The sequence below is a fragment of the Lonchura striata genome, unplaced genomic scaffold, assembly GCF_046129695.1.
Source record: "Lonchura striata isolate bLonStr1 unplaced genomic scaffold, bLonStr1.mat Scaffold_82, whole genome shotgun sequence".
NCBI lineage: Eukaryota > Metazoa > Chordata > Aves > Passeriformes > Estrildidae > Lonchura > Lonchura striata.
In genome coordinates, this window is record NW_027461187.1 from 3,945,245 (window position 1) to 4,016,175 (window position 70,931).

Sequence of the window (70,931 nt, forward strand, 5' to 3'; positions counted from 1 at the left end):
ATCAAGTTTGTCCAGCCCCATAAAAGATTGTAAACAATATGTTGTTGACAGAAATTGTGTGGGAAGGTTCTCCAACAGAATGGAAACTCAGAAGGCTTTAGAAAATCTTAAGAATCAGGGTGACATGACTTAACCTTACTTCCAGGCCTGACTGGCTCAGCTATCCAAGGCAATCAAAGCCCTCAGAGAGCAGCATTTCTGCCACATTTCCCTGAGCACAGGCACTCCTGTGTGCACACAGACACAAAGAGTCACTACAAGGCACCTGTGAGAAATTCCCCTGAGCAAAGGGAAATGTTCCCTGTGGCGGCTTTGGCATCTCCCCAGGGGATGAAGGGTTGAGCCTGGAGCAGACAGTGTCTGTGATGAGCTCCAGCGGAGCTGAGCCCAGGGGCTGCTGGCCAAGGCCCTGGCCCAGTGAGCATTTCTCAGCTGGCAGGGCGGCCTGAGAAGGGGAAAGGGGAATGCACCAGACCAGGAACCATGGAACCAAGGGACCATTGTTACACTGTGGGGCCATGTGAGAAGAAGTGACCATTGGGACACTGTGGGGCCTTGTGAGACCAAGGGACCATTGGGACACTGTGGGACCATGTGAGATCAAGGGACCATTGGGATACTGTGAGTCCTCATGGATTCATGGACACCACTGTGACATTGCTGGGCCTCATGGAAGCAAGGGGACCCTAGTGACGCCGTGTGCCTCAGTGGAATGTAGGCATCATTGTGACACTGTGAGGCCCCATCCAGCCAAGGCTCCATTGGGACACTGCGAGACCCCATGGAAACAAAGCTCCAGGGTAACACAGAGAGGCTGCCTGTAATCAGTGCTCCATTGTGACCCTGTGGAGCCAAAGGAGAGTGTTGTGACACTGCAAAGCCCCATGGTCCATTGGTCCAAAGGTCCATTGTGACATTGCAGGACTCATGGAACAGAGGAGTCACATGACACTGTGGGGCCTGTGGAACCATGGAGAACATTGTGACACTGCAAGGCCTCAAGGAATCATTAGGACTGTTATATGTCTATAGGATAATTCGTGCAAATAAAATTGTCGTCTATTTTATAGTTATCTGCTGTTAAATTATACTCTTATAGGAAGTTTTTAAATCGCACAAGCCAGCAACAGCGACTGCAACACCATGTGAAAGCCACCTGGACAAGAGAGGGAGGACTTTATTTACAAGCGAACGAAAGTGGCCAGCCCAGAGAGGGATCATGCATCAAGGTTGTCCGAGAAACACCCGGACGATAAATACACGATAAATATCCGAGACCGAGATAGTCAGAGCCATCAGGGAGGTACATCTCAAATCCGAATTCCGGGACTGCAAACACAGGTGTTCATCACTCTCCGGACACGTATTGTTCAACTTGCCACAGAGAAAAGAACTCCACATGAATACATGCACTCCAAAAAGGAAGAAAAGGGACTCTGGCTCAGGCAAGGAAAATCGTATAAAAATGGGTCAGACAGGACGGTCGGTGTGAAGCATAGAGGACCCTCTGCTGCAGCTGTCCAACCTGTGTCTCACCCGGTGGCAATCCCGGGCTCCACATTGACTTTTTTTTATAGTGGCTTTTTTTCATTTTTCTCAAAGTTTATATTTGGTACACTTAATAACTTTTATTAAATTAAAAATTAATAACTTGGAGCCTTGCATTTCTAACATGTTCATCACATTCGGTTTCTCATGATAAGCCTATCTACTTCTGCTAATTCTGAGATGGGGAAAATGAACTGTCATGATTCCCGCTTGCACTAAAGGATTGTGACACGGGCTGACTTTGTGATGCCAGAGTCTTCTGTGCCATCACAGCGCAACTGTATGACATCCCAGAGTGATAGAGCAGCACTGGCTCTGTGACATCACAAGGGGGATTTGTGAGATCTCAGGGTGGGCTGTGACATCCCAGGAGGCAGTGTGACATCTCAGGGGCTCTGTGACCTTACTGGGGAGGTCACTTCAAGCCAGCTCCCACTCACAGTTCCTCCCAGAGAAGTCCAAAGCTGCTCGTGCCCGGTGGCATCCCGTGTCCCTCTGGGTCCCCCTGCCCCTGGCACTGCAGCCTCCCGCTGAGGATGTTCGAGGAGATCAAGCCCAGAGCCTGACACAGGGACAGGGGCTCAGGGCCGTCACAGTTGGAACAGGGAGACAGGGACCCCCTAGCAGCATCCCTGTGCCCCCAGGGCCAGAGCTTGGCCAGGGCTCCTTCACCCTCTTATGAAGGAGGGCTTGAAAGCACTTTAAAAATCCCCAGCAGGGGAGTAGCATAAAACAGCTTTAATATTAACTGACAGCACCACAGAGTTCCTTGGCAAGAGTCACTCTGCTCCTGACTGGACACTTCAGGCACACCAAGGAAACAAAGCAACAACAAAACCAAACAAAATCCAGGCAATCAAACCAAAAATGGGTCAAGAACTGTCCCGGTGTCTGTGTGTCTCTGTGTGTTTGTGTGTGTGTGTGTGTGTGACGAAAGGACAGTGAGGGCAAGGATAAAAGGAATACAGCCTAAAAGCTAAAGAGAGCTGTGGAATAACACTTAACAATATTCAACTTCGCTTATAACTTCTATTAAGCTTCACAAATTAGCAAAAGAACAACTCTTAGCAGCATTTAACTTTGCTTACATCTTGTGACTTTGTCGCTATAAGACACGTGAAAGCACGACGCGAGCCACCTGCTATTTTCAAGGTAAAGCTAAAAGTTTATTCTCTGACTCCAACTTTTATACTTTCCCAAAGGTGACATTGGATTGGAGAGTGAATGGGCCACCTGTCCAAAGACATTGGACAAAGCACTAGTACATCAAGTTTGTCCAGCCCCATAAAAGGTTGTAAACAATATGTTGTTGAGTGAAATTGTGTGGGAAGGTTCTCCAACGAAATGGAAACTCAGAAGGCTTTAGAAAATCTTAAGAATCAGGGTGACATGACTTAACCTTACTTCCAGGCCTGACTGGCTCAGCTATCCAAGGCAATCAAAGCCCTCAGAGAGCAGCATTTCTGCCACATTTCCCTGAGCACAGGCACTCCTGTGTGCACACAGACACAAAGAGTCACTACAAGGCACCTGTGAGAAATTCCCCTGAGCAAAGGGAAATGCTCCCTGTGGAGGCTTTGGCATCTCCCCAGGAAATGAAGGGTTGAGCCTGGAGCAGACAGCGTCTGTAATGAGCTCCAGAGGAGCTGAGCCCAGGGGCTGCTGGCCAAGGCCCTGGCCCCATGAACATTTCTCAGCTGGCAGGGCGGCCTGAGAAGGGGAGAGGGGAATGCACCAGACCAGGAACCATGGAACCAAGGGACCATTGTTACACTGTGGGGCCATGTGAGAAGAAGGGACCATTGGGACACTGTGAGTTCTTGTGAGACCAAGGGACCATTGGGACACTGTGGGACCATGTGAGATCAAGAGACCATTGGGATACTGTGAGTCCTCATGGATTCATGGACACCACTGTGACATTGCTGGGCCTCATGGAAGGAAGGGGACCCTAGTGACGCCGTGTGCCTCAGTGGAATGTAGGCATCATTGTGACACTGTGAGGCCCCATCCAACCAAGGCTCCATTGGGACACTGCGAGACCCCACGGAAACAAAGCTCCAGGGTAACACAGAGAGGCTGCCTGTAATCAGTGCTCCATTGTGACCCTGTGGAGCCAAAGGAGAGCGTTGTGACACTGCAAAGCCCCATGGTCCATTGGTCCAAAGGTCCATTGTGACATTGCAGGACTCATGGAACAGAGGAGTCACATGACACTGTGGGGCCTGTGGAACCATGGAGAACATTGTGACACTGCAAGGCCTCAAGGAATCATTAGGACTGTTATATGTCTATAGGATAATTCGTGCAAATAAAATTGTCGTCTATTTTATAGTTATGTGCTGTTAAATTATACTCTTATAAGAAGTTTTTAAATCGCACAAGCCAGCAACAGCGATTGCAACACCATGTGAAAGCCACCTGGACAAGAGAGGGAGGACTTTATTTACAAGCGAACGAAAGTGGCCAGCCCAGAGAGGGATCATGCATCAAGGTTGTCCAAGAAACACCCGGACGATAAATACACGATAAATATCCGAGACCGAGATAGTCAGAGCCATCAGGGAGGTACATCTCAAATCCGAATTCCGGGACTGCAAACACAGGTCTTCATCACTCTCCGGACACGTATTGTTCAACTTGCCACAGAGAAAAGAACTCCACATGAATACATGCACTTTGAAAAGGAAGAAAAGGGACTCTGGCTCAGGCAAGGAAAATCGTATAAAAATGGGTCAGACAGGACGGTCGGTGTGAAGCATAGAGGACCCTCTGCTGCAGCTGTCAAACCTGTGTCTCACCCGGTGGCAATCCCGGGCTCCACACTGACTTTATTTTATAGTGGCATTTTTCCATTGTTCTCAAAACTTATATTTGGTACACTTAATAACTTTTATTAAATTAAAAATTAATAACTTGGAGCCTTGCATTTCTAACATGTTCATCACATTCGGTTTCTCATGATAAGCCTATCTACCTCTGCTAATTCTGAGATGGGGAAAATGAACTGTCATGATTCCCGCTTGCACTAAAGGATTGTGACACGGGCTGACTTTGTGATGCCAGAGTCTTCTGTGCCATCACAGCGCAACTGTATGACATCCCAGAGTGATAGAGCAGCACTGGCTCTGTGACATCACAAGGGGGATTTGTGAGATCCCAGGGTGGGCTGTGACATCCCAGGAGGCAGTGTGACATCTCAGGGGCTCTGTGACCTTACTGGGGAGGTCACTTCAAGCCAGCTCCCACTCACAGTTCCTCCCAGAGAAGTCCAAAGCTGCTCGTGCCCGGTGGCATCCCGTGTCCCTCTGGGTCCCCCTGCCCCTGGCGCTGCAGCCTCCCGCTGAGGATGTTCGAGGAGATCAAGCCCAGAGCCTGACACGGGGACAGGGGCTCAGGGCCGTCACAGTTGGAACAGGGAGACAGGGACCCCCTAGCAGCATCCCTGTGCCCCCGGGGCCAGAGCTTGGCCAGGGCTCCTTCACCCTCTTATGAAGGAGGGCTTGAGAGCACTTTAAAAATCCCCAGCAGGGGAGTAGCATAAAACAGCTTTAATATTAACTGACAGCACCACAGAGTTCCTTGGCAAGAGTCACTCTGCTCCTGACTGGACACTTCAGGCACACCAAGGAAACAAAGCAACAACAAAACCAAACAAAATCCAGGCAATCAAACCAAAAAGGAGTCAAGAACTGTCCCGCTGTCTGTGTGTCTCTGTGTGTTTGTGTGTGTGTGTGTGTGTTTGTGTGTCTGTGTGTGTGTGTGTGTGTGTGTGTGACGAAAGGACAGTGAGGGCAAGGATAAAAGGAATACAGCCTAAAAGCTAAACAGAGCTGTGGAATAACACTTAACAATATTCAACTTTGCTTAGAACTTCTATTAAGCTTCACAAATTAGCAAAAGAACAACTCTTAGCAGCATTTAACTTTACATACAGCTTGTGACTTTGTCGCTATAAGACACGTGAAAGCACAACGCGAGCCACCTGCTATTTGCAAGGTAAAGAGAAAAGTTTATTCTCTGACTCCAACTTTTATACTTTCCCAAAGGTGACATTGGATTGGAGAGTGAATGGGCCACCTGTCCAAAGACATTGGACAAACCACTAGTACATCAAGTTTGTCCAGCCCCATAAAAGATTGTAAACAATATGTTGTTGACAGAAATTGTGTGGGAAGGTTCTCCAACAGAATGTAAACTTAGAAGGTTTTAGAAAATCTTAAGAATCAGGGTGACATGACTTAACCTTACTTCCAGGCCTGACTGGCTCAGCTATCCAAGGCAATGAAAGCCCTCAGAGAGCAGCATTTGTGCCACCTTTCCCTGAGCACACGCACTCCTGTGTGCACACAGACACAGAGAGTCACTACAAGGCACCTGTGATAAATTCCCCTGGGCAAAGGGAAATGTTCCCTGTGGAGGCTTTGGCATCTCCCCAGGGGATGAAGGGTTGAGCCTGGAGCAGACAGTGTCTGCGATGAGCTCCAGAGGAGCTGAGCCCAGGGGCTGCTGGCCAAGGCCCTGGCCCAGTGAGCATTTCTCAGATGGCAGGGCGGCCTGAGAAGGGGAGAGGGGAATGCACCAGACCAAGAATCATGGAACCAAGGGACCATTGTTACACTGTGGGGCCATGTGAGAAGAAGTGACCATTGGGACACTGTGGGGCTTTGTGAGACCAAGGGACAATTGGGACATTGTGGGACCATGTGAGATCAAGAGACCATTGGGACACTGTGGGACCATGTGAGATCAAGGGACCATTGGGATACTGTGAGTCCTCATGGATTCATGGACACCACTGTGACATTGCTGGGCCTCATGGAAGCAAGGGGACCTAGTGACGCCATGTGCCTCAGTGGAATGTAGGCATCATTGTGACACTGGGAGGCCCCATCCAGCCAAGGCTCCATTGGGACACTGCGAGACCCCACGGAAACAAAGCTCCAGGGTAACACAGAGAGGCTGCCTGTTATCAGTGCTCCATTGTGACCCTGTGGAGCCAAAGGAGAGCGTTGTGACACTGCAAAGCCCCATGGTCCATTGGTCCAAAGGTCCATTGTGACATTGCAGGACTCATGGAACAGAGGAGTCACATGACACTGTGGGGCCTGTGGAACCATGGAGAACATTGTGACACTGCAAGGCCTCATGGAATCATTAGGACTGTTATACGTCAGTAAGAAAATTGTCATCTAATTTATAGTTATGTGCTGTTAAATTATACTCTTATCGGGAGTTTTTAAATCGCACAAGTCAGCAACAGCGATTGCAACACCATGTCAAAGCCACCTGGACAAGAGAGGGAGGACTTTATTTACAAGCAAATGAAAGTGGCCAGCCCGGAGGGGGATCATGCATCAAGGTTATCCGAGAAACACCCGGACGATAAATACACGATAAATATCCGAGACCGAGATAGTCAGAGCCATCAGGGATGTACATCTCAAATCCGAATTCCGGGACTGCAAACACAGGTGTTCATCACTCTCCGGACATGTCTTGTTCAACTTGCCACAGAGAAAAGAACTCCACATGAATACATGCACTCCAAAAAGGAAGAAAAGGGACTCTGGCTCAGGCAAGGAAAATCGTATAAAAATGGGTCAGACAGGACGGTTGGTGTGAAGCATAGAGGACCCTCTGCTGCAGCTGTCAAACCTGTGTCTCACCCGGTGGCAATCCCTGGCTCCACGCTGACTTTTTTTTATAGTGGCATTTTTTCATTTTTCTCAAAATTTATATTTGGTACTCTTAATAACTTTTTTTAAAATAATAACTAATAACTTGGAGCCTTGCATTTCTAACATGTTTATCACATTCGGTTTCTCATGATAAGCCTATCTACTTCTGCTAATTCTGAGACGGGGAAAATGAACTGTCATGATTCCCGCTTGCACTAGAGGATTGTGACACGGGCTGACTTTGTGATGCCAGAGTCTTCTGTGCCATCACAGCGCAACTGTATGACATCCCAGAGTGATAGAGCAGCACTGGCTCTGTGACATCACAAGGGGGATTTGTGAGATCCCAGGGTGGGCTGTGACATCACAGGAGGCAGTGTGACATCTCAGGGGCTCTGTGACCTTACTGGGGAGGTCACTTCAAGCCAGCTCCCACTCACAGTTCCTCCCAGAGAAGTCCAAAGCTGCTGGTGCACAGTGGCATTCCGTGTCCCTCTGGGTCCCCCTGCCCCTGGCGCTGCAGCCTCCCGCTGAGGATGTTCGAGGAGATCAAGCCCAGAGCCTGACACGGGGACAGGGGCTCAGGGCCGTCACAGTTGGAAAAGGGAGACAGGGACCCCCTAGCAGCATCCCTGTGCCCCCAGGGCCAGAGCTTGGCCAGGGCTCCTTCACCCTCTTATGAAGGAGGGCTTGAGAGCACTTTAGAAATCCCCAGCAGGGGAGTAGCATAAAACAGCTTTAATATTAAGTGACAGCACCACAGAGTTCCTTGGCAAGAGTCACTCTGCTCCTGACTGGACACTTCAGGCACACCAAGGAAACAAAGCAAAAACAAAACCAAACATAATCCAGGCAATCAACCCCAAAATTAGTCAAGAACTCTCCCAGTGTCTGTGTGTCTTGTTTGGACAAGACAGGAGTCTGTGAAGTAGGGCAAAAGCCTCCTGTGCAATGGAGAAGGTAAACCCCTTCCCTCCGAATTTCCAGGATTTTTAAATTTAAAAGCTTTCAGGCAAAGATATGGGAATGGGAGTAAGAATTCTTTGCTAGGAGAAACTAAAGAACAATTTTAAAAGGCAAATGCAATTGGTACAAACAAAACTAGTGATAAATTCTACAACCTTTCACTCTGAGGATTCGGGGTGTTGGTAGCAGTCCAGTTGTAATTACAGCTGCTCCTCTTCAGTGGCTGATGAATTGCAGCTGAAATGGTGATCTTTAGAATGGTACAGTTTTCTCTGAAGATCTGGTGGCAGTTGGGCCGGTCTTCCTCTGCGCGGGGGCCACCTCCGAGCTCCGCCGCCGCTGCCTCACCGCGCTCCGGCCGCTTCTCTCGGGAGTCCTGCCGAAGGAGCTGCTTCTCTGGGAATCTCTCAAAGAGAGAGAGCTGCTCTGTCTCCCCAAAAGGTACCACTTTATACAATAACAGAGTGCTTGGCTTCCCCCTCTGGGTGGAGCATCTCACAATGGGATGGTGTTATGTTACCAGCCCTGCAGTGATTCAGTCAATGGCCCATTAACAAACCATTACCTCTTCGTAGCAAACCATTGTTCTTGGAAGAGATAACAAACCTGCCCAACCTCCAACAGATGGCAAATAGAATACAAGCTTATCTTACAAACCAGGACATTATCCACCCCTTATTCTATTTCCATCTGCACACAATGAAATCTTACACCCAGTTCTCACTTAAGACTAAGTTTCCCTGTGGTACACAGCGGGTCTCACCATCTTTCTGCATTACCCACCAAGTGTAACCAGGTCCTTGAGCAAAGACAACCCCATGAATGGGTTGGCCTTTGCCTGAGGTGGGATTAATCTAAACAGATTTCCCTAAAATACCTTTCATATCTACTACAGGGACCTTATCTCCATCTACTGTGTGTAAGGGTTCTGACTGGGCAGGGCCAGCTCGACTGACAGACCCTCGGGTGTTGACCATCCAGGTTGCTTTTGCCAGGTTAATTTCCCAGTATCTAAATGTTCCCCCACCAAGTGCCTTTAGGGTAGTCTTAAGGAGTCCGTTGCACCGTTCAACTTTGCCGGCAGCTGGAGCATGATAAGGAATATGACATATCCATTCGATACCATGTTCTCTGGCCCAGGTGTTGATAAGGCTGTTCTTGAAACGGGTGCCGTTGTCAGACTCAATTCTCTCAGGTGTGCCGTGTCTCCACAGGACTTGCTTTTCCAAGCCTAAGATGGTGTTCCGGGCAGTGGCATGAGGTACAGGGAAAGTCTCCAGCCATCTAGTGGTGGCTTCCACCATGGTCAGCACGTAGCGCTTGCCTTGGCGTGTCTGGGGCAGTGATGTAGTCAATCTGCCAGGCCTCCCCATACTTGTACTTGGACCACCGCCCACTATACCATAGGGGCTTCACTCTCTTGGCCTGTTTGATGGCAGCACACGTCTCACAGTCATGGATCACCTGAGAAACACTGTCCATGGTTAGATCCACCCCTCGGTCTCGTGCCCACTTGTAGGTGGCATCTCTGCCCTGATGACCTGAGGCATTGAGCCAGGAACAACTCCCCCTTACGATGCCAATCTAAGTCTATGACACCTCTATTTTTGCTGCCTGATCTACCTGCTCGTTGTTTCGGTGCTCCTCATTAGCCCAACTTTTGGGAACATGGGCATCTACATGATGGACTTTCACCATTAGCTTTTCCACCCGAGAGGCAATGTCTTTCCATATATCAGCAGCCCAGATTGGCTTTCCTCTACGTTGCCAGTTGGCCTTCCTCCACCTTCCCAGCCAGCCCCACAGAGCATTGGCCACCATCCACGAATCAGTATAAAGGTAGAGCTTTGGCCACTTCTCCTTTTCAGCAATGTCTAGAGCTAGCTGAACGGCCTTGAGTTCAGCGAGTTGGCTTGATCCAACTTCTCCTTCAGTAGCTTGTGCAACTTGGCGTGTGGGGCTCCATACGGCTGCTTTCCATTTCCGGTTCATCCCTACAATGCGACAGGAACCATCAGTGAAAAGAGCGTAGCAGGACTCCTCTGCTGGTAGTTGGTTGTATGGTGGAGCTTCTTCAGCCCTTGCCACTTGTACCTGCTCCTCATCATCAGTGAGACCAAAGTTTTCACCTTCTGGCCAGTTTGTAATTATCTCCAAAATCCCAGGGCGATTCAGGTTTCCAATACAGGCACGCTGAGTGATGAGGGCAATCCATTTTCTCCATGTGGCGTCAGTGGCATGGTGGGTAGTAAGAACCTTTCCTTTAAACATCCACCCCAGCACTGGTAGTCGGGGTGCCAGGAGGAGTTGTGTTTCTGTGCCAATTACCTCCGAGGCGGCTTGGACTCCTTCAAAGGCAGCCAAGATTTCCTTCTCTGTGGGAGTGTAGTTGGCTTTAGACCCTCTGTAACTTCGGCTCCAGAATCCCAGTGGTCGGCCTCGAGTCTCCCCGGGCACTTTCTGCCAAAGGCTCCAGGACAACCCATGGTTCCCGGCTGCAGAGTAGAGCACGTTCTTGACCTCTGGTCCCGTTCTGACTGGGCCAAGGGCTACAGCATGAGTGATCTCCTGCTTGACCTGGGTGAAGGCTTGTTGCTGCTCAGGGCCCCAGTGGAAATCATTCTTCTTTCGGGTAACCAGATAAAGAGGGCTCACGATCTGGCTATACTCGGGAATGTGCGTTCTCCAGAAACCTATGGCACCTAGGAAAGCTTGTGTTTCCTTTTTGCTGGTTGGTGGGGACATAGCTGTGATCTTGTTGATGACCTCAGTGGGAATCTGGCGCCGTCCATCTTGCCATTTCACTCCCAGGAACTGGATCTCTCGGGCAGGTCCCTTGACTTTGCTCTTCTTGATGGCGAAGCCAGCTTCTAGTAGTATCTGGATGATCCTCTCACCTTTCTCAAACACTTCTGCCGCTGTGCTCCCCCACACAATGATGTCATCAATCTATTGCAGGTGTTCTGGAGCCTCACCCTTTTATAGTGCAGTCTGGATCAGTCCATGGCAGATGGTGGGGCTGTGTTTCCACACCTGGGGCAGTCGGTTCCAGGTGTACTGCACGCCCCTCCAGGTGAAAGCAAACTGAGGCCTGCATTCTGCTGCCAGAAGAATGGAAAAAAATGCATTAGCAATATCAATGGTGGCATACCACTTTGCTGCCTTGGACTCCAGCTCGTACTGGAGTTCCAGCATATCCGGTACAGCAGCGCTCAGTGGCGGAGTCACTTCATTTAAGCCACGATAGTCCACAGTCAATCTCCATTCTTTTTCAGATTTGCACACAGGCCAGATGGGGCTGTTGAAGGGTGAGTGGGTTTTGCTGACCACCCCTTGGCTCTCCAACTCCCGAATCATTTTGTGGGTGGAGATCACGCCATCTCGATCCATCCGATACTGCTGGCGGTGCACTGTCGAGATCGCAATTGGCACGCGTTGTTCTTCCACCCTTAGCAGTCCTACTGCAGAGGGGTTTTCTGACAGTCCAGGCAAGGTGTTCAATTGCTTAATGTCTTCTGCCTCTACAGCGGCTATTCCAAAAGCCCACCTGAGTCCCTTTGGGTCTTTGTAATAGCCGTTCCGGAGGAAGTCTATGCCTAGGATACACGGAGCATCTGGGCCAGTCACTATAGGATGTTTCTTCCACTCCTTCCCAGTCAGTCTCACCTCGGCTTCCACCAGAGTCAATTGTTGTGATCCCCCTGTCACACCAGCAATGGAAACAGGCTCTGCCCCCACATGTCCCGATGGTATCAGAGTACACTGTGCACCAGTATCAACTAAAGCATCATATCTTTGTGGCTCTGATGTGCCAGGCCATCGGATCCACACTGTCCAGAAGATCCGGTTTTCCCGTGCCTCTCCCTGGCTAGAGACAGGGCCCCTCTAACACTGGTTATTATTCCTTTCTTGGGCATACATACTAGAGGTCCCTTCAAGGGGGTCTGACAGATCGTACCCACAAGCTTGGTCACGGGAGGTTGAGGCTACCTTTACTTTGTTGGAACTCCCCCAGTTAGAGTTTCCCTCCTTGAGTTGACGGACCCGTGCTGCCAGGACAGAAGTGGGTTTCCCATCCCACCTCCCCATGTCTTCCCCATGGTCACGCAGGAAGAACCACCCTCTCTCTCTAGCTGGGGATTGTTGGGCACTGATTCTGGGGCCTGTGACTCTCACAGGTTCCTTATCTCCTCCCTCATCTCCTCTTTAAACTCCTTAATCACAGCTGAGATATGAGCCTGCATTGGGCCATTAATCATACTCTCATAATTCCTAAGTTTGTTGGCAACAGAGCCCACTGTCTCCCGGTGAGCGTCAGCACTGATTGTTGCAATGAAAGTGGTGTATTGAGATGGCCCAAGATTTGCTAGACTCCACAGCATTTGTCCTGTACACCTGACCGTGTCGGGGTTATTATTGTGTCGTCCATCCCTCCCAAAGAGTACCTCCAATACTGAACTTCCCTCAGCTGTTGGATCCCTTCCTCGAGGGTCTTCCAGCGCATTCTATGATGGTGCTCCTGCATTCTCTCCCTGTGGACAAACCTCTCCCTGACAATCATTAAGAGCCGCTCCCAGAGAGAAAGGGACCCTGGTTCCATTACAAAAATCTGATTTATACCCGAGTCCTGGGTCAAGGGTCCCAAGTTCCTTGCCTCACCACCATCCAGCTGCACGCCTGTACCCATAAGATCCCAAACCCGGAGTAGCCAGGTAGCATAAGCCTCATGCCCTCGTCGCACAATGTCTTTATGCAGATTACGAAGACTTTCGTACGTCAGGGACTCGGTGATGATAGCAATCTCTGGGTCCCCTGTGGGTTGTGAGGTTCCTCCATTCGTGTCCCTATCTGCAGGGTGCTCTGCTTTCACCTTAGACTTCCTTGTTTCTACTGGGGCAACTGCTGCTGACCGTGTTTGCCTTTGTGGTTCAGCTGGAACCTGAACAGTTGTAACATCTGTGGGTTCCACAGCTGTACTATTAGACTATCCCTCCTCAAAGCAAAGGGCCGGTTTCTCACCAGCTGGGGAAATGCACTCCTTCAGCATCTCTTGTATCTCCTTAACCAGAACCCTCACCCAATCTGGGTGGTTCATTTCTGAGGTGGACTGTGGGGCAGGGTCAGGCTCTGGAGCAGCAGCATCTCGAGTCTCTGGGGCAGTGTCAGGTTCTGCAGGAGCATACCTAGCCTCTGGTGTAGGTGTGAGGGTAGTTATCCAGGTTAATCTTCCCTTATCTCTGAGTGCTAAATATAACAGGACTATCAGCAACACCGCCCATTGTATGGTATCATTAGCACTTAGAAAGGATCTTAACCCTTTGAGAACTGGTGGAGCAGACCCAAAAAGATGGTTAAAAGGTTGGGAGAAAGTTTCCCCAGGTGCTATTTCCTTGCAGTAGGTACCGTTATTAAAGTAACCCCAAAAACATACAGTTAGTGTGTGATAGCTATGAATCCATGTACCTGCCTTCCAGAGGAAATTAAAGATCCATGAATTCCTCACCCAATTAACCCAGAAGCCAAACTTGATAACAGACACAGTAGCCTTAGTTATAGGACCCATTTTTAGATAGGGGTCTGCAAATGGGAAAAGTATAGCTATGATCACATGCCACCCAAATCAAGGTAAACTAGACCACAAGGTGATGCTTAAGATGTTTTTACACACAACAAAAAACCAAATTACTTAAGAACTGTTAATACTTTTTCCCTCTCAATGCCCTCGTGCCCCACATTGATGCGCCAAAATCTGTCTTGGTTCGACAAGACAGGAGTCTGTGAAAGAGGGCAAAGCCTCCTGTGCAATGGAGAACGGCAAACCCCCCTCCCTCTGAATTACCAGGATCTTTAAATTAAAAGGCTCTCAGGCAAATATATGGGAATGGGAGTAACAATTCTTTACTAGGAGAAAACCAGATAAGAATTTAAAAAGGCAAATGCAATCGGTACAAAAAAAACTAGTGAAAAAGTCCAGAACCTGAGTATTCGGGGTGTTGGTATCACTCCGGTCGAAATGATAGCTGCTCCTTTGCAGTGGCTGATGAAATGCAGCTGAAGTGGTGATCTTTAGAAAGGGTATAGTTTTCTCTGAAGATCTGGTGGCAGTTGGGCCAGTCTTCCTCTGCGCCGGGGATGCCTCTGAGCCCCGCTGCCGCTGCCTCACCGCGCTCCAGCCACTTCTCTGGGAGTCCTGCCGAAGGAGCTGCTTCTCTGGGAATCCCGCAAAGAGAGAGCTGCTTCGTCTCCCCAAAAGCTACCCCTTTATACAATAAAAGAGTGCTTGGCTTCCCCCTCTGGGTGGAACATCTCACAATGGGATGGTGTTACGTTACCAGCCCTGCACTGAATCAGTAAATGGACCATTAAAAACCATTACCTCTTCTAGCACACCATTGTTCTTGAGAGATAACAAACCTGCCCAACTTCCAACAGATGGCAAATAGAATAAAAGCATATCTTACAACCCACCCAGGACAATTTATCATCCGGCTGTTTCTCGGACAACCTTGATGCATGATCCCTCTCTGGGCTGGCCACATTCGTTCGCTTGTAAATAAAGTCCTCCCTCTCTTGTCCAGGTGGCTTTGACATGGTGTTGCAATCGCGGTTGCTGGCTTGTGCGATTTAAAACCTTCCTATAAGAGTATAATTTAACAGCACATAACTATAAAAGAGATGACAATTTTATTTGCACGAATTATCCTACACACGTATAACAGTCCTAATGATTCCATGAGGCCTTGCAGTGTCACAATGTTCTCCATGGTTCCACAGGCCCCACAGTGTCATGTGACTCCTCTGTTCCATGAGTCCTGCAATGTCACAATGGACCTTTGGACCAATGGACCATGGGGCTTTGCAGTGTCACAACGCTCTCCTTTGGCTCCACAGGGTCACAATGGAGCACTGATTACAGGCAGCCTCTCTGTGTTACCCTGGAGCTTTGTTTCCGTGGGGTCTCGCAGTGTCCCAATGGAGCCTTGGTTGGATGGGGCCTCACAGTGTCACAATGATGCCTACATTCCACTGAGGCACACGGCATCACTAGGGTCCCCTTGCTTCCATGAGGCCCAGCAATGTCAGTGGTGTCCATGAATCCATGAGGACTCACAGTATGCCAATGGTCTCTTGATCTGACATGGTCCCACAGTGTCCCAATGGTCACTTCTTCTCACAAGGCCCCACAGTGTAACAATGGTCCCTTGGTTCCATGGTTCCTGGTCTGGTGCATTCCCCTTTCCCCTTCTCAGGCCGCCCTGCCAGCTGAGAAATGCTCACTGGGCCAGGGCCTTTGCCAGCAGCCCCTGGGCTCAGCTCCTCTGGAGCTCATCAAAGACACTGTCTGCTCCAGGCTCAACCCTTCATTTCCTGGGGAGATGCCAAAGCCTCCACAGGGAGCATTTCCCTTTGCCCAGGGGAATTTCTCACAGGTGCCTTGTAGTGACTCTTTGTGTCTGTGTGCACACAGGAGTGCCTGTGATCAGGGAAATGTGGCAGAAATGCTGCTCTCTGAGGACTTTGATTGCCTTGGATAGCTGAGCCAGTCAGGCCTGGAAGTAAGGTTAAGTCATGTCACCCTGATTCTTAAGATTTTCTAAAGCCTTCTGAGTTTCCATTCTGTTGGAGAACCTTCCCACACAATTTCACTCAACAACATATTGTTTACAATCTTTTATGGGGCTGGACAAACTTGATGTACTAGTGCTTTGTCCAATGTCTTTGGACAGGTGGTCCATTCACTCTCCAATCCAATGTCACCTTTGGGAAAGTATAAAAGTTGGAGTCAGAGAATAAACTTTTAGCTTTACCTTGAAAATAGCAGGTGGCTCGCGTCGTGCTTTCACGTGTCTTATAGCGACAAAGTCACAAGCTGTAAGCAAAGTTAAATGCTGCTAAGAGTTGTTCTTTTGCTAATTTGTGAAGCTTAATAGAAGTTATAAGCGAAGTTGAATATTGTTAAGTGTTATTCCACAGCTCTCTTTAGCTTTTAGGCTGTATTCCTTTTATCCTTGCCCTCACTGTCCTTTTGTCACACACACACACACACACACACACACACACACACACACACACACAGACACACACAAACACAGACACACACAAACACACAGAGACACACAGACACCGGGACAGTTCTTGACCCATTTTTGGTTTGATTGCCTGGATTTTGTTTGGTTTTGTTGTTGCTTTGTTTCCTTGGTGTGCCTGAAGTGTCCAGTCAGGAGCAGAGTGACTCTTGCCAAGGAACTCTGTGGTGCTGTCACTTAATATTAAAGCTGTTTTATGCTACTCTCCTGATGAAGAGAGCCTGACAGAGGAATGGTTGAACGACAAGGGACACGACACTGTAAAATTAATCCAAATAGGGAGGGCTACGTGACTGCTGCAAAGTTCGCATGGCCCTGAAGAGTAGATTGTGTGCAGAAAGCAGGATATTGAAACTGCTTGGTATGTAGAAGTAGATAGAGAAGAACAAAGGGGTACTAAGCTGTTCCAACTGCAAGGCCAGCTGGACAGGCACGTATCGATCATAAAGATACTTTTAAGATAATAGTACAAGTCACATAGCAACCAATCATGAGCTTGGCTTTTGCAATATGTATGAGCTAATTAACGAACATATATAAACTGTGTAATCTGTCACAATAAACTGAGACTTGATGATCATGATATCATGAGTCTTGTCTCCTGCGGCATTCCCTCTAACAACTGGCGCCCGAAAGCAGGGACCTGATCCGAGCCTAAGGCGAGAGAGGTGCTGCGTTGGAGTTCGGGTCCTGCAGCTGGAAGGACGGCGAAAGAGCCGAAACGCTCTTCTCCGCGCCCTGAGTGACCGTAGAAGCGGGCTCAGCCGATACGTGCTGCCGAAGCCTGAAGGAGCCAGCAACGGTACCGATGTAATCATGGAAAGGCAAGCAGCATATGATTTATTTAGTGCTTCTCTTAGAAAAAGGCAGATTAGGGGGATTGACTTAGATAAGGATCTCCCTTCGCTATTGCATCATGCTGAGTCTTACGGCTTTTTCGTTAACCCCCATAGTGTTCATAAACTTTCAGAATGGAGAAGATATAGGGATAAGTTGTGGGAATTAGTGTTAGATGAGGATAAACCGGACAAGAAAATGAGTAAACTTTGGAGTGTGGTTGATAACGAATTGCTAATGTGTCAGGCAGAAAAGAGGGCAGTGGAAGCGATACGGACAGCTCTGGAGAAAAATAAGGAATGTAAACCCTCGCTTCTCTCCAGTGAGCCAAACCCTCCGGTTCTCACAAATTTTCCCATTCCCATCTCTGCTTCTGAAATGCCTGTACCTCCCATAGACACTAGTAGCATTGAGGTGCTGGAAATTGAGATCCAAATTGCTTTATAGCAACGGGACTGGGATCCCAAATTCACTTTTTGTGAACGGGAATCAGGTAGAACGGAGCAGGCGCGGGGCCAGACAGAGCGGGGCCGGCCAGCACCGAGCCGGAGGCGAGCCCGGGGCGGAGCGGACATCAGCCGAGAGACGGAAGGCTCCTTGCTGCCGAGCAGCAGCGCAAGGGGGGAGAGGGGCGTTCCTGGGGCTCAGCCGCGCTGGAGCCGGAGCAGGCGGGGCGCGGCCGTGGCGGGGGTGTCTCTTCTCCCATCCACAAGGTGGCGCAACAAGGACGGGAGCGAGGCGGCGCCGCCCCTCATCTCCCCGCAGCGCCCAGCAATGGCGGCGGAGATGGCGGCACAGTCCTGGTTGCCATGGCAGCGACAACGCCGAGAGCAGCAGCGCCGCCGGTGGCGGGATCGCAGCACTACAGCAAAAATTTCAACAGCATCTTCCCAATTTCTTACAAGAGTCAGAGATGTAATGAAAAAGTACAGCAGTACCGAGTGTTTTCCAAGATACCAAGAAGGATGAACATTATGTGAATCAATGTTATTTCAAATATGATATAGATAAAAATCACTGTATAAAGATAGAAATGTTAGTAATGATTTAATTACCAAAAATGTCTCTGAAAACAAAGAGTTGAGAAAATGTCATCTGATGGAATTTTAGTATTGAGTTTGTAATCTCTGTCTTTGGGTTTTTATAGATAATAATATAAGTAATAGTGATTTTTAAGTTTTATAGATAATACGATAAATAGTGATTGTTAAGTTTTTGTAAGTAATGATAAGTAGTGATTGTTACTAATGTTATATGAGTGCTTTAAAAGGATTGTCTTAAACTATTTTAAACATTTCTTGTTAATAGGTTGATCATAAAATGTGAGTTGTCTGATTTTTGTGATAAGAATTATTATTAAGGTATTAAGGTATTAAGGTGTTGTTATAGTATTTACAGTCAGTTTTCGTATGTTTTATTGTCTCTTTAGGTGATTGATTACAAGATATTTTTTCAGGATCCTGTGTTTTTGATTTTTTAACTACTCATGTGTTTTCTTTATCCAATCTTTTATGCAGCTGCAATTCATCTTCCTTTAAAAATTCATTGTCCAAATTTTAATTCAAAATTTCAGACTTCAAATTTTCAGATTTCTGAAGAAAGGGTTTGTTGTATTTAGAGAATTTTTGTCTTGAAAGAGATTTTAAACAGGTTCAATTATTTAATAGTTTGATAAATTTTTAATAATAAGATTTTTTACTTATAACTGTTATTTCTAGGACTTTTGTTTTATAATGTGTTAAAACATATCCTCCAATTAGAGTTTGAGCTCTGGCCAAGCTCTGGCTCTACGTGGATGGTGTGATTGACCCAGGTGTTTTCTGCATCAAAAAGTATTCAAGTCCTTTTGGCTTGACAATTTGACCATATAGGGCAGCTGAGCCTCAAAAGGAGTTTTGGAGAAACATGATCCGGACATGTTTTATCCGGATCTCTGTTGTTTTAAGGTTTATCAGCTGCTTCAGACTCTGGGATGACAATTTGATAGTGTAGCACTTGGTAACTGTGATTTTATATGTAATATTAATTGTGTATGCATTGTTTTGTTCTTGATGTTTTTTCATGTTTATAACAAAGATGTTGATATTTCCATTTCTTCATGCAAATTTTAGGAAACAGAATTGAGAGAGGACCCTCCAGTCCCTGTGGGGAGTGTTGAGTTTGTTTGTGTTTTAGCAGGTGCAGAATCTGGATAGATTTCATTGAAGAATGTTAAACTTATCAATTTCAAGAGAACACTAATCTCTCCACAAGTAAATCAGAGGATGCACAGCAAAAGTGGATTGTGCAAAGATTTGTGTTTCACCCACAGAAGATTGTAGACTTTGGGTTTTTTCATAAGTGTGTTTTTAATTATGTTATAGATTTTTTTACTAAGTTTTAATGAGTTTTAGTAATGCCTGTGATTTTTCTGTTCATTTTACCATTGCTTTTCAATGGCAAAAGAAAAAGAGGGACAATCAATTAGATAATCAGAAGCATAACATTAAGTTTATCATAAATATAGTTTGTATTTAGAATTAAGTTTGTTCCTTTCATGTTAAACAGAACAATCAAAAATATGAGAAATATGAAGTGGGGTGCACTTCTGTAATACTAACCTCATTTTTCACCCCACGAGTTGCTTCAGTGCAAGCTCTCACACAATTAAAAATCCTAGCCTACTGGACAGAAAAATAAATTAATATTCCATCTAAAATGTTAAGTGAGCTTGCCACAAATATAGGTAGTATCTGTCATGCAGTTCTACAAAACAGAGCAGCTGCCACTAATTTACTTCTTCTAGCCCAAGGTCATAGTTATGAAGAATTTGAAGGAATGTGCTGTATGAACTTATCTGATCACTCTACATCCATCCACAACCAAATACGAAAATTGACCAAGCTAACTCAACAGTTAAAGGTAGAGGATAGATTAGGTTTAAAAAGATAGCTAAAAGGATTAGAGATCGGACCATAGTTAAGAGACATTATCAAATACGGCATAATAGTTCTAAGCATAATTGTGATGCTTTTGCTTGTTTTGCCCTGTGTGTTTACTTGCTTGCAAGGCTTGATGCAGCAGCTTTTGCAGAAAATGCTGAATGCACACCTTCTTGTACAAAAGGAAAACGGGGGAGATGAAGAGAGCCTGACAGAGGAATGGTTGAACGACAAGGGACATGATATTGTAAAATTAGTCCAAATAGGGAGGGCTACGTGACTGCTGCAAAATTCGCATGGCCCTGAAGAGTAGATGGTGTGCAGAAAGCAGGATATTGAAACTGCTTGGTATGTAGAAGTAGATAGAGAAGAACAAAGGAGTACTAAGCTGTTCTAACTGCAAGGCCAGCTGGACAGGCATGTATCGATCACACAGATACTTTTAAGATAATAGTACAAGTCACATAGCAACCAATCATGAGCTTGGCTTTTGCAATATGTATGAGCTAATTAACGAACATATATAAACTGTGTAATCTGTCACAATAAACTGAGACTTGATGATCATGATATCATGAGTCTTGTCTCCCGCGGCATCCCTCCAACACCCATGTCCCCAAAAGTCGGGCTAATGAGCACCACCAAAACAATGAGCAGGTAGATCAGGCAGCAGCAATAGAGGTGTCAAAGATAGACTTAGACTGGCACCATAAGGGGGAGTTGTCCCTGGCTCGATGGGCCCATGATACCTCAGGTCATCAGGGCAGAGATGCCACCTACAAGTGGGCACAAGACTGAGGGGTGGCTCTAACCATGGACAGTGTTTCTCAGGTGATCCATGACTGTGAGACGTGCGCTGCCATCAAACAGGCCATGAGAGTGAAGCCCCTGTGGTATGGTGGGCGGTGGTCCAAGTACAAGTATGGGGAGGCCTGGCAGATTGACTACATCACACTGCCCCAGACACGCCAAGGCAAGCGCTACGTGCTGACCATGGTAGAAGCCACCACTGGATGGTTGGAAAGCTACCCTGTGTCTCATGCTATAGCCCGTAACACCATCCTGGGCCTTGAGAAGCAGGTCCTTTGGAGGCATGGTACCCCTGAGAGGATTGAGTCAGACCATGGGACTCATTTCAAGAACAGCCTTATCAACACCTGGGCTAGGGAACATGGCATTGAGTGGGTGTACCACATCCCAAACCATGCACCAGCTGCAGGCAAAGTGGAGAGGTACAATGGACTGTTAAAAACAACCTTAAAAGCTTTGGGTGGGGGTTCTTTCAAAAATTGGGAGCAGCATTTAGCAAAGGCCACCTGGTTAGTTAACAGCCGAGGTTCCACCAATTGAGCAGGTCCTGCCCAGTCTGAGCCCCTGAATATAGTAGATGGAGATAAAGTCCCAGTGGCACATGTCAGAGGTTTGTTAGGGAAATCAGTGTGGATCAATTCTGCCTCAAGTACAGACAAACCCATTTGTGGGATTGTCTTTGCTCAGGGACCAGGTTGTACATGGTGGATAATGCAGAGAGATGGAGCAACACGATGTGTACCTCAGGGGGATCTGACTGTGGGGTGAGACTCGTGCAAATATCACTATTTGCTGGATTTTACTGCCAGTGTCTGTACACGAAAACACACAGACATGAGACAGAAGGAAATGTGTAAGGCTCAAAGGTTTGAGCAAGTGAAATAGAAGGAAATGTGTATGAGTAAGTGAAAGATGGAAGTTTTTACTTGATGGAGTTTTTACATGATGTTGAAGATATGGAGGTAAGGGGTGGAATGTCCAAGGGTGACATTATGGTGTTTGTATCTCCAATCGTGTGTTCTGTTTATGTTTGATATTCTGTTCTGTGCTCTCAGAACTGACTCAGAAAGTGAAGGTTTGTTTTGCCTTGTTATCGGACGGCTCACCTGCCCCCATGGTCTGCTGTCTAGAAGAGGCCAGTGTTGACTGACTTGCTTTCTTTTGCTTGCTGGCTTTTGCTTGCTTTGCTTTGCTTTTTTGCTTGCTTTTCCTTTTGCCTTTGCATTTTAAATTAATTTAGCTAAGCAGTCCAATTCTTTCCCTGGACTGTTTCTTTTCCCTTTCCCTTTCCCTTTCCCTTTCCCTTTCCCTTTCCCTTTCCCTTTCCCTTTCCCTTTCCCTTTCCCTTTCCCTTTCCCTTTCCCTTTCCCTTTCCTGAATGTCACTCCAACCTGCTCTGGACTGGGACCCTCTAAACACCGAGAAGCACCGGGAGCCTGCGCTCTGTGATCTGCAGCAGCCATCCCCAGTGCCCAGAGCAATCCCCAGCGCCCAGACCCGGGCGACCACTCCCAGGAGAGACTTTCTGGATTTGTCATCTCTGCAGAGTGGTGAAAGAATTCGGTTGTCACCTGGTGTTGTTAATTTTTTTAGTGCTGGGAAGGGTTTTGTTTGTTAAATAAACAGGTTATTTTCCACTTCTCTCAGAGAAAATTCTTCCCGAATCAGGTGGGTGGGGAGGGGCCATGGGGGTTTGTTTTCTGGGGGCTCCTTCCAGAGGTTTTTCTCCCAAATTTGCCCCAAACTAGGACAAATATTTTGCTGCCCATCTCGTGGCTGGAGAGAATGAAAAAAAAACCAAAAACGTTCTAATCATATTTTGGTTCCAATTACTTTGTGTTAGTATGGAGCAGTTACTGGCTTTGTTGTTTGAATTCATAGTGTCTTTTAGAGCGGAGGCCTGTATGTGTTCCTGGTCCCTAGGGTTTTTTTTAAGATCTTAATCCCTCTATGGTCTCTATGTTTATTTTTTTATCCAGGAATAGCTCTGGTATTGTCCCTAATACGTAGTTTTTGCAGTAGAAGGGCACTGACCAGAATATCCATCAGGCTGTGCTAGGGTGTGGTGGCATCCAGGGGGTTTATGAAGGTGCTGAAGTCTGTTCCAGGAATGCATGGCTCATGGTCCTGCTTGTGCAGCCAGTTTGTTAGAGGGGAAGCAGGGGATGAGGCTTTTCAGCCGTTGCTTTCCTTCTTCTCCTCAGAATCTCTTAGCTCCCTATTAGAGAATGTTCCGTTTCCCCTGACTGTTAAAGAGACCATCTTCCTGGTGTTTAATCTGGTAACTTTCTCTACACAGTCTGCAGTCTCTCTAGAACGAGGGCTGAGATTTCTAGAGGGGCTGAAGAGACCCCTGACCCAGGAGTAGACCCAGGTGTGAGAAATCCTGAGTGGTTTGGGAAATGGGGGAAGACGGGAATTGGCACATAGACTGTTTTCCCACATTCAAATCGATTTTATTGATTTGCCTAAAGTAGGAAGGTATAAACACTTATTGGTGATAATAGATCACTTGACTCACTTTGTAGGGACATTCCCTACCTCCAGGGCAACTACACAAACAGTAGTAAAAATACTATTAGAAGAGATAATCCCTTGCTACAGACTAGCAGAAGTAATAGACTCTGACAGAGGGCCGCACTTTGCCTTCAAAATAATCAAAGAAGTAGTTACAGCTCTAGGAACAAAGTGGCAATATCATACTCCCTGACATCCACAAAGCTCAGGTAAAGTGAAAAGGGTAAATGGGAAAATTAAGAAAAACTAACTAAATTGATGTATAAAACACAGTTATCTTGGGTAAAATGTTTACCTTTAGCCTTGTTAAATATAAGAATTCTGCCCAGAACCAATATTGGAATTTCTCCATTTGAAATGCTTTATGGGGTGCCTTATGACATGGATTCTCCTATAGATCACCCTGAAATAAGTAATCAACAAATTAACCAATATGTCATGCAACTTATGAAGGCTCGGGAAGGGCTTAGAAGAGTTGGGTTACTAGTGCAACAACCTCCTTTAGACCTAGCAATCCACAATATAAATCCAGGTGATAAGGTGTTAATAAGAAACCTAGAAAGAAACCTCACTAACCCCAAATTGGCAAGCCCCCTATGTTGTTTTACTCACTACAGAAACTGCAGTCAGAACCTCTGAGAAGGGGTGGACCCATGCGAGCCGAATAAAGGGAGCGATTCCTGCTGCTGCCGAAGAGCCCTGGAGAATAACCAGCCAGCCCGGGGATCTTAAGGTCACATTTAAATGGACTGAGTGGACTCAGTAAGAATTGTACGAACCAGCTGGTAGAGTGAGATATTGGACTATGGATATCCTATAACTAATGATTTTAGAGTATATTGTACAAATTGTGATTGTGATTGTTATCCTTTTGTATGCCATATTTGTAAAATTTGCCGGAACAGTGGTGGGTCCATAGTTACAGAGGCACTCCTCCTAGGGGTATTTGTTAAGGGTGTTATCAGTTAGAAAGAGAACTGACAGAGTCAGTCCTAAGGATTGGAGAAGAGAACGGGACCCTGCCAAGAGAATCCCAAGAGTGGTGGGAGGTGTTTATTAAGGGAGCTAGGCCTGAAAATTTTTGTTTCCACTCCAATGAACTCCAAATTATAAAAGGGAATTGCTGGAAAACTTTACCTGGGATTCAGTGTGACTCATCACAAGTGAAGGATAAAAATTTGGAATCATTCAAAAAGAGGCAACAAAAACAGAGTAAGGGTCCTCCTGAAGAATATCCTTGCTCCGAGAAGATGGTGCGCCTCGCGGCTCAGAGCAACCGAGTCGGCGAGCGAGGCAGAGGGATGAGAAGCGGTGGAGGAAAGAGCCCTCAGACTGGGACAATTCAAAGTATTTCAAGAACTGCCTCAAGGATACTGATCTCCCAAGGGTAAAGGTGAGCCCGGCAATAACATGTCAAAACAAGCACTGGGAATGGGGAGATAATGATAATCAAACCCTGGGGCGGTTTGGACTCCACCCTTGCTTGCAAATTCTGTGCATATTAGTTATATGTTGTACCTGGCCTGGTCAAGGGGACTATGCACACCAGCCATTTAATTGGACTCTGACCAAAACAGACCAAGGGAAAGTTGTTAAGCATAATGCCACCACTGTAGCTCCCATTTTTTTGTTACTAACAAAGACTTGATAAACTCTATCTGGGGATGGAGTAAACCTGAACTCCAGGCTACCTATTGGTGTCCTAGTTCCAATCCTGGGAGGGGATATTGTCATTATCCTGTGGAATGTCTGTGTGAGGATTGGGGCTGTGAAACCATAGCAACCGCCTGGGCAGTCACCCATCAAGATAAATGTTTAAATACCTCATGGTACCCTGAGGGGTGCAAAACTCCGGGGTATGGCACTCAAGGAGAATTCTGTATAAGGGGGATTGCAGATCCCGTAATATTGTTGTTACTAAGTTTAACTTTCAGACCTTACATTTTTAATAAAATCATAGACATTGTAAAAGGAAGATTAGAGGCAGCTCATCTAACACTTATTAGAGATAGGTAGGAAACATTGCCCAGGGACTTAGAAGTAGATGAAACCCTGTTCTTAAACTACCAAGAGTTTAAGCATTTTAATGAACAAATTGGTAAAGAGGAAAAGGGGACATTGTAATAAATAAAAAGGTCTTTGTTCATCAAAATGAGCGTTAAAGGATATGAGAATTTGAACTGAGTAGGGAATGCAACTAGCATAGAAGACTGTGTAATTATATACAAGTTAACTTTTAGGCCAAGGACAATCTGCAAGGAAGATGAGGAGCATTCATTCCTACGACCACCAAGGGCAGAAAAAAAGACCCCCTAGCAACCAATTGCACGGGTACAGAGTGCATAGAGAGAAAATACGTCAGCCGGAAAAAAAAAGGGACTATAAAAACAAAAATGTCAAATAGGGAAGGTGCGCCGTGGCAGAGCAGAGGCTCCCTGGCCACCCAGACCTGTTATTTTGCTTAATACCGTTTGCTTAATAAATTCTTGTTAATTGATTTATCTAAAATTAGCCTCCCCAATTGAATTTGTCCATAACACCCTGGCCCAGCAGCAGGGGACAGGGGGCACGGCCTGTCCCCCTGGCCCAGCAGCAGCCCCGTGCCCTGCCCAAGGCGCTCCCAGCAGGGGCTGGGCCCCAGAGGCAGGGGGAGACCCCAGTCCCGGGGCAGCGTTTCTGCCCCGTCCCCTGTCCAGCCCAGCCTGCCCTGTGTGCGCAGTGACCGCTGGCACGGGCTGCCCTGGACACTGTGACCTGCTGGGGACACTGAGAGCTGCCCCGCTGTGACACTGCCCTTGGGATTGCACAGGCACCAAACAAACCCCAGCCAGCAGCGCCCCTTGTCATGTCCCAGGCACTGGAGAGCATCAGAGCCAGCCCCACTCCTGGTGATGTCCCAGGCACCAGAGCACATCCCAGCCCCGCTCCTGGTGATGTCTCAGGCACCAGGGCACATCCCAGCCCCGCTCCTGGTGATGTCCCAAGCACCAGGGCACATCCCAGCCCCACTCCTGGTGATGTCCCAGGCCCTACGAGTGTCCCAGTTGTGGGAAGAGCTCATCACACAGCTCAACCTTGACCCCAAACCAGCAGAGGCACCACGAAGGGCAGCCCTGCGAGTGCCCCAGTGTGGGAAGAGCTCCGTGCGCTGCTCCAGCTCCATCCCCCATGGGAGGATCCGTGCTGGATGATCCCCAGTGAGCCCCGGTGGGCAGAGCCCTGGTGACCTGTGGTGCTGCTGATCCATGTTGGGAAGACACCCGGCTGGGGGGATCCACATCCTCCTGGCTCCCTGTGGCCTGGATTTTCTTTTCATTTCTCTTTGCCCTTTCAAAACTCTTAAAAGCAGGCAAAAATAAAGATGTTGAGCTAAGACAAGGATAGGGACATGGAGGGGGGGGTCTTGCAGGGGATATGGGGGATGCTGGGTTTGAAGGACTTGGGGGTTCCTGGGAGGGACCTGGGAGTTGCTCAGGGCTTTGGGCACCCCAGGCTGAGCGGCTCCAGTTGCCCTGGGAGACCCTGGTGGAGGTTCTGGGCAGCTGGTCAAGGATCCCCTGCCCTGGAACTGTCCCCATGTGCCCCATCCCAACACCTCATCCCCTGCAGCAGCTGCCCCATTCCTTACTCCCCTTCCATACTCCCCTTGCCCCTGCCTGTTCCCGTGTCCCCCCGTCCCGTTCCCATCCTGCTCCCATCCCAATCCGGACCCCATTCTTGATCCTTGTACCATATTCCCTGTCCCTGTCCCAGTCCTATTCCCTGTCCCCATTCCTGGTCCCTGTCCCCATTCCCTGTCTCTGTCACCACTCCCAGTCCCTGTCTCCATTCCCATTCCCCATTCCCTGTCCCCATTCCCATTCCCTGTCCCCATTCCCATTCCCTGTCCCCAATCCCGGTGAGACATTAATTTTGAAGAATTAAGAATTTTAGGAAAGTTAAGATGATAGTTAAATTAGATGTTGCTGACTTATCGGAAGTAGATAAATGGGCTTTGTTCATAGTTAACAGTAGCTGGATCTTAGATAAGATATCCAGGATCTATTAACTCATTGCTTGCCAGCTTTATGCTTGGGTAGCTGTGCTTATCATGTGAAACAGAATGTGATAAACAGATTTCAGGGACACAAAAACAGTTGCAGACTTCCCATACTTTAGGAATCCATTAAGCACAGGAAAACGGCAAGGATTCATTTGTCACGTGTGCATGGGAAAGGCAGAAAGGTCAGAACGAGGAAGACTTATTTTACTTCCTCATTTTGGAAACCCCTCCCCAAAATGGACCCCAGACTCATTTCAGGGAACAGAACTACACATGCTTAATTGCCTTTTTGCCAATCAGCATGTGAAGCAGATCAGAGGAAGTGACAGGGATATGAATATGCATTCATATTTTGTGTATTCAAGACTTCTGTAAATAGAAAAGCTTTGTAATACCTGTGATTTTTGCAGTGTGCATTAGGGAATTATCCCAGGTACTGCCCGGCTGTCTCAATAAACATACACTTTCTAACTTTAAACCCGTAGAGAGTTTTTGTCCATCTCAGTTGGATATCGATATTAGATTGATATTCATATTTTAGTAAATCATTGTCCTAAAGAAGTCCTAGTATGTGCATTAACATGTCTTTTCTTAATATTCGAGTAATTATTCTTGCATTGCTTTAAGATAAACTGGTATGATTCAAAGAATATCCACTGAGGTACACATAGAACATCGATTTATCATAAGCAAATTGCAGTTGCAAAGATTTTCACTGACATTCTGCCACTTGTCATCATTTTAAAAGTGAAAAGTCAGCTATTAAAGTCAATAACAAAATTTCTAACTTCTAACAAAGGGAAAAAAGTATATGGTTTGCACTAGATAAAATATAAATACAGAAAATGTCTCCCAACCAAGTTCCTTGCCCTGATCAAAACATCTCCCAATCAAGTTCTTCGCCCTGAACCTGACTGATAAAGACAAATATTTTCAGTAAATGTGGATGAAACGTTGCATAAGTTAATAGTATTCAAAGTCCATGTTCTGTTCCTATTATTATTTTTATACAAAGAAAAAAGGGGAAAGGGGTTGGATTGAGGGTACACCCTCCTCCCCTCTGAGTCTGTTCTCATGTTTTACAATAAATCCTACAACAGGACAATACAGCTGCCTAAAATATGGACACTGGAAACCACAGACAGCATTACAAATGATCACCTGCCTCATGGACAGTTCATAGATGGATTTGATTTGTTTACAAATTATTTCTCAAGTTTGCAAACAGTTTTTCTGTTTACAGATTGTTTTCTGGAAGTTTGGTTTTTCCCCAAGGGATCAAGTGCTTAAAGGTTGTTTTTTAATATTGGGTTTTTCTCTAAGTGTTTAATGGGCTCAGGGTTAAATAGCTTTCTGCTTTTAGAGATAAGTTCAATTTGTAACCAAGAAGCATTATGCCTGTGGCCTGAGTTCTCCCCTAACAGTTCCTGGAGGGGAATGCTGCAGCTCCAGTGCAAATTAGATGCACGCTCTCCTCTGTCCCCATGTTTGCAAAGGGCCCTTGCAGATGGGTGACAGAGAACAATAAACAGAATTTTATAAAGAAAAGGAGGGTGAGGTGTTCCCATGATTGACAGGGGTCTTGACCAATCAAATATCTCCCAAAACTGCAGGCACCTCACGGGCCAGAACCTGAAGGAGCGTGGAGCTAAAACCGATGAGAGCTTCCAGGCCTGGTCTTTCAAATGCCCTGTGTAAGGGGGAGCTTGGGAAATAAAATCTCTCTGTTGCCCCATGAATTCGGGAGGAGCAGTCTTTGTCTCCTGTGCCCTCGCTGCCCCACGAGACCAAAGAGATGTTCACCAGGGCCCTCCCTGTTTGTGGCCGTCCATTGCCCAGCTGAGCAGGCAGCCAGTTTTGTTTGCAGAGAGCTGCCAAAGGAAGACACACAGCAGCTGGAGATTTGAATAGCAGGGCTTGGGGCAATTCTTTTTCTTTCAGAGTGCAAGAAAGACGCAAAAGCACAAGGAAACATGGCAGTGTTTCGGTGGAGTCCTTTTGTCCTGTGAAGTTCAGTAGCTGTTGGTGTTTCTGTGCTACTGCTAATCCCCTCCATGAAAAAATCATTCTGGGAAGGAGCAACAACATCTGACACGCACCAAATGTTGCCACCAGTTGCTCCAGGTGCTGCTACCAATAGCCCCTGTAGGACAGAGCACAGCCCCCAGTGCACACCAGCTTTGGCTGCCCTCTGGCAGAGAAGCCCTTTTGGGGCACAGGTTTCTGGGGCAGGAGATGGGCACCGGTGCTGCCAGGGCTCGGGGGAACTCTGCTTGGGCGGGGACTGTGCCTCACCTGCTGCTGTCAGCGCTGCCCGGGCCCCAGGGCTCAGAGCAGCATTCCTGCCCTGGCCCACACGTTCCCGGTCTGTGTCCCACGGCCGTGCTTAGGACGGCCACCATGTGGGACGTGTCCCGAGGAGGCCGTGCCAGCTTCTGTGGGGGCCCCGTGCCCTTCCCGCCGCGGCTGCGTCGGCAGCTGCGGGGGCTCCTGCTGCTCTGAGCCCGCAGAGCAGGGCAGCGTTTGCTGATGGGCTGAGCCCTTCCTAAAGATCCTGTCTGGCTGTCTGACACACCTGGGGCAAGGCATTCCTTCCACCCTGGGCCACTCTGGGGGGCTGGGGCTGGCCCCAGGGCAGGTGGCAGTGCGTGCAAGGGCCCTTGGTGACACGGTGCAGCATGGTCACCGTGGAATGGAACGGGACAGGGATTCCAAGGGCCCTTGGTGACAGGGTGCAGCATGGTCACCGTGGAATGGAACGGGGCAGGGATTCCAAGGGCCCTTGGTGACACGGTGCAGCATGGTCACCGTGGAATGGAACGGGACAGAGATTCCAAGGGCCCTTGGTGACACGCTCTGGCAGAGGTGTTGGCAGTTACAAGTTACAGTTACACTCCACAGTGCTCGGTGCACACGACGAGAGAGGACGCGAGAGAGCGGTGCTGTGAGGAGCCCTCGCACAGCCACTCGTTCCTTGCTGACCCAGAGCTTTCCCGAGGTATTACTCCTGCAGGTGAGCTCGTGGCCAGAGCAGAGCACTTGGTGACCCCTGGCCTTCCCAAGGCAAATCTTCTGCAGCTGCCCTCGAGGGCAGACTGTGGCATTTGCTTTTCACTGTCCTTGACAGGAGTCTCCTGTCCTTGTGGCTGGAGCCCCAAGAGCAGAGTGCAGGACTTGCTGTCCTGTAGCCTTGCCAAGTCTTCACACTTGCAGGTGCCCTTAAGGCACGACTGCAGCACTTGCTGACTTGGACCTTTTCCTTTTCACCTTCTGCAAGCAGCCATGAATCCAGGCAGTGTCGTAGAGCACAGACCTGCGAGCGTGCCCAAGCTGGCCCGGGGGAAGGAGGAGAAAGAAGGCCCTGGAACTGCCCCAGCACAGCAGCCTGAAGAGCTGGAGCAGTTCCAGCCACGGCAGAAGGGTGAGTGGCAGAGCTGGGCCACAGGGCTGGTGCCTGCAGCCAGCTTGGCCCCATGCCATGCCATGCCATGCCATGCCATGCCATGCCATGCCATGCCATCCCCTGGGGCCATGCCCATGGACAGGATGGAATAGGGGCCGGGCAGACACCCCACAGCCGTGCTCCGTGCCCTGGGCCGTCACGGGGCTGTCCCTGCCTGGGCGGTGCAGGGCTGGGCTGTGTTCTCCGGCCTCTCCCGCAGCCCCTCAGCTCGGGCTGCGCTCGCTCTTTGCCAGATGCAGCCCTGGACCAGACACAAGAGCAGGAACCCGCCCATGGCCGCTTCCACAGAACAGCACAGGTACCTGCAGCCATCCCCACCTGGGCTGGGCCTGCTGTCACTGCTCAGCCCAGCAGCACACCTGCAGCACCCCATGGCTTCTTGCTCTTCTCCTACAGCTTGTTTGCAAATTCATCAAGAGAATTCGGCAGGAAGAGACCAGTGTCATGAGCCCTGGGCTCAGAGCATACTCAGAGCTCCTCGGACATGAGACCAGTGCCGCCCTGCTGGATTTGCTTGTGCAGAGTGGTGTTCCCAGAGCAGAGCAAGTAAGCAGATGTGGCCAGGCTTCAATTGCCCCATGAGTCACATGGCTTTCCAAGCCACTAGTGCTGGCCCCTGTGAGCCTTTGAGGCCATCACAGTGCGGCGGGAAGGGAAGCACTTCTCTGGGGACCCTGGGAACGCTGATCCCTCTGGCAGCTTTCCAAGTCTCCCTGTGCCTTCTCCAGGTGCCCGGCATGGTGAGATACATCCACCAGTGGCTCATGGCCAATGATTCTGCTGAGCACAGGCTGGACAACGCCCTGCTGTATCTCACAGAAGCGCAGCCAAATGAGGCAGTAATGACACTCCTGCGTGTGGCCCCATCCTGTGACAGGTATGGGGCCCGTCTGCCCAGAGGGCTCAGGGCTCACCCCAACCCATCGCCCTGTACAGCCTGGGCCAGGTTTCTGACCAACAGAGAGTCCCAGGGCCCTCTGGCTGCTCCCTTTCCAGGCCCTGGCATGTCAGCCCCAAGCCTGCTGCCATGCTCCCTCGTTGTCCCACAGGGGCCTGTCCCCACAGGGCTGGGCTGCCTGGCTGCTGCTGGAGAGGGGCAGTGGGCAAAGGCAGAGCCGGCAGTCAACCCAGGCCTCTAGAGATGCCCAGACCACGGTGCTGTGTCTGAGATGCCCTGAGACAGAGCTCTAACCCCGCAGAGCTGCCATGGCCATGTGGAAGACCATCATGTGCACACCCTGGACTGCAGAGCTGGCACAGCAGATACTCCTGGATGTGCTGGGGAGCTGGCCAGAGCACAGCACGAGCACCTGCGATGGGAACAGAATGACTGTCTTTGCCCTGGCTGTGAGTTTCTGCCAGTGGACTTTGCTGGCCCCAAGGCCACCTGTCCAGCAGCTCTCCATCCTCCTTTCCCCACTGCATCTCCCTGCCTCAGGCACTGGCCTGAAAGCTGGCCTAGGGACAGCTGCAGGGCCACCAGGCCCGCTGCTCCCCCTGTGTCTCTCTGGGCCTCTCCCTGCCACGCTCGGGCCCTGTCCCACGGACACCTTGGCACTGAAAGCTGCCTCGGGGGGCTTCGTCCTTTGCAGGCAACTGTGGTGATGTGGAAGATCCTTCAGGAGCGCTGTGTCCCAGATATAGTGGATGAGCATTTCCCGCAGTTATTTGTGCATCTGCTCTTCCAAGTGTTCTTCAGCACCAAAGAGATGCCAGAGGAGGTGGATACCTTCTGGAAGGGATGCCAGGAAGAACATGGCCTTGCCAGCAGCCCCAACAGGTGCTCTATCCCAATCCTTCTGTCCCTGCCACATGGCCAGGGCAGGAGCCAGTGCTCCCAGTGTGACCCGGGCTTTGCTCTGCACTCAGGTTTGCAGTGAGGACCCTGAAGTCCCTGCTGTGCCAAATGGACTATGAGGATGTGGTGTTGTCAATGGAGCGCAAGCGTGGCTGGGACACGCTGCTCTGTGCTGACACCCACATTTATGCCGTGGGTCTGCTGGCCAGGTGAGACCCCCTTCTCCCCATTGCTCCCGGCATTTGTGCTCTGTGTCTGGGATATCCCACTCAGTCCCCATGGCCATGGGCCAGAGGGACGAGGGACAGCCAAGCAGACTGGGAAAGGCTGGGAGAGGAGGGTGCCCAGCAGCAGCCACATCTCAAAGGGCCCAGGTCCCCCTGCAGGGTGGGGGGTAAAGACAAGAACTGCATCAGTCTGTCCTGGGAGGGGCTTCCCCCCCCGGCTCAGGGTCTTAGTGTCGTAGGAGCGGGCCCCCGGCCAGTAATTATCACTGACTCCATGTATTTCAGAGGTCCGATCAATAATAATTATTATTAAGAAACCCATTGTTCTTATAGATAGTTATGATATAGGTTGATTTAATGTGTTTTCTAGTCTAAACACTATACCATTAGTTACTTAAGAAAGCACATTTTGGTAGACAAATCTCTGTAACATATTCCGAATGTTCACAATGCCAGGTGCAGCATGTTAAGATAAGAATGTTTTTTCATTCTTTCCTCTGATCTTCTCAGACTTTCTCAGGCGATGCCTGGGAAAGTTGTTTGTTTCTCTCTGAGGCCAGAGAGCTGCTGCCACATCTTAGTGCCATTTTCTGCCTTCCAGGGAGATGGGCAAAGAATCCATCGATGAGTGTAAAAGCATCTTAGACTATCTCCTTCAGTTGCTCCGCAAAGAGATGCCATACTGGCACTTCCCTGCCCTGGCATTCCTTGTGGAGGTGAGTCTGAAGGCCGGCGCTGCCTCCCAGCTCTCTGCCCTCTCGTAGCCGCAGCTGCCTGGGATGGTGCCCACGCCCTGCGCTGCTGCCTGGTCCCCGCCCTGTGCGGTTCTGGGCTCCTGCCGGCCGGGTCCCCTGTCACTGCCCTGTGCCTTTCAGGTCCTGCATTGCCTGGACTTGAGTGCATGCAGTGACAGCATCATGGATCTCTTGTCGAGGCACTTGCTGAGTGAGCACACAGAGATGCGCCGCCAGGTTCTGAGAGCCCTCCTCTTGGTCAGGGATAATCCCTCGCTGGTAAGGAGGGGGCAGCAGCTGAAGCCGTGCAGGCAGCGTGGTGCTGGGGAACGCAGTTGCTGGTCTTCAGGCACTGGGTCAGCTGCTCCCAGCTCTCCTGCCTCCCACTTCAGCTGCCCGAGGGCTGCGGGACAGGCCTTTGGCCTCTGGGCCCTGTGGCAGCAGGGTGGCCTTTCACACACTTTTGTTCCGCACAGGCCAAAAGAATGCGGAGCCTGACCGAAAGCCTCGGGGAGCTCCTGCAGGAAAATGATAGTGATGTAGTCAGGATGAGCATTGTTCTACTTAGTGATTTCTTCTTGGATAATGACACCCCAATACCCAGCCCCATCGCCCTGCAGCTGGCTAAGGTGCTCCTGCCACTCTTTGAACACGTAAGGCTCTGTGCCCTCAGCCACGGCCACTGGCTGCTGCCCAGACACTTGGTGCCCTGTGGAGATGCAGGCCTGCGCCAAGGTGGGCCAGAATCAGCTGATGCCAAGGTCTTGTTTCCTTCCTGTTACACAGGATGACTGGCATGTGCAGTGGATCTCCATGTTTGTATTTCGAGCCTTGCTGTCTACTGTAGTGGAAGAAGAGAAAAAGCTCCTGATGACACAAGTGTGTCACAGCCTGCTGCCACTCTTCTTCCACTGCCATGATGAGAATCAGAGTGTGGCAGAGGTGAGGACTCACGGGCTGCTGCTGTCGCCCTGGGAGGGGGCTTGGCTGCCTCCTGCCCTGGCGCCTGGCAGGCTGCATCCTCCTCCTGGCCCTGGCACAGGGATGCTGATCCTGGGCTGCAGGGCCATTTCCGTGTCTCTACTGCTCTCCAGGCTTCTTGGGAAACCCTGCTTTGTGTGGCCAAATTCCTGAACAGGAGAGATCTTGAAAAGCCTGTAAAGAAGGAGAAACTGTGGAGGTTCATTGAGATCCTGGTAAGGAGGGCCGGGAAGCCGCAGCCCCAGCCTGGAGCAGCCCCTGAGCGCGGTGCTCGGTGTGCGGGCTGGCAGCTGTGCCCCTGCCCGCTGCTGCAGCCCGAGGCCGCGCGGGCTCTGCTCCAGGCTCCTGCGGCCCGAGCCGGGTGCCCATGGAGCCCCGGCCCGGGGGGCTGCGGGGCCAACCCTTCCCTCCTGTCGCTCTCTCCAGCTGGCAGAGGACAGCAGCAGCGTGGCCGAGCACCTGCGCCGGGCCCTGCCCTACCTGCAGAGCCCACAGGAGCCCCTGCGAGAGGCGGCCGTCAGGTTCATGGGTGAGCCACGAGCCGGGCCAGGAGGGCATGTGGGCACAGGGCTGGCAGAGCCGCTGGCAGGGAGCTGTGCCGCTGGGCCTGACAGGCTCTGTGTTCCCAGGGACGGCCGGGCGGTACCTGAGGGGGAGGAAGGAAGAGCTCCAGCTCATCTGTGAGGGTGAGTGAGGGCAGCGGGCTGCACGCGAGGGCTGGCGGGGGAGCTGCGAGCCCTGCCCCGGCTGTGGAGGGCTCTGCTCCCTGTGCAGACCAGGGGCGGCGTGGACAGAGCACATAGAGCTTTCAGGGCACCTGGGGGATTCGTGGCTAGCAGCTTTGGGCTGATCCAGCTGGTCCCTGCTCCCTGCTGGCCATGGCCAGAGCCGGCTGGGATGGCCCTGGCACAGGGATCTCCTCGGGTCCCCTCAGATGCGGGAACTGACCATGGCGCTGTTCCTCTTTCAGCCCTAGAAGACACGGCCAATGACATCAGTGTCGCCGTTGCGAGCCTGGCAGTTCAAACGTTGTCTGTCCTCCAGGGAATAGAGAGAGCTCGATATTCCCGCTTCCACAGCCTGCATGATCGGCTCTGCAGGGCATGGAGGAGACGGCCTCGTCTGTCGGGGCTCGGCTGGCTGCGCTGCTGCAGCTCTGCAGAGAGCTGATCCCAGAGGCTCTGTCTGCTGGGACCACCCGAGCCAGCAGTAATGTTTCGTTTCTTTAGGATTGTTCTTTTCTTCTTTTTGTTTTTCTTTAGCATAGAAATATAGGATGTGTTGTAATAGACAGACTCCCAGGATCTTTCTTTTGCTGCCCAGGCTCTGCAGGGCCTAGGGGAAGAGGGAGAAAAGGGTTCCTGGGCTCAGCAAGCTGCCCAGGCATGCAGGGTTGCAGGGAAAATGGCCAGAAGCCCCTTGGCCTTTGGTGGTTCTGCTGAAGCCTTTGTGCTGCCCACAGAGCAGATGGGCAGGGGCTGGAGCTGTGGGGATCTCTGTGAGAGCGGTGCCTGGAGATGGCCACAAGCCCTGTCCCAGGCAGGAAGCGCCATCCGTGTCCTCCTGCCCGTGTGTTGCTGCCTGGAATGCTGAGGGCTCCCAGGTGCCTCTTGATGGGGCAGGTTGGCCAGGCTGGGGGAGACCCTGAGGGGACGGGGCCACGAAGGGATGAGGGGCTGTGGAAGCCCTGACAGGACAAGGCAGTGGGAAGGCACGGGGGGGACGTGTGAGGGAGTGGGTAACGTTGGCTCGGGGAGGAAAGTTGGTTGGAACCAAAGGCACCACTCACCCTCACAAAAATATCACCAAAAGTCCTCACAAAAATATCATCAAAATCCCATAAAAATCCCCCCCAAAACACCCAAAACCCAACTAAAATCTTCCTAAAAAATCCCCCAAAACTCCCCAAAATCCAATAGAAATCGACTCAAAATCCTCACAAAAAATCCCACCAAAAATACCATAAAATTCCCACAAAAATTCCACTGTAGATTCCTTGAAAATGCCAGAAAAACCACACAAAATCCCAGGTAAATCTCCACAAAAATTCCACCCACAAGCCCACAAAACTCACCCAAAAAAATCCACAAAAAATCACCCCAAGGCTCACAGAAATCCCTCAAAATCCCCATAAAAATCGCCCCCAAAATCCCCTTAAATGCCACACAAAAATCCCACAAAAAGTCCCACTAAATCCCCATGAAAATCCCACAGAATCCACAGAGAAAAATTTGTACAAAAATGCAGCCAAAAATCCCCCAATCACACAAAATCCACACAAAAAATCCCACCAAATCACCCAAAATATCCGACCAAAATTTCCCTAAACCCCCGCAAAATCCACACCAAATACACTCAAAAAATCCGCGCCGAAATCCCACCAAACCGCTCTCAAATTCCCCAAAAAATGCCCCCAAGTCCTATCACATCCCACCCGAAGTGCGAGGAAATCCACCCAAAAAATCCCCACGAAAACTTCCCTCAAAATCCCAGCCAAACCTCCCAGGAGCAGCCCAAGAATCCCGCAGAGATCGCTGCGAGTGCCCGAATCGCCCGGGACAATCGCCGAGCCATCCCCGCCCGGCCCCGCGCTCCGGCCCCGCTCTCTGTGGGGCCGGGGCCTCTCCCCCCTTGGCTCTGCGCTGGTCCCGTTCGCGCTCCGCTCCCGCTCCCGCCCCACCAGCGCTCCCTGCCCTGGGCCGCGCTGGCCGAGCCCGGCCGGGCGCGCTGGATCCGCTGGGACGGCGCATCCCGGCCCCGGCCCCGGCCCCGCGGGGCTCCCGGGGCAGCTCCGGCCGGGATGCGGCACTGCCGCGGGGCTTTGGGCTTTCCCGGCGCTGCCCGGCGGCTCCCGGGGATCTGCGGCTTCCCGAGGGACTCGGGGAGCTTCCAGAGGGGACCTGGGCTGGCTCCGGGGGGATTTGGGATCACTCCGGGGGGAGCTGGGGACGGCTCGGGGGGTTTGGGCTTGTTCCCGAGGATTTTGGGGGGATCTGGAAGAGGCTCCAGAGGGGATCTGGGGCTTTCTGAGGGATCTGGGGGAATTCAGAGGGGATCTGGGAGAGTTTCAAGAGGGATTTTGGGGTCTTCCAAGGGATTTTCAGAAGTTCTGAGGGATTTGGGGATGCTCCAGAATGGATCTGGGGCAGTTCCAGAAGCAATCAGGGACGTTTTTGAGGGATTTTGGCAAGTCCTAGAAGGAATTTGGGGAATTTCAGCAGGATTTTGGGGTAATTCAGAGGAATTGGGGAGGTTCCAGCAGGGATTTGGGGTCATTCCCAGGGGATTGGGGGGTGGATTTCTGGTGAGATTTCCGTTTCTTCCCCAGATTTCAGGCTTTTTCCCAAGATTTCCTGTTTTTTCAAGAATCTGTGGATTTTTCCCTGAATTTGGGTCTCACTGTGGGGTAGAAGGGGAAGGTTTGGGAGATTCAGGGTGAATTCTTGGGGGCTCCTGGATGGATTTTGGGTGGGTTCCCAATTGAATTTTGTGCTTTTGTCCCAGAATTTCAGGATTTTTCCCAAAATTTGGGTATTTTCCTGAAGATTCTGCTATTGCCACAGGTTTGTCCCAGAAGGGGAAGCTTTGGGGGGTTCCTGGTTGGATTTAGGGGTTTTTCCAACTCAATTTCAGGGATTCTTGATGGGATTTTGGGGGGAATCCTGGTTGGGTTTTTTTTCCTCAGGATTTTGGGGTTTTTCCATGAGAATTCCAGGATTTCACCCAGCATTTCTGTCTTACCATGGGCTTGTCATAGAAAGGGAAGCTTTGGGGTGCTCAGGGTGAATGAATTTGGTGGGATTCCAAGTTGGACTTTGGGGATATCTGAGGCCAGAGTTTGGCGGTTTTTCCCCAGCATTGCAGTTCTTTCCCCAGTGCCAGAACTCCCCCAGCCGCTGTCTCCCCACGGGTTGGCCGCAGGAGGGGAAGCCCTGCAGGGAGCGCAGGGCGTTGGTGGCGCTGCTCATCTCCCTGAAGGTGAGGAAGGCCTGGCCCCGCAGGCCGAGACTGCGCCGCACCAAAATGTCCAAAATCTGCCCAAACGGTGAGGAAACGGCGCAGGGGGACTTCTCCAGCTCGGGGACACCCAGGGGACAGCCTGAGCCCCTGGGGACAGGCACGGACACTCTCAGAGCCCCCAGGACCCCCCAGCCATCCCCGTCCTCCTTGGTGTCCCGGTTCAGGTGGTTGATGGAGATGCTGGGCTGGGGCCGGGGGTCCTGCACCGCCAGGGCCGGGACCCCTCTGTGGGGACAGGGGGGCTTCAGGGGGCGTCTGGGGGGCTGCGACCCCTTCACCCCCTGGCACCCCTTTAGGTGTCCCCAGAGCCCCAAATCCACCCCAGACCCACCTAAAGCCCCCAAATTACCCTCAGATCCCCCCACTTTACCCCAAAATTGACCCCAGAGCCACCTCAGAACCCCCAGATCCCTCCAGTTCCTCTCACAACTCCGCCAAAGTCGCCTCGGACCCCCGCAATTACCCTCAGATCCCCCTAAACGCAACGGAGAAGGCTCCAGAAGCTCTCAAGCTCCCCCCAAAGCTCCCTAAAGCCCCCTCATTCCCCCAAACCCAGCAGACACACGCCTATTTCCTGTCAGTTCCCCAGAAATCCCCAGTTTCTCCCCGAGCCGCCCCAAACCCCCCGTTCAGTTTCCCCGGCCCCACCTCAGCCCCTCCTCAGCCGCGCTCCCCTGACAATTTCCCGCCTGCACCGCGCGCGCGGGCTCCTCCAGCCAATAGCGGCGCGCCCCGTGCCGAACCAACCAATCAGCGCGCGGCTGCAGCCAATCAGAGGGAGCCGGGAGCGGCGCCCCTCCCCCGGCGGCCCCGCCCCCCGGGCTCGGGCGGGCCCTGCGGGCGGCGCTGCCAGAGCGGGGGAGGCGCTGGGAGAGGCGGGAGCCGCGGGAGCCGCGGGGGCCGCAACGCTGGGGAGGGGGCTCCGCACAGGGGCCGGGGGCTGGGAGGGGCTGGGGGGGCTGGGGAGGGGTCCTGGGGGGATCGGGGGCCTTTGGGGAGGGAGCCGGGGGGAGTTTAGGGAGGGCTCTGGGGGGTCCTGGATGGCTCATGGAGGAGTCCTCGGGGCAGTCTGGGCGTCCTGGAGGGCTCTTGGGTGGGGGATCCTGAGGGGTCCTGGAGGTGTCAGGGAGAGTCTGGGGAGGGGTCTTGGAGCATTGTGGGGGAACCTGGGGGGTGGGGATGGGTCCTGAGAGGGGCCTGGAGGGGGGGTCTTGGGAGTGTCTGGGCGGAGTTGGGGGAGCGGTCTGGGGGGTCCTGGTGGCGTCCTAGGAGGTTTTGGAGGTTTTGGGGAGGGGCTTTGGGTCATCTGGAAGGGTCCCAGAGAGGGTCTGGGGGGGGTTGGGGGTTTTTGGGAGAGGTCCTGGAGGGATCTGGGGAGAGGCTGGGGGGTCCAGAGTTGGGTTTGGGGCGGGGTCTGGAGGGTCCTAGAAGGGTCCTGGGTGGGGTCTTGGGAAGGGTCTGGGGGCTCTCAGGGGGTCCTGGGCCAACTTTGGCGGGGGGCTCTGGGGAAGATTTGGGGTTCCTGGAGGGGGTCCTATGGAGATCTGGGGGTCCCAGGCAGTCCCAGGCCCACCCTGAATGGGGTATGGGGGATTCGGGGGATGGGGGCACAACAGCAGTGATTTTTAGGGGATTTTGGGTGTTTTTAGTGGAATTTTGGGGGCCTTCATGTAGTAAACAGGGCTCGTGCCTTTATTAATGTTCAGCTCTTTATTCAAAAGATCAGCAGAGCAAGGGAGCTCAATACAGAGCTCACCCCCGCTGTTGTAGCTTTTTCCCAGGCGAGAAGGCTGCAGAGTCTGTCCCTGGAGTCTCCGTGGCACACTGTTAGCCGGAGGTGAAGAGGTGTGCAGTCTGTGTCTGAAGTCCTGGTAGCCGAAGGGTGAGGGCATGTGCAGAGCCTGCTGCCAAAGTGCAGCAGCAGCTGTCCCCTGTCCTTCCCTCCTGGGAACACCAGGAAGAGTTGTTCCTTTGTTCCTGCTTCCCACAGCCCAGTCCAGTCTGGTCCCCTGCAGGCTATGGTGACAGGTCAGACACAGACCAGGGATGTGGTTCCCTTTTCCCCAAGCAGCGCACCCATCCAGCCCCCTCCACTGTGCCCAGCCTTCCACTTAGGGGTGTTTTCATCCCCAAAACCCCCTCCCGTGATTCCACTGGTCTCTCTATTTTGCATCCCAGTCCTAGAATGGTAGTGTGGGTGGGGGTGTAGGTGATTCCCAGGAGCAATTCGCTAATTAATATTTCAATGTCAGTACTTAGCCCAAACCGAAATGTCTCAGCAAGGCTGTTTTCTTCATAATAAATCCCTCCACTATTTCTTTGATCGGGCTTAAGCCCGCATCAACTTACAGTCTCTGGCTTTTGAGGGTTAGCTTCTTTGGGTAATTCTCTTAATTCCTAGCAACTAAGTGAGACTTAATAATATTCTAACTAAAACTTTCTTCAGTTGACTTCCTTGGCTAAAGGACACTTATTAAAGAATTACAAAGTGTTTAAACTTTTACTGTGGTACTTTAACTCAGAAATGGTTATTACTACCTTACTGTATATCAGCTTCTGGCAAGTTTTTTTAAATTAGTTTTAAGTCTTCGGGTCCCCTAATTACCGTCCATATACAAGAGGAGGTGGGTGACCCTGTTGGGTGTGGTCTGGTGTCTGGTGGTGGCAGATCTTTTTCCAACCATTCTGTTCTGCTAGCTGTCAATCCCACCCGCAGCTTGAGCGCAACCACGAGCACGGCGGCCGTGGAGAGGGGTAGTCCTGATGGCCCCGGGCCGGCCCGGAGCCAGGGTAGACCTTTTGTCCCCCGCCACTGCTCACATCCAGGGCACTGCAATGAACCCAGCAGCCCCGGAGCCAGGGTAGACCTGTTGTCCTGGCCACAACACCTTACGGTCACTCAGCATCGGGGTAGACCTGTTGACCCTGGCCATGAAGGTCCTGCCACGAACCAGGTGACCCTGGAGCTGGGTAGACCTGATAACCCTGGGCCGGCCCGGAGTTGGGGATGACCTGGTGTCACCCGTCACTGCCCGTGGCACGGGCACCGCCAAGAGCCGGGAGTCCCCAGATCCTGGTAGACCTGATGGCTCCGGAGACGGGTAGACCTGATTGCCCCAGGCTTGCCTGGAGCAAGAGTAGACCTGCTGCCCCCTGACAACGCTTGCCGCAAGGGTGCCGACCCAGCACCGGTGGCCCTGGAGCCAGGGGAAGCTCACAGCCTCCTTACAGCCCAGAGCCGGACAGCTCTAGCAGCCCCATCCCAGCCCATAAACCGCCCACTTTCAAGACCAACACATATTTTTGTATTTTTCTGGGTTGTATTTCGTTTTTTGGGGTGGTTTTTTGGAGGGCAGGTGAGGTGCAGGGCTTTTGTTTTGGGTTTTCTGGTTTTGTTTTGGATTTTTTGGGTTTTTTTCCTTTGGGTTTTGTGTTTTGTTTTGAGATTTTTTTGGTTTGGGGTTTTATTCAGTTTGTCTTTAGGGTTTTATTCCCCCCCATTTTCTCCTTTCTTGAAAGAATGGCTCTTCTATTTGCCTGGTATGAGAAACTTAGCCGAAAAAGAAATTTTCTTGGCAGATTTTGTTCAGTTTCCTTTATTATGCAGAGCACCCGCAGGCGAGCCGACGGGCAGCCCGTGCCCTGTGCTCGGGTCTCCTGAGGTGCAGAACTGTGGAAACGGCGTCCCCAGTGCCCCCCGCCGCCCGTCCGGGAGCCGACACAGCCCTGCCCCGCAGAAGAGAATGTCAGCGGGGCCAGCGGGGAAGAGAAGCCCGTCCGTGCGGCGGAAATCAGCTCGCAGCCGCCGGCCCCGGTGCGACTCGGCCCGGCCCGGCCCGCCGCCGGCAGCACCGCCGGCAAGCGGGCGGCCGCTTTGGGGCCGGTTCCTTCAGGGCCCGCAGAGGTCTTCGGTGCTCGGAAGGAGCCTGGGGGGCCGCGGGGGCTCGGTGCCGAGGCGCCCGGGGCCGGCACGAAGCCGCCCGCCCTCGGGCCTCGTTGACACCGAGAGAGAGACAGACACAGGGACACACGCCCGGCTCCTCAGACACCACCGCTCCCCACCGCCCCCGCCGCTCCCGCTCGCACGGCCGCACACTCTCGCATCCCCTCTCTCCCCGCCCCTGCCCCTGCCCCTGCCCCTGCCCCTGTCTGTCGCGGCCCCCGCCCAGCCATGGTTGGGAGCGCCCCGCCCTGCCCCATCAGACTCCCTGGCACCGCCTGCAGACTTTTGCCGCCCCCGCCCGGTCTCTCCTTGGCCAGTTCGCACAGAGGCAGGGGTAGGAGGGTACTGAAAACTTTCTCTTCATGGCCAACATCAAAAAATGTGAATATGATAAATTGAATCAAGCAAAACCCTTCCCTCTGCTCCTTGTGACATCCCAGCAGCATCTGACATGTCCACCATCTACAAGGCATTGCCATAAAGGCAGGATTTTAGACAAAGGCATAAGAAGAGGTGATAGGTAAAACTTACAATAAGATGCTGAGTAAGGAGTTATTTAAACTTCTGAAAAATTGGGAAACTCCCAAAAGCTCAAAGCATGAAGCCATTTAAAGGAGATGCATTGGAATGACCAGAGAACAGCTGCAGGAGGAAATCTGGGAGCAATGGGAAGGACATACATGCAGCTGCTCTAAATGAAGAGATGTCCTTAGATAGGGCCATTTAACCAGGAGTCCTGGAAACACCCAAAGGAAGCGCGTCATGAAATATTATACTGAATGTTGGTGGCAGAGGTAGAGGGGAAGATGAGTATTTCTTCTCCTGCCATCAGTAGAAGAAAGCAGTAGAGCCAGGAAATTGCTGTTCTGGGTGGGAAAACATTACCATTTCTTCAAAGTTCTCCAGTGAGCCAGATAATAAAGATTTGCTTGTATGTTATGGAACAGAGAGATATTGAAACCTGCTCCCCTTTCCATGAACAGGCATGTTCTACTTGTTGGGCCCCAGTACCCTGAGGTGCTGAGCTGGGATTGGCATATCTAAGAGAGGAGCTGAGGTAGAGCAGAGCACCTTGCAGGCTGAGGTGTCTGCTGGAATTGCATGTCCTCCCCATGCCACAGCTTCCCTGCATTTCCCTCCTCCAGCCTCTGTCCCCAGCACAGCCATGGAGGCTCTTTGGCCTCTTGACTTTTCCTGCAGGCATCAAGAGCAGCTGAGCTCTGCCTTTGGCACAGTCAGCCCTGGCCAGCGCAGGCCATGCTCAGCAATTCCTTGTCTGTGCCCGGACTTGCTGCCAGCCCCGGCAGCGGCTGCGGGGCCCCTTTGTGGCCCTGTGCTGGCCCAGCCATGGTGCCACAGCCCCTGTGCAGCCCAGGCCAGGACAGGAGCATTGGGGCTGGGAACGGCCCCTGTGCCGTGGGGCCCTGGGCAGCCTTGGGGCTCTGTGCCCCATGGCCTCCCTGCTGGGCAGCCTCTGCCAGCTCCTGCAGAGCCCGTGGGGGCTCCTTCTGCTGCCCTGAGCCTGCAGAGCAGGGCAGCGTTGGCTGATGGTCTGAGTCATTCCTAAAGATCCCGTTGGGCTGTCTCAGACACTTGGGGCCAGGGATTCCTTCCAACCTGGGCCACTTTGGGTGGGCACGGGGTGGCCCCAGGGCAGGTGGCAGTGCGTGCAAGGGCCCTTGGTGACAGGGTGCAGCATGGTCACCGTGGAATGGAACGGGACAGGGATTCCAAGGGCCCTTGGTGACACGGTGCAGCATGGTCACCGTGGAATGGAACGGGGCAGGGATTCCAAGGGCCCTTGGTGACACGCTCTGGCAGAGGTGTTGGCAGTTACAAGTTACAGTTACACTCCACAGTGCTCGGTGCACACGACGAGAGAGGACGCGAGAGAGCGGTGCTGTGAGGAGCCCTCGCACAGCCACTCGTTCCTTGCTGACCCAGAGCTTTCCCGAGGTATTACTCCTGCAGGTGAGCTCGTGGCCAGAGCAGAGCACTTGGTGACCCCTGGCCTTCCCAAGGCAAATCTTCTGCAGCTGCCCTCGAGGGCAGACTGTGGCATTTGCTTTTCACTGTCCTTGACAGGAGTCTCCTGTCCTTGTGGCTGGAGCCCCAAGAGCAGAGTGCAGGACTTGCTGTCCTGTAGCCTTGCCAAGTCTTCACACTTGCAGGTGCCCTCAAGGCACGACTGCAGCACTTGCTGACTTGGACCTTTTCCTTTTCACCTTCTGCAAGCAGCCATGAATCCAGGCAGTGTCGTAGAGCACAGACCTGCGAGCGTGCCCAAGCTGGCCCGGGGGAAGGAGGAGAAAGAAGGCCCTGGAGCTGCCCCAGCACAGCAGCCTGAAGAGCTGGAGCAGTTCCAGCCACGGCAGAAGGGTGAGTGGCAGAGCTGGGCCACAGGGCTGGTGCCTGCAGCCAGCTTGGCCCCATGCCATGCCATGCCATGCCATGCCATGCCATGCCATGCCATGCCATGCCATGCCATCCCATCCCCTGGGGCCATGCCCATGGTCAGGATGGAATAGGGGCCGGGCAGACACCCCACAGCCGTGCTCCATGCTCTGGGCCGTCACGGGGCTGTCCCTGCCTGGGCAGCGCAGGGCTGGGCTGTGTTCTCCGGCCTCTCCGGCAGCCCCTCAGCTCGGGCTGCGCTCGCTCTTTCCCAGATGCAGCCCTGGACCAGACACAAGAGCAGGAACCCGCCCATGGCCGCTTCCACAGAACAGCACAGGTACCTGCAGCCATCCCCACCTGGGCTGGGCCTGCTGTCACTGCTCAGCCCAGCAGCACACCTGCAGCACCCCATGGCTTCTTGCTCTTCTCCTACAGCTTGTTTGCAAATTCATCAAGAGAATTCGGCAGGAAGAGACCAGTGTCATGAGCCCTGGGCTCAGAGCATACTCAGAGCTCCTCGGACATGAGACCAGTGCCGCCCTGCTGGATTTGCTTGTGCAGAGTGGTGTTCCCAGAGCAGAGCAAGTAAGCAGATGTGGCCAGGCTTCAATTGCCCCATGAGTCACATGGCTTTCCAAGCCACTAGTGCTGGCCCCTGTGAGCCTTTGAGGCCATCGCAGTGCGGCGGGAAGGGAAGCACTTCTCTGGGGACCCTGGGAACGCTGATCCCTCTGGCAGCTTTCCAAGTCTCCCTGTGCCTTCTCCAGGTGCCCGGCATGGTGAGATACATCCACCAGTGGCTCATGGCCAATGATTCTGCTGAGCACAGGCTGGACAACGCCCTGCTGTATCTCACAGAAGCGCAGCCAAATGAGGCAGTAATGACACTCCTGCGTGTGGCCCCATCCTGTGACAGGTATGGGGCCCGTCTGCCCAGAGGGCTCAGGGCTCACCCCAACCCATCGCCCTGTACAGCCTGGGCCAGGTTTCTGACCAACAGAGAGTCCCAGGGCCCTCTGGCTGCTCCCTTTCCAGGCCCTGGCATGTCAGCCCCAAGCCTGCTGCCATGCTCCCTCGTTGTCCCACAGGGGCCTGTCCCCACAGGGCTGGGCTGCCTGGCTGCTGCTGGAGAGGGGCAGTGGGCAAAGGCAGAGCCGGCAGTCAACCCGGGCCTCTAGAGATGCCCAGACCACGGTGCTGTGTCTGAGATGCCCTGAGACAGAGCTCTAACCCCGCAGAGCTGCCATGGCCATGTGGAAGACCATCATGTGCACACCCTGGACTGCAGAGCTGGCACAGCAGATACTCCTGGATGTGCTGGGGAGCTGGCCAGAGCACAGCATGAGCACCTGCGATGGGAACAGAATGACTGTCTTTGCCCTGGCTGTGAGTTTCTGCCAGTGGACTTTGCTGGCCCCAAGGCCACCTGTCCAGCAGCTCTCCATCCTCCTTTCCCCACTGCATCTCCCTGCCTCAGGCACTGGCCTGAAAGCTGGCCTAGGGACAGCTGCAGGGCCACCAGGCCCGCTGCTCCCCCTGTGTCTCTCTGGGCCTCTCCCTGCCACGCTCGGGCCCTGTCACACGGACACCTTGGCACTGAACGCTGCCTCGGGGGGCTTCGTCCTTTGCAGGCAACTGTGGTGATATGGAAGATCCTTCAGGAGCGCTGTGTCCCAGATATAGTGGATGAGCATTTCCCGCAGTTATTTGTGCATCTGCTCTTCCAAGTGTTCTTCAGCACCAAAGAGATGCCAGAGGAGGTGGATACCTTCTGGAAGGGATGCCAGGAAGAACATGGCCTTGCCAGCAGCCCCAACAGGTGCTCTATCCCAATCCTTCTGTCCCTGCCACATGGCCAGGGCAGGAGCCAGTGCTCCCAGTGTGACCCGGGCTTTGCTCTGCACTCAGGTTTGCAGTGAGGACCCTGAAGTCCCTGCTGTGCCAAATGGACTATGAGGATGTGGTGTTGTCAATGGAGCGCAAGCGTGGCTGGGACACGCTGCTCTGTGCTGACACCCACATTTATGCCGTGGGTCTGCTGGCCAGGTGAGACCCCCTTCTCCCCATTGCTCCCGGCATTTGTGCTCTGTGTCTGGGATATCCCACTCAGTCCCCATGGCCATGGGCCAGAGGGACGAGGGACAGCCAAGCAGACTGGGAAAGGCTGGGAGAGGAGGGTGCCCAGCAGCAGCCACATCTCAAAGGGCCCAGGTCCCCCTGCAGGGTGGGGGGTAAAGACAAGAACTGCATCAGTCTGTCCTGGGAGGGGCTTCCCCCCCCGACTCAGGGTCTTAGTGTCGTAGGAGCGGGCCCCCGGCCAGTAATTATCACTGACTCCATGTATTTCAGAGGTCCGATCAATAATAATTATTATTAAGAAACCCATTGTTCTTATAGATAGTTATGATATAGGTTGATTTAATGTGTTTTCTAGTCTAAACACTATACCATTAGTTACTTAAGAAAGCACATTTTGGTAGACAAATCTCTGTAACATATTCCGAATGTTCACAATGCCAGGTGCAGCATGTTAAGATAAGAATGTTTTTTCATTCTTTCCTCTGATCTTCTCAGACTTTCTCAGGCGATGCCTGGGAAAGTTGTTTGTTTCTCTCTGAGGCCAGAGAGCTGCTGCCACATCTTAGTGCCATTTTCTGCCTTCCAGGGAGATGGGCAAAGAATCCATCGATGAGTGTAAAAGCATCTTAGACTATCTCCTTCAGTTGCTCCGCAAAGAGATGCCATACTGGCACTTCCCTGCCCTGGCATTCCTTGTGGAGGTGAGTCTGAAGGCCGGCGCTGCCTCCCAGCTCTCTGCCCTCTCGTAGCCGCAGCTGCCTGGGATGGTGCCCACGCCCTGCGCTGCTGCCTGGTCCCCGCCCTGTGCGGTTCTGGGCTCCTGCCGGCCGGGTCCCCTGTCACTGCCCTGTGCCTTTCAGGTCCTGCATTGCCTGGACTTGAGTGCATGCAGTGACAGCATCATGGATCTCTTGTCGAGGCACTTGCTGAGTGAGCACACAGAGATGCGCCGCCAGGTTCTGAGAGCCCTCCTCTTGGTCAGGGATAATCCCTCGCTGGTAAGGAGGGGGCAGCAGCTGAAGCCGTGCAGGCAGCGTGGTGCTGGGGAACACAGTTGCTGGTCTTCAGGCACTGGGTCAGCCGCTCCCAGCTCTCCTGCCTCCCACTTCAGCTGCCCGAGGGCTGCGGGACAGGCCTTTGGCCTCTGGGCCCTGTGGCAGCAGGGTGGCCTTTCACACACTTTTGTTCCGCACAGGCCAAAAGAATGCGGAGCCTGACCGAAAGCCTCGGGGAGCTCCTGCAGGAAAATGATAGTGATGTGGTCAGGATGAGCATTGTTCTACTTAGTGATTTCTTCTTGGATAATGACACCCCAATACCCAGCCCCATCGCCCTGCAGCTGGCTAAGGTGCTCCTGCCACTCTTTGAACACGTAAGGCTCTGTGCCCTCAGCCACGGCCACTGGCTGCTGCCCAGACACTTGGTGCCCTGTGGAGATGCAGGCCTGCGCCAAGGTGGGCCAGAATCAGCTGATGCCAAGGTCTTGTTTCCTTCCTGTTACACAGGATGACTGGCATGTGCAGTGGATCTCCATGTTTGTATTTCGAGCCTTGCTGTCTACTGTAGTGGAAGAAGAGAAAAAGCTCCTGATGACACAAGTGTGTCACAGCCTGCTCCCACTCTTCTTCCACTGCCATGATGAGAATCAGAGTGTGGCAGAGGTGAGGACTCACGGGCTGCTGCTGTCGCCCTGGGAGGGGGCTTGGCTGCCTCCTGCCCTGGCGCCTGGCAGGCTGCATCCTCCTCCTGGCCCTGGCACAGGGATGCTGATCCTGGGCTGCAGGGCCATTTCCGTGTCTCTACTGCTCTCCAGGCTTCTTGGGAAACCCTGCTTTGTGTGGCCAAATTCTTAAGCAGGAGAGATCTTGAAAAACCTGTAAAGAAGGAGAAACTGTGGAGGTTCATTGAGATCCTGGTAAGGAGGGCCGGGAAGCCGCAGCCCCAGCCTGGAGCAGCCCCTGAGCGCGGTGCTCGGTGTGCGGGCTGGCAGCTGTGCCCCTGCCCGCTGCTGCAGCCCGAGGCCGCGCGGGCTCTGCTCCAGGCTCCTGCGGCCCCAGCCGGGTGCCCATGGAGCCCCGGCCCGGGGGGCTGCGGGGCCAACCCTTCCCTCCTGTCGCTCTCTCCAGCTGGCAGAGGACAGCAGCAGCGTGGCCGAGCACCTGCGCCGGGCCCTGCCCTACCTGCAGAGCCCACAGGAGCCCCTGCGAGAGGCGGCCGTCAGGTTCATGGGTGAGCCACGAGCCGGGCCAGGAGGGCGTGTGGGCACAGGGCTGGCGGCGCCGCTGGCAGGGAGCTGTGCCGCTGGGCCTGACAGGCTCTGTGTTCCCAGGGACGGCCGGGCGGTACCTGAGGGGGAGGAAGGAAGAGCTCCATCTCATCTGTGAGGGTGAGTGAGGGCAGCGGGCTGCACGCGAGGGCTGGCGGGGGAGCTGCGAGCCCTGCCCCGGCTGTGGAGGGCTCTGCTCCCTGTGCAGACCAGGGGCAGCGTGGACAGAGCACACAGAGCTTTCAGGGCACCTGGGGGATTCGTGGCCAGCAGCTTTGGGCTGATCCGGCTGGTCCCTGCTCCCTGCTGGCCATAGCCAGAGCCGGCTGGGATGGCCCTGGCACAGGGATCTCCTCGGGTCCCCTCAGATGCGGGAACTGACCATGGCGCTGTTCCTCTCTCTTTCAGCCCTAGAAGACACGGCCAATGACATCAGTGTCGCCGTTGCGAGCCTGGCAGTTCAAACATTGTCTGTCCTCCAGGGAATAGAGAGAGCTCGATATTCCCGCTTCCACAGCCTGCATGATCGGCTCTGCAGGGCATGGAGGAGACGGCCTCGTCTGTCGGGGCTCGGCTGGCTGCGCTGCTGCAGCTCTGCAGAGAGCTGATCCCAGAGGCTCTGTCTGCTGGGGCCACTCGAGCCAGCAGGAATGTTTCGTTTCTTTAGGATTGTTCTTTTCTTCTTTTTGTTTTTCTTTAGCATAGAAATATAGGATGTGTTGTAATAGACAGACTCCCAGGATCTTTCTTTTGCTGCCCAGGCTCTGCAGGGCCTAGGGGAAGAGGGAGAAAAGGGTTCCTGGGCTCAGCAAGCTGCCCAGGCATGCAGGGTTGCAGGGAAAATGGCCAGAAGCCCCTTGGCCTTTGGTGGTTCTGCTGAAGCCTTTGTGCTGCCCACAGAGCAGATGGGCAGGGGCTGGAGCTGTGGGGATCTCTGTGAGAGCGGTGCCTGGAGATGGCCACAAGCCCTGTCCCAGGCAGGAAGCGCCATCCGTGTCCTCCTGCCCGTGTGTTGCTGCCTGGAATGCTGAGGGCTCCCAGGTGCCTCTTGATGGGGCAGGTTGGCCAGGCTGGGGGAGACCCTGAGGGGACGGGGCCACGAAGGGATGAGGGGCTGTGGAAGCCCTGACAGGACAAGGCAGTGGGAAGGCACGGGGGGACGTGTGAGGGAGTGGGTAACGTTGGCTCGGGGAGGAAAGTTGGTTGGAACCAAAGGCACCACTCACCCTCACAAAAATATCACCAAAAGTCCTCACAAAAATATCATCAAAATCCCATAAAAATCCCCCCAAAACACCCAAAACCCAACTAAAATCTTCCTAAAAAATCCCCCAAAACTCCCCAAAATCCAATAGAAATCGACTCAAAATCCTCACAAAAAATCCCACCAAAAATACCATAAAATTCCCACAAAAATTCCACTGTAGATTCCTTGAAAATGCCAGAAAAACCACACAAAATCCCAGGTAAATCTCCACAAAAATTCCACCCACAAGCCCACAAAACTCACCCAAAAAAATCCACAAAAAATCACCCCAAGGCTCACAGAAATCCCTCAAAATCCCCATAAAAATCGCCCCCAAAATCCCCTTAAATGCCACACAAAAATCCCACAAAAAGTCCCACTAAATCCCCATGAAAATCCCACAGAATCCACAGAGAAAAATTTGTACAAAAATGCAGCCAAAAATCCCCCAATCACACAAAATCCACACAAAAAATCCCACCAAATCACCCAAAATATCCGACCAAAATTTCCCTAAACCCCCGCAAAATCCACACCAAATACACTCAAAAAATCCGCGCCGAAATCCCACCAAACCCCTCTCAAATTCCCCAAAAAATGCCCCCAAGTCCTATCACATCCCACCCGAAGTGCGAGGAAATCCACCCAAAAAATCCCCACGAAAACTTCCCTCAAAATCCCAGCCAAACCTCCCAGAAGCAGCCCAAGAATCCCGCAGAGATCGCTGCGAGTGCCCGAATCGCCCGGGACAATCGCCGAGCCATCCCCGCCCGGCCCCGCGCTCCGGCCCCGCTCTCTGTGGGGCCGGGGCCTCTCCCCCCTTGGCTCTGCGCTGGTCCCGTTCGCGCTCCGCTCCCGCTCCCGCCCCACCAGCGCTCCCTGCCCTGGGCCGCGCTGGCCGAGCCCGGCCGGGCGCGCTGGATCCGCTGGGACGGCGCATCCCGGCCCCGGCCCCGGCCCCGCGGGGCTCCCGGGGCAGCTCCGGCCGGGATGCGGCACTGCCGCGGGGCTTTGGGCTTTCCCGGCGCTGCCCGGCGGCTCCCGGGGATCTGCGGCTTCCCGAGGGACTCGGGGAGCTTCCAGAGGGGACCTGGGCTGGCTCCGGGGGGATTTGGGATCACTCCGGGGGGAGCTGGGGACGGCTCGGGGGGTTTGGGGTTGTTCCCGAGGATTTTGGGGGGATCTGGAAGAGGCTCCAGAGGGGATCTGGGGCTTTCTGAGGGATCTGGGGGAATTCAGAGGGATTTGGGAGAGTTCCAAGAGGGATTTTGGGGTCTTCCAAGGGATTTTCAGAAGTTCGGAGGGATTTGGGGATGCTCCAGAATGGATCTGGGGCAGTTCCAGAAGCAATCAGGGACGTTTTTGAGGGATTTTGGCAAGTCCTAGAAGGAATTCAGGGAATTTCAGCAGGATTTTGGGGTAATTCAGAGGAATTGGGGAGGTTCCAGCAGGGATTTGGGGTCATTCCCAGGGGATTGGGGGGTGGATTTCTGGTGAGATTTCCGTTTCTTCCCCAGATTTCAGGCTTTTTCCCAAGATTTCCTGTTTTTTCAAGAATCTGTGGATTTTTCCCTGAATTTGGGTCTCACTGTGGGGTAGAAGGGGAAGGTTTGGGAGATTCAGGGTGAATTCTTGGGGGCTCCTGGATGGATTTTGGGTGGGTTCCCAATTGAATTTTGTGCTTTTGTCCCAGAATTTCAGGATTTTTCCCAAAATTTGGGTATTTTCCTGAAGATTCTGCTATTGCCACAGGTTTGTCCCAGAAGGGGAAGCTTTGGGGGGTTCCTGGTTGGATTTAGGGGTTTTTCCAACTCAATTTCAGGGATTCTTGATGGGATTTTGGGGGGAATCCTGGTTGGGTTTGTTTTTTTTCCTCAGGATTTTGGGGTTTTTCCATGAGAATTCCAGGATTTCACCCAGCATTTCTGTCTTACCATGGGCTTGTCATAGAAAGGGAAGCTTTGGGGTGCTCAGGGTGAATGAATTTGGTGGGATTCCAAGTTGGACTTTGGGGATATCTGAGGCCAGAGTTTGGCGGTTTTTCCCCAGCATTGCAGTTCTTTCCCCAGTGCCAGAACTCCCCCAGTCGCTGTCTCCCCACGGGTTGGCCGCAGGAGGGGAAGCCCTGCAGGGAGCGCAGGGCGTTGGTGGCGCTGCTCATCTCCCTGAAGGTGAGGAAGGCCTGGCCCCGCAGGCCGAGACTGCGCCGCACCAAAATGTCCAAAATCTGCCCAAACGGCGAGGAAACGGCGCAGAGGGACTTCTCCAGCTCGGGGACACCCAGGGGACAGCCTGAGCCCCTGGGGACAGGCACGGACACTCTCAGAGCCCCCAGGACCCCCCAGCCATCCCCGTCCTCCTTGGTGTCCCGGTTCAGGTGGTTGATGGAGATGCTGGGCTGGGGCCGGGGGTCCTGCACCGCCAGGGCCGGGACCCCTCTGTGGGGACAGGGGGGCTTCAGGGGGCGTCTGGGGGGCTGCGACCCCTTCACCCCCTGGCACCCCTTTAGGTGTCCCCAGAGCCCCAAATCCACCCCAGACCCACCTAAAGCCCCCAAATTACCCTCAGATCCCCCCACTTTACCCCAAAATTGACCCCAGAGCCACCTCAGAACCCCCAGATCCCTCCAGTTCCTCTCACAACTCCGCCAAAGTCGCCTCGGACCCCCGCAATTACCCTCAGATCCCCCTAAACGCAACGGAGAAGGCTCCAGAAGCTCTCAAGCTCCCCCCAAAGCTCCCTAAAGCCCCCTCATTCCCCCAAACCCAGCAGACACACGCCTATTTCCTGTCAGTTCCCCAGAAATCCCCAGTTTCTCCCCGAGCCGCCCCAAACCCCCCGTTCAGTTTCCCCGGCCCCACCTCAGCCCCTCCTCAGCCGCGCTCCCCTGACAATTTCCCGCCTGCACCGCGCGCGCGGGCTCCTCCAGCCAATAGCGGCGCGCCCCGTGCCGAACCAACCAATCAGCGCGCGGCTGCAGCCAATCAGAGGGAGCCGGGAGCGGCGCCCCTCCCCCGGCGGCCCCGCCCCCCGGGCTCGGGCGGGCCCTGCGGGCGGCGCTGCCAGAGCGGGGGAGGCGCTGGGAGAGGCGGGAGCCGCGGGAGCCGCGGGGGCCGCAACGCTGGGGAGGGGGCTCCGCACAGGGGCCGGGGGCTGGGAGGGGCTGGGGGGGCTGGGGAGGGGTCCTGGGGGGATCGGGGGCCTTTGGGGAGGGATCCGGGGGGAGTTTAGGGAGGGCTCTGGGGGGTCCTGGATGGCTCATGGAGGAGTCCTCGGGGGAGTCTGGGCGTCCTGGAGGGCTCTTGGGTGGGGGATCCTGAGGGGTCCTGGAGGTGTCAGGGAGAGTCTGGGGAGGGGTCTTGGAGCATTGTGGGGGGACCTGGGGGGTGGGGATGGGTCCTGAGAGGGGCCTGGAGGGGGGGTCTTGGGAGTGTCTGGGCGGAGTTGGGGGAGCGGTCTGGGGGGTCCTGGTGGCGTCCTAGGAGGTTTTGGAGGTTTTGGGGAGGGGCTTTGGGTCATCTGGAAGGGTCCCAGAGAGGGTCTGGGGGGGGTTGGGGGTTTTTGGGAGAGGTCCTGGAGGGATCTGGGGAGAGGCTGGGGGGTCCAGAGTTGGGTTTGGGGCGGGGTCTGGAGGGTCCTAGAAGGGTCCTGGGTGGGGTCTTGGGAAGGGTCTGGGGGCTCTCAGGGGGTCCTGGGCCAACTTTGGCGGGGGGCTCTGGGGAAGATTTGGGGTTCCTGGAGGGGGTCCTATGGAGATCTGGGGGTCCCAGGCAGTCCCAGGCCCACCCTGAATGGGGTATGGGGGATTCGGGGGATGGGGGCACAACAGCAGTGATTTTTAGGGGATTTTGGGGCTTTTTAGTGGAATTTTGGGGGCCTTCATGTAGTAAACAGGGCTCGTGCCTTTATTAATGTTCAGCTCTTTATTCAAAAGATCAGCAGAGCAAGGGAGCTCAATACAGAGCTCACCCCCGCTGTTGTAGCTTTTTCCCAGTAGCCAAAGGGCGAGAAGGCTGCAGAGTCTGTCCCTGGAGTCTCCGTGGCACACTGTTAGCCGGAGGTGAAGAGGTGTGCAGTCTGTGTCTGAAGTCCTGGTAGCCGAAGGGTGAGGACATGTGCAGAGCCTGCTGCCAAAGTGCAGCAGCAGCTGTCCCCTGTCCTTCCCTCCTGGGAACACCAGGAAGAGTTGTTCCTTTGTTCCTGCTTCCCACAGCCCAGTCCAGTCTGGTCCCCTGCAGGCTATGGTGACAGGTCAGACACAGACCAGGGATGTGGTTCCCTTTTCCCCAAGCAGCGCACCCATCCAGCCCCCTCCACTGTGCCCAGCCTTCCACTTAGGGGTGTTTTCATCCCCAAAACCCCCTCCCGTGATTCCACTGGTCTCTCTATTTTGCATCCCAGTCCTAGAATGGTAGTGTGGGTGGGGGTGTAGGTGATTCCCAGGAGCAATTCGCTAATTAATATTTCAATGTCAGTACTTAGCCCAAACCGAAATGTCTCAGCAAGGCTGTTTTCTTCATAATAAATCCCTCCACTATTTCTTTGATCGGGCTTAAGCCCGCATCAACTTACAGTCTCTGGCTTTTGAGGGTTAGCTTCTTTGGGTAATTCTCTTAATTCCTAGCAACTAAGTGAGACTTAATAATATTCTAACTAAAACTTTCTTCAGTTGACTTCCTTGGCTAAAGGACACTTATTAAAGAATTACAAAGTGTTTAAACTTTTACTGTGGTACTTTAACTCAGAAATGGTTATTACTACCTTACTGTATATCAGCTTCTGGCAAGTTTTTTTAAATTAGTTTTAAGTCTTCGGGTCCCCTAATTACCGTCCATATACAAGAGGAGGTGGGTGACCCTGTTGGGTGTGGTCTGGTGTCTGGTGGTGGCAGATCTTTTTCCAACCATTCTGTTCTGCTAGCTGTCAATCCCACCCGCAGCTTGAGCGCAACCACGAGCACGGCGGCCGTGGAGAGGGGTAGTCCTGATGGCCCCGGGCCGGCCCGGAGCCAGGGTAGACCTTTTGTCCCCCGCCACCGCTCACATCCAGGGCACTGCAATGAACCCAGCAGCCCCGGAGCCAGGGTAGACCTGTTGTCCTGGCCACAACACCTTACGGTCACTCAGCATCGGGGTAGACCTGTTGACCCTGGCCATGAAGGTCCTGCCACGAACCAGGTGACCCTGGAGCTGGGTAGACCTGATAACCCTGGGCCGGCGCGGAGTTGGGGATGACCTGATGTCACCCGTCACTGCCCGTGGCACGGGCACCGCCAAGAGCCGGGAGTCCCCAGATCCTGGTAGACCTGATGGCTCCGGAGACGGGTAGACCTGATTGCCCCAGGCTTGCCTGGAGCAAGAGTAGACCTGCTGCCCCCTGACAACGCTTGCCGCAAGGGTGCCGACCCAGCACCGGCGGCCCTGGAGCCAGGGGAAGCTCACAGCCTCCTTACAGCCCAGAGCCGGACAGCTCTAGCAGCCCCATCCCAGCCCATAAACCGCCCACTTTCAAGACCAACACATATTTTTGTATTTTTCTGGGTTGTATTTCGTTTTTTGGGGTGGTTTTTTGGAGGGCAGGTGAGGTGCAGGGCTTTTGTTTTGGGTTTTCTGGTTTTGTTTTGGATTTTTTGGGTTTTTTTCCTTTGGGTTTTGTGTTTTGTTTTGAGATTTTTTTGGTTTGGGGTTTTATTCAGTTTGTCTTTAGGGTTTTATTCCCCCCCATTTTCTCCTTTCTTGAAAGAATGGCTCTTCTATTTGCCTGGTATGAGAAACTTAGCCGAAAAAGAAATTTTCTTGGCAGATTTTGTTCAGTTTCCTTTATTATGCAGAGCACCCGCAGGCGAGCCGACGGGCAGCCCGTGCCCTGTGCTCGGGTCTCCTGAGGTGCAGAACTGTGGAAACGGCGTCCCCAGTGCCCCCCGCCGCCCGTCCGGGAGCCGACACAGCCCTGCCCCGCAGAAGAGAATGTCAGCGGGGCCAGCGGGGAAGAGAAGCCCGTCCGTGCGGCGGAAATCAGCTCGCAGCCGCCGGCCCCGGTGCGACTCGGCCCGGCCCGGCCCGCCGCCGGCAGCACCGCCGGCAAGCGGGCGGCCGCTTTGGGGCCGGTTCCTTCAGGGCCCGCAGAGGTCTTCGGTGCTCGGAAGGAGCCTGGGGGGCCGCGGGGGCTCGGTGCCGAGGCGCCCGGGGCCGGCACGAAGCCGCCCGCCCTCGGGCCTCGTTGACACAGAGAGAGAGACAGACACAGGGACACACGCCCGGCTCCTCAGACACCACCGCTCCCCACCGCCCCCGCCGCTCCCGCTCGCACGGCCGCACACTCTCGCATCCCCTCTCTCCCCGCCCCTGCCCTGCCCCTGCCCCTGCCCCTGCCCCTGCCCCTGCCCCTGCCCCTGCCCCCGCCCCTGCCCCTGCCCTGCCCCTGCCCCTGCCCCTGCCCCTGCCCCTGCCCCTGCCCCTGTCTGTCGCGGCCCCCGCCCAGCCATGGTTGGGAGCGCCCCGCCCTGCCCCATCAGACTCCCTGGCACCGCCTGCAGACTTTTGCCGCCCCCGCCCGGTCTCTCCTTGGCCAGTTCGCACAGAGGCAGGGGTAGGAGGGTACTGAAAACTTTCTCTTCATGGCCAACATCAAAAAATGTGAATATGATAAATTGAATCAAGCAAAACCCTTCCCTCTGCTCCTTGTGACATCCCAGCAGCATCTGACATGTCCACCATCTACAAGGCATTGCCATAAAGGCAGGATTTTAGACAAAGGCATAAGAAGAGGTGATAGGTAAAACTTACAATAAGATGCTGAGTAAGGAGTTATTTAAACTTCTGAAAAATTGGGAAACTCCCAAAAGCTCAAAGCATGAAGCCATTTAAAGGAGATGCATTGGAATGACCAGAGAACAGCTGCAGGAGGAAATCTGGGAGCAATGGGAAGGACATACATGCAGCTGCTCTAAATGAAGAGATGTCCTTAGATAGGGCCATTTAACCAGGAGTCCTGGAAACACCCAAAGGAAGCGCGTCATGAAATATTATACTGAATGTTGGTGGCAGAGGTAGAGGGGAAGATGAGTATTTCTTCTCCTGCCATCAGTAGAAGAAAGCAGTAGAGCCAGGAAATTGCTGTTCTGGGTGGGAAAACATTACCATTTCTTCAAAGTTCTCCAGTGAGGCAGATAATAAAGATTTGCTTGTATGTTATGGAACAGAGAGATATTGAAACCTGCTCCCCTTTCCATGAACAGGCATGTTCTACTTGTTGGGCCCCAGTACCCTGAGGTGCTGAGCTGGGATTGGCATATCTAAGAGAGGAGCTGAGGTAGAGCAGAGCACCTTGCAGGCTGAGGTGTCTGCTGGAATTGCATGTCCTCCCCATGCCACAGCTTCCCTGCATTTCCCTCCTCCAGCCTCTGTCCCCAGCACAGCCATGGAGGCTCTTTGGCCTCTTGACTTTTCCTGCAGGCATCAAGAGCAGCTGAGCTCTGCCTTTGGCACAGTCAGCCCTGGCCAGCGCAGGCCATGCTCAGCAATTCCTTGTCTGTGCCCGGACTTGCTGCCAGCCCCGGCAGCGGCTGCGGGGCCCCTTTGTGGCCCTGTGCTGGCCCAGCCATGGTGCCACAGCCCCTGTGCAGCCCAGGCCAGGACAGGAGCATTGGGGCTGGGAACGGCCCCTGTGCCGTGGGGCCCTGGGCAGCCTTGGGGCTCTGTGCCCCATGGCCTCCCTGCTGGGCAGCCTCTGCCAGCTCCTGCAGAGCCCGTGGGGGCTCCTTCTGCTGCCCTGAGCCTGCAGAGCAGGGCAGCGTTGGCTGCTGGTCTGAGTCATTCCTAAAGATCCCGTCGGGCTGTCTCAGACACTTGGGGCCAGGGATTCCTTCCAACCTGGGCCACTTTGGGTGGGCACGGGGTGGCCCCAGGGCAGGTGGCAGTGCGTGCAAGGGCCCTTGGTGACAGGGTGCAGCATGGTCACCGTGGAATGGAACGGGACAGGGATTCCAAGGGCCCTTGGTGACACCGTGCAGCATGGTCACCGTGGAATGGAACGGGACAGGGATTCCAAGGGCCCTTGGTGACACGGTGCAGCATGGTCACCGTGGAATGGAACGGGGCAGGGATTCCAAGGGCCCTTGGTGACACGCTCTGGCAGAGGTGTTGGCAGTTACAAGTTACAGTTACACTCCACAGTGCTCGGTGCACACGACGAGAGAGGACGCGAGAGAGCGGTGCTGTGAGGAGCCCTCGCACAGCCACTCGTTCCTTGCTGACCCAGAGCTTTCCCGAGGTATTACTCCTGCAGGTGAGCTCGTGGCCAGAGCAGAGCACTTGGTGACCCCTGGCCTTCCCAAGGCAAATCTTCTGCAGCTGCCCTCGAGGGCAGACTGTGGCATTTGCTTTTCACTGTCCTTGACAGGAGTCTCCTGTCCTTGTGGCTGGAGCCCCAAGAGCAGAGTGCAGGACTTGCTGTCCTGTAGCCTTGCCAAGTCTTCACACTTGCAGGTGCCCTCAAGGCACGACTGCAGCACTTGCTGACTTGGACCTTTTCCTTTTCACCTTCTGCAAGCAGCCATGAATCCAGGCAGTGTCGTAGAGCACAGACCTGCGAGCGTGCCCAAGCTGGCCCGGGGGAAGGAGGAGAAAGAAGGCCCTGGAGCTGCCCCAGCACAGCAGCCTGAAGAGCTGGAGCAGTTCCAGCCACGGCAGAAGGGTGAGTGGCAGAGCTGGGCCACAGGGCTGGTGCCTGCAGCCAGCTTGGCCCCATGCCATGCCATGCCATGCCATGCCATGCCATGCCATGCCATGCCATGCCATGCCATCCCATCCCCTGGGGCCATGCCCATGGTCAGGATGGAATAGGGGCCGGGCAGACACCCCACAGCCGTGCTCCATGCCCTGGGCCGTCACGGGGCTGTCCCTGCCTGGGCAGCGCAGGGCTGGGCTGTGTTCTCCGGCCTCTCCGGCAGCCCCTCAGCTCGGGCTGCGCTCGCTCTTTCCCAGATGCAGCCCTGGACCAGACACAAGAGCAGGAACCCGCCCATGGCCGCTTCCACAGAACAGCACAGGTACCTGCAGCCATCCCCACCTGGGCTGGGCCTGCTGTCACTGCTCAGCCCAGCAGCACACCTGCAGCACCCCATGGCTTCTTGCTCTTCTCCTACAGCTTGTTTGCAAATTCATCAAGAGAATTCGGCAGGAAGAGACCAGTGTCATGAGCCCTGGGCTCAGAGCATACTCAGAGCTCCTCGGACATGAGACCAGTGCCGCCCTGCTGGATTTGCTTGTGCAGAGTGGTGTTCCCAGAGCAGAGCAAGTAAGCAGATGTGGCCAGGCTTCAATTGCCCCATGAGTCACATGGCTTTCCAAGCCACTAGTGCTGGCCCCTGTGAGCCTTTGAGGCCATCGCAGTGCGGCGGGAAGGGAAGCACTTCTCTGGGGACCCTGGGAACGCTGATCCCTCTGGCAGCTTTCCAAGTCTCCCTGTGCCTTCTCCAGGTGCCCGGCATGGTGAGATACATCCACCAGTGGCTCATGGCCAATGATTCTGCTGAGCACAGGCTGGACAACGCCCTGCTGTATCTCACAGAAGCGCAGCCAAATGAGGCAGTAATGACACTCCTGCGTGTGGCCCCATCCTGTGACAGGTATGGGGCCCGTCTGCCCAGAGGGCTCAGGGCTCACCCCAACCCATCGCCCTGTACAGCCTGGGCCAGGTTTCTGACCAACAGAGAGTCCCAGGGCCCTCTGGCTGCTCCCTTTCCAGGCCCTGGCATGTCAGCCCCAAGCCTGCTGCCATGCTCCCTCGTTGTCCCACAGGGGCCTGTCCCCACAGGGCTGGGCTGCCTGGCTGCTGCTGGAGAGGGGCAGTGGGCAAAGGCAGAGCCGGCAGTCAACCCGGGCCTCTAGAGATGCCCAGACCACGGTGCTGTGTCTGAGATGCCCTGAGACAGAGCTCTAACCCCGCAGAGCTGCCATGGCCATGTGGAAGACCATCATGTGCACACCCTGGACTGCAGAGCTGGCACAGCAGATACTCCTGGATGTGCTGGGGAGCTGGCCAGAGCACAGCATGAGCACCTGCGATGGGAACAGAATGACTGTCTTTGCCCTGGCTGTGAGTTTCTGCCAGTGGACTTTGCTGGCCCCAAGGCCACCTGTCCAGCAGCTCTCCATCCTCCTTTCCCCACTGCATCTCCCTGCCTCAGGCACTGGCCTGAAAGCTGGCCTAGGGACAGCTGCAGGGCCACCAGGCCCGCTGCTCCCCCTGTGTCTCTCTGGGCCTCTCCCTGCCACGCTCGGGCCCTGTCACACGGACACCTTGGCACTGAACGCTGCCTCGGGGGGCTTCGTCCTTTGCAGGCAACTGTGGTGATATGGAAGATCCTTCAGGAGCGCTGTGTCCCAGATATAGTGGATGAGCATTTCCCGCAGTTATTTGTGCATCTGCTCTTCCAAGTGTTCTTCAGCACCAAAGAGATGCCAGAGGAGGTGGATACCTTCTGGAAGGGATGCCAGGAAGAACATGGCCTTGCCAGCAGCCCCAACAGGTGCTCTATCCCAATCCTTCTGTCCCTGCCACATGGCCAGGGCAGGAGCCAGTGCTCCCAGTGTGACCCGGGCTTTGCTCTGCACTCAGGTTTGCAGTGAGGACCCTGAAGTCCCTGCTGTGCCAAATGGACTATGAGGATGTGGTGTTGTCAATGGAGCGCAAGCGTGGCTGGGACACGCTGCTCTGTGCTGACACCCACATTTATGCCGTGGGTCTGCTGGCCAGGTGAGACCCCCTTCTCCCCATTGCTCCCGGCATTTGTGCTCTGTGTCTGGGATATCCCACTCAGTCCCCATGGCCATGGGCCAGAGGGACGAGGGACAGCCAAGCAGACTGGGAAAGGCTGGGAGAGGAGGGTGCCCAGCAGCAGCCACATCTCAAAGGGCCCAGGTCCCCCTGCAGGGTGGGGGGTAAAGACAAGAACTGCATCAGTCTGTCCTGGGAGGGGCTTCCCCCCCCGACTCAGGGTCTTAGTGTCGTAGGAGCGGGCCCCCGGCCAGTAATTATCACTGACTCCATGTATTTCAGAGGTCCGATCAATAATAATTATTATTAAGAAACCCATTGTTCTTATAGATAGTTATGATATAGGTTGATTTAATGTGTTTTCTAGTCTAAACACTATACCATTAGTTACTTAAGAAAGCACATTTTGGTAGACAAATCTCTGTAACATATTCCGAATGTTCACAATGCCAGGTGCAGCATGTTAAGATAAGAATGTTTTTTCATTCTTTCCTCTGATCTTCTCAGACTTTCTCAGGCGATGCCTGGGAAAGTTGTTTGTTTCTCTCTGAGGCCAGAGAGCTGCTGCCACATCTTAGTGCCATTTTCTGCCTTCCAGGGAGATGGGCAAAGAATCCATCGATGAGTGTAAAAGCATCTTAGACTATCTCCTTCAGTTGCTCCGCAAAGAGATGCCATACTGGCACTTCCCTGCCCTGGCATTCCTTGTGGAGGTGAGTCTGAAGGCCGGCGCTGCCTCCCAGCTCTCTGCCCTCTCGTAGCCGCAGCTGCCTGGGATGGTGCCCACGCCCTGCGCTGCTGCCTGGTCCCCGCCCTGTGCGGTTCTGGGCTCCTGCCGGCCGGGTCCCCTGTCACTGCCCTGTGCCTTTCAGGTCCTGCATTGCCTGGACTTGAGTGCATGCAGTGACAGCATCATGGATCTCTTGTCGAGGCACTTGCTGAGTGAGCACACAGAGATGCGCCGCCAGGTTCTGAGAGCCCTCCTCTTGGTCAGGGATAATCCCTCGCTGGTAAGGAGGGGGCAGCAGCTGAAGCCGTGCAGGCAGCGTGGTGCTGGGGAACACAGTTGCTGGTCTTCAGGCACTGGGTCAGCCGCTCCCAGCTCTCCTGCCTCCCACTTCAGCTGCCCGAGGGCTGCGGGACAGGCCTTTGGCCTCTGGGCCCTGTGGCAGCAGGGTGGCCTTTCACACACTTTTGTTCCGCACAGGCCAAAAGAATGCGGAGCCTGACCGAAAGCCTCGGGGAGCTCCTGCAGGAAAATGATAGTGATGTGGTCAGGATGAGCATTGTTCTACTTAGTGATTTCTTCTTGGATAATGACACCCCAATACCCAGCCCCATCGCCCTGCAGCTGGCTAAGGTGCTCCTGCCACTCTTTGAACACGTAAGGCTCTGTGCCCTCAGCCACGGCCACTGGCTGCTGCCCAGACACTTGGTGCCCTGTGGAGATGCAGGCCTGCGCCAAGGTGGGCCAGAATCAGCTGATGCCAAGGTCTTGTTTCCTTCCTGTTACACAGGATGACTGGCATGTGCAGTGGATCTCCATGTTTGTATTTCGAGCCTTGCTGTCTACTGTAGTGGAAGAAGAGAAAAAGCTCCTGATGACACAAGTGTGTCACAGCCTGCTCCCACTCTTCTTCCACTGCCATGATGAGAATCAGAGTGTGGCAGAGGTGAGGACTCACGGGCTGCTGCTGTCGCCCTGGGAGGGGGCTTGGCTGCCTCCTGCCCTGGCGCCTGGCAGGCTGCATCCTCCTCCTGGCCCTGGCACAGGGATGCTGATCCTGGGCTGCAGGGCCATTTCCGTGTCTCTACTGCTCTCCAGGCTTCTTGGGAAACCCTGCTTTGTGTGGCCAAATTCTTAAGCAGGAGAGATCTTGAAAAACCTGTAAAGAAGGAGAAACTGTGGAGGTTCATTGAGATCCTGGTAAGGAGGGCCGGGAAGCCGCAGCCCCAGCCTGGAGCAGCCCCTGAGCGCGGTGCTCGGTGTGCGGGCTGGCAGCTGTGCCCCTGCCCGCTGCTGCAGCCCGAGGCCGCGCGGGCTCTGCTCCAGGCTCCTGCGGCCCCAGCCGGGTGCCCATGGAGCCCCGGCCCGGGGGGCTGCGGGGCCAACCCTTCCCTCCTGTCGCTCTCTCCAGCTGGCAGAGGACAGCAGCAGCGTGGCCGAGCACCTGCGCCGGGCCCTGCCCTACCTGCAGAGCCCACAGGAGCCCCTGCGAGAGGCGGCCGTCAGGTTCATGGGTGAGCCACGAGCCGGGCCAGGAGGGCGTGTGGGCACAGGGCTGGCGGCGCCGCTGGCAGGGAGCTGTGCCGCTGGGCCTGACAGGCTCTGTGTTCCCAGGGACGGCCGGGCGGTACCTGAGGGGGAGGAAGGAAGAGCTCCATCTCATCTGTGAGGGTGAGTGAGGGCAGCGGGCTGCACGCGAGGGCTGGCGGGGGAGCTGCGAGCCCTGCCCCGGCTGTGGAGGGCTCTGCTCCCTGTGCAGACCAGGGGCAGCGTGGACAGAGCACACAGAGCTTTCAGGGCACCTGGGGGATTCGTGGCCAGCAGCTTTGGGCTGATCCGGCTGGTCCCTGCTCCCTGCTGGCCATAGCCAGAGCCGGCTGGGATGGCCCTGGCACAGGGATCTCCTCGGGTCCCCTCAGATGCGGGAACTGACCATGGCGCTGTTCCTCTCTCTTTCAGCCCTAGAAGACACGGCCAATGACATCAGTGTCGCCGTTGCGAGCCTGGCAGTTCAAACATTGTCTGTCCTCCAGGGAATAGAGAGAGCTCGATATTCCCGCTTCCACAGCCTGCATGATCGGCTCTGCAGGGCATGGAGGAGACGGCCTCGTCTGTCGGGGCTCGGCTGGCTGCGCTGCTGCAGCTCTGCAGAGAGCTGATCCCAGAGGCTCTGTCTGCTGGGGCCACTCGAGCCAGCAGGAATGTTTCGTTTCTTTAGGATTGTTCTTTTCTTCTTTTTGTTTTTCTTTAGCATAGAAATATAGGATGTGTTGTAATAGACAGACTCCCAGGATCTTTCTTTTGCTGCCCAGGCTCTGCAGGGCCTAGGGGAAGAGGGAGAAAAGGGTTCCTGGGCTCAGCAAGCTGCCCAGGCATGCAGGGTTGCAGGGAAAATGGCCAGAAGCCCCTTGGCCTTTGGTGGTTCTGCTGAAGCCTTTGTGCTGCCCACAGAGCAGATGGGCAGGGGCTGGAGCTGTGGGGATCTCTGTGAGAGCGGTGCCTGGAGATGGCCACAAGCCCTGTCCCAGGCAGGAAGCGCCATCCGTGTCCTCCTGCCCGTGTGTTGCTGCCTGGAATGCTGAGGGCTCCCAGGTGCCTCTTGATGGATCAGGTTGGCCAGGCTGGGGGAGACCCTGAGGGGACGGGGCCACGAAGGGATGAGGGGCTGTGGAAGCCCTGACAGGACAAGGCAGTGGGAAGGCACGGGGGGACGTGTGAGGGAGTGGGTAACGTTGGCTCGGGGAGGAAAGTTGGTTGGAACCAAAGGCACCACTCACCCTCACAAAAATATCACCAAAAGTCCTCACAAAAATATCATCAAAATCCCATAAAAATCCCCCCCAAAACACCCAAAACCCAACTAAAATCTTCCTAAAAAATCCCCCAAAACTCCCCAAAATCCAATAGAAATCGACTCAAAATCCTCACAAAAAATCCCACCAAAAATACCATAAAATTCCCACAAAAATTCCACTGTAGATTCCTTGAAAATGCCAGAAAAACCACACAAAATCCCAGGTAAATCTCCACAAAAATTCCACCCACAAGCCCACAAAACTCACCCAAAAAAATCCACAAAAAATCACCCCAAGGCTCACAGAAATCCCTCAAAATCCCCATAAAAATCGCCCCCAAAATCCCCTTAAATGCCACACAAAAATCCCACAAAAAGTCCCACTAAATCCCCATGAAAATCCCACAGAATCCACAGAGAAAAATTTGTACAAAAATGCAGCCAAAAATCCCCCAATCACACAAAATCCACACAAAAAATCCCACCAAATCACCCAAAATATCCGACCAAAATTTCCCTAAACCCCCGCAAAATCCACACCAAATACACTCAAAAAATCCGCGCCGAAATCCCACCAAACCCCTCTCAAATTCCCCAAAAAATGCCCCCAAGTCCTATCACATCCCACCCGAAGTGCGAGGAAATCCACCCAAAAAATCCCCACGAAAACTTCCCTCAAAATCCCAGCCAAACCTCCCAGGAGCAGCCCAAGAATCCCGCAGAGATCGCTGCGAGTGCCCGAATCGCCCGGGACAATCCCCGAGCCATCCCCGCCCGGCCCCGCGCTCCGGCCCCGCTCTCTGTGGGGCCGGGGCCTCTCCCCCCTTGGCTCTGCGCTGGTCCCGTTCGCGCTCCGCTCCCGCTCCCGCCCCACCAGCGCTCCCTGCCCTGGGCCGCGCTGGCCGAGCCCGGCCGGGCGCGCTGGATCCGCTGGGACGGCGCATCCCGGCCCCGGCCCCGGCCCCGCGGGGCTCCCGGGGCAGCTCCGGCCGGGATGCGGCACTGCCGCGGGGCTTTGGGCTTTCCCGGCGCTGCCCGGCGGCTCCCGGGGATCTGCGGCTTCCCGAGGGACTCGGGGAGCTTCCAGAGGGGACCTGGGCTGGCTCCGGGGGGATTTGGGATCACTCCGGGGGGAGCTGGGGACGGCTCGGGGGGTTTGGGCTTGTTCCCGAGGATTTTGGGGGGATCTGGAAGAGGCTCCAGAGGGGATCTGGGGCTTTCTGAGGGATCTGGGGGAATTCAGAGGGATTTGGGAGAGTTCCAAGAGGGATTTTGGGGTCTTCCAAGGGATTTTCAGAAGTTCGGAGGGATTTGGGGATGCTCCAGAATGGATCTGGGGCAGTTCCAGAAGCAATCAGGGACGTTTTTGAGGGATTTTGGCAAGTCCTAGAAGGAATTCAGGGAATTTCAGCAGGATTTTGGGGTAATTCAGAGGAATTGGGGAGGTTCCAGCAGGGATTTGGGGTCATTCCCAGGGGATTGGGGGGTGGATTTCTGGTGAGATTTCCGTTTCTTCCCCAGATTTCAGGCTTTTTCCCAAGATTTCCTGTTTTTTCAAGAATCTGTGGATTTTTCCCTGAATTTGGGTCTCACTGTGGGGTAGAAGGGGAAGGTTTGGGAGATTCAGGGTGAATTCTTGGGGGCTCCTGGATGGATTTTGGGTGGGTTCCCAATTGAATTTTGTGCTTTTGTCCCAGAATTTCAGGATTTTTCCCAAAATTTGGGTATTTTCCTGAAGATTCTGCTATTGCCACAGGTTTGTCCCAGAAGGGGAAGCTTTGGGGGGTTCCTGGTTGGATTTAGGGGTTTTTCCAACTCAATTTCAGGGATTCTTGATGGGATTTTGGGGGGAATCCTGGTTGGGTTTGTTTTTTTTCCTCAGGATTTTGGGGTTTTTCCATGAGAATTCCAGGATTTCACCCAGCATTTCTGTCTTACCATGGGCTTGTCATAGAAAGGGAAGCTTTGGGGTGCTCAGGGTGAATGAATTTGGTGGGATTCCAAGTTGGACTTTGGGGATATCTGAGGCCAGAGTTTGGCGTTTTTTTCCCCAGCATTGCAGTTCTTTCCCCAGTGCCAGAACTCCCCCAGTCGCTGTCTCCCCACGGGTTGGCCGCAGGAGGGGAAGCCCTGCAGGGAGCGCAGGGCGTTGGTGGCGCTGCTCATCTCCCTGAAGGTGAGGAAGGCCTGGCCCCGCAGGCCGAGACTGCGCCGCACCAAAATGTCCAAAATCTGCCCAAACGGCGAGGAAACGGCGCAGAGGGACTTCTCCAGCTCGGGGACACCCAGGGGACAGCCTGAGCCCCTGGGGACAGGCACGGACACTCTCAGAGCCCCCAGGACCCCCCAGCCATCCCCGTCCTCCTTGGTGTCCCGGTTCAGGTGGTTGATGGAGATGCTGGGCTGGGGCCGGGGGTCCTGCACCGCCAGGGCCGGGACCCCTCTGTGGGGACAGGGGGGCTTCAGGGGGCGTCTGGGGGGCTGCGACCCCTTCACCCCCTGGCACCCCTTTAGGTGTCCCCAGAGCCCCAAATCCACCCCAGACCCACCTAAAGCCCCCAAATTACCCTCAGATCCCCCCACTTTACCCCAAAATTGACCCCAGAGCCACCTCAGAACCCCCAGATCCCTCCAGTTCCTCTCACAACTCCGCCAAAGTCGCCTCGGACCCCCGCAATTACCCTCAGATCCCCCTAAACGCAACGGAGAAGGCTCCAGAAGCTCTCAAGCTCCCCCCAAAGCTCCCTAAAGCCCCCTCATTCCCCCAAACCCAGCAGACACACGCCTATTTCCTGTCAGTTCCCCAGAAATCCCCAGTTTCTCCCCGAGCCGCCCCAAACCCCCCGTTCAGTTTCCCCGGCCCCACCTCAGCCCCTCCTCAGCCGCGCTCCCCTGACAATTTCCCGCCTGCACCGCGCGCGCGGGCTCCTCCAGCCAATAGCGGCGCGCCCCGTGCCGAACCAACCAATCAGCGCGCGGCTGCAGCCAATCAGAGGGAGCCGGGAGCGGCGCCCCTCCCCCGGCGGCCCCGCCCCCCGGGCTCGGGCGGGCCCTGCGGGCGGCGCTGCCAGAGCGGGGGAGGCGCTGGGAGAGGCGGGAGCCGCGGGAGCCGCGGGGGCCGCAACGCTGGGGAGGGGGCTCCGCACAGGGGCCGGGGGCTGGGAGGGGCTGGGGGGGCTGGGGAGGGGTCCTGGGGGGATCGGGGGCCTTTGGGGAGGGATCCGGGGGGAGTTTAGGGAGGGCTCTGGGGGGTCCTGGATGGCTCATGGAGGAGTCCTCGGGGGAGTCTGGGCGTCCTGGAGGGCTCTTGGGTGGGGGATCCTGAGGGGTCCTGGAGGTGTCAGGGAGAGTCTGGGGAGGGGTCTTGGAGCATTGTGGGGGGACCTGGGGGGTGGGGATGGGTCCTGAGAGGGGCCTGGAGGGGGGGTCTTGGGAGTGTCTGGGCGGAGTTGGGGGAGCGGTCTGGGGGGTCCTGGTGGCGTCCTAGGAGGTTTTGGAGGTTTTGGGGAGGGGCTTTGGGTCATCTGGAAGGGTCCCAGAGAGGGTCTGGGGGGGGTTGGGGGTTTTTGGGAGAGGTCCTGGAGGGATCTGGGGAGAGGCTGGGGGGTCCAGAGTTGGGTTTGGGGCGGGGTCTGGAGGGTCCTAGAAGGGTCCTGGGTGGGGTCTTGGGAAGGGTCTGGGGGCTCTCAGGGGGTCCTGGGCCAACTTTGGCGGGGGGCTCTGGGGAAGATTTGGGGTTCCTGGAGGGGGTCCTATGGAGATCTGGGGGTCCCAGGCAGTCCCAGGCCCACCCTGAATGGGGTATGGGGGATTCGGGGGATGGGGGCACAACAGCAGTGATTTTTAGGGGATTTTGGGGCTTTTTAGTGGAATTTTGGGGGCCTTCATGTAGTAAACAGGGCTCGTGCCTTTATTAATGTTCAGCTCTTTATTCAAAAGATCAGCAGAGCAAGGGAGCTCAATACAGAGCTCACCCCCGCTGTTGTAGCTTTTTCCCAGTAGCCAAAGGGCGAGAAGGCTGCAGAGTCTGTCCCTGGAGTCTCCGTGGCACACTGTTAGCCGGAGGTGAAGAGGTGTGCAGTCTGTGTCTGAAGTCCTGGTAGCCGAAGGGTGAGGACATGTGCAGAGCCTGCTGCCAAAGTGCAGCAGCAGCTGTCCCCTGTCCTTCCCTCCTGGGAACACCAGGAAGAGTTGTTCCTTTGTTCCTGCTTCCCACAGCCCAGTCCAGTCTGGTCCCCTGCAGGCTATGGTGACAGGTCAGACACAGACCAGGGATGTGGTTCCCTTTTCCCCAAGCAGCGCACCCATCCAGCCCCCTCCACTGTGCCCAGCCTTCCACTTAGGGGTGTTTTCATCCCCAAAACCCCCTCCCGTGATTCCACTGGTCTCTCTATTTTGCATCCCAGTCCTAGAATGGTAGTGTGGGTGGGGGTGTAGGTGATTCCCAGGAGCAATTCGCTAATTAATATTTCAATGTCAGTACTTAGCCCAAACCGAAATGTCTCAGCAAGGCTGTTTTCTTCATAATAAATCCCTCCACTATTTCTTTGATCGGGCTTAAGCCCGCATCAACTTACAGTCTCTGGCTTTTGAGGGTTAGCTTCTTTGGGTAATTCTCTTAATTCCTAGCAACTAAGTGAGACTTAATAATATTCTAACTAAAACTTTCTTCAGTTGACTTCCTTGGCTAAAGGACACTTATTAAAGAATTACAAAGTGTTTAAACTTTTACTGTGGTACTTTAACTCAGAAATGGTTATTACTACCTTACTGTATATCAGCTTCTGGCAAGTTTTTTTAAATTAGTTTTAAGTGTTCGGGTCCCCTAATTACCGTCCATATACAAGAGGAGGTGGGTGACCCTGTTGGGTGTGGTCTGGTGTCTGGTGGTGGCAGATCTTTTTCCAACCATTCTGTTCTGCTAGCTGTCAATCCCACCCGCAGCTTGAGCGCAACCACGAGCACGGCGGCCGTGGAGAGGGGTAGTCCTGATGGCCCCGGGCCGGCCCGGAGCCAGGGTAGACCTTTTGTCCCCCGCCACCGCTCACATCCAGGGCACTGCAATGAACCCAGCAGCCCCGGAGCCAGGGTAGACCTGTTGTCCTGGCCACAACACCTTACGGTCACTCAGCATCGGGGTAGACCTGTTGACCCTGGCCATGAAGGTCCTGCCACGAACCAGGTGACCCTGGAGCTGGGTAGACCTGATAACCCTGGGCCGGCGCGGAGTTGGGGATGACCTGATGTCACCCGTCACTGCCCGTGGCACGGGCACCGCCAAGAGCCGGGAGTCCCCAGATCCTGGTAGACCTGATGGCTCCGGAGACGGGTAGACCTGATTGCCCCAGGCTTGCCTGGAGCAAGAGTAGACCTGCTGCCCCCTGACAACGCTTGCCGCAAGGGTGCCGACCCAGCACCGGCGGCCCTGGAGCCAGGGGAAGCTCACAGCCTCCTTACAGCCCAGAGCCGGACAGCTCTAGCAGCCCCATCCCAGCCCATAAACCGCCCACTTTCAAGACCAACACATATTTTTGTATTTTTCTGGGTTGTATTTCGTTTTTTGGGGTGGTTTTTTGGAGGGCAGGTGAGGTGCAGGGCTTTTGTTTTGGGTTTTCTGGTTTTGTTTTGGATTTTTTGGGTTTTTTTCCTTTGGGTTTTGTGTTTTGTTTTGAGATTTTTTTGGTTTGGGGTTTTATTCAGTTTGTCTTTAGGGTTTTATTCCCCCCCATTTTCTCCTTTCTTGAAAGAATGGCTCTTCTATTTGCCTGGTATGAGAAACTTAGCCGAAAAAGAAATTTTCTTGGCAGATTTTGTTCAGTTTCCTTTATTATGCAGAGCACCCGCAGGCGAGCCGACGGGCAGCCCGTGCCCTGTGCTCGGGTCTCCTGAGGTGCAGAACTGTGGAAACGGCGTCCCCAGTGCCCCCCGCCGCCCGTCCGGGAGCCGACACAGCCCTGCCCCGCAGAAGAGAATGTCAGCGGGGCCAGCGGGGAAGAGAAGCCCGTCCGTGCGGCGGAAATCAGCTCGCAGCCGCCGGCCCCGGTGCGACTCGGCCCGGCCCGCCCCGC